The sequence below is a fragment of the Papaver somniferum genome, unplaced genomic scaffold, assembly GCF_003573695.1.
Source record: "Papaver somniferum cultivar HN1 unplaced genomic scaffold, ASM357369v1 unplaced-scaffold_115, whole genome shotgun sequence".
Lineage (NCBI taxonomy): Eukaryota > Viridiplantae > Streptophyta > Magnoliopsida > Ranunculales > Papaveraceae > Papaver > Papaver somniferum.
In genome coordinates this window covers 300,477-361,424 of record NW_020620492.1, presented here as the reverse complement: position 1 = coordinate 361,424, position 60,948 = coordinate 300,477, and the positions used below count along the sequence as shown (strand labels likewise).

The following is a 60,948-nucleotide window of genomic DNA, read 5'->3' as shown; positions in this document are numbered from 1 at the left end:
TAGATTTAAATACTGAAAATTTGAACAAACAGTACATGAATTGGTCATGGTAGATTGGTAGTAGTGGAGTTATGTTTGGAAGAAGAAGAAGAGAAAAATAGAAAGGGAACAATCGCGGGCAAGGAAAGACCCTTGCCTCCATTATATTTTTGTAATACTTGGTGAACATGCCTTTAAATAGAAGTGTAAACTAGGCTGTGCCAGCACGAGCACAGCCCAGCACAGCCCAATACGGTACATCACGTTAGTTAAATGGGATGTGCTAGGTTTGACTAATGGGCACAGTAGCCCAGCACAGCACGCGACACGGATTAGCACGTGGCCCAGCCCAGCACAACATGTTAAGAAAACACGTCATAGCATGCACAAATACAAAACATAACAAGGTATAATACATCAGATTTTGTGTATATTTTACAAAAGAGTTACTATTCTATCTAGTTTTTGACCTTTTATACCGATTTATTTTTATAACAACACATATAATACCTAAATATTTGGAAATATCGTTGTTATAATGTCATTACCCATATATACTTGACTAGAACATTAATTCACATATTGTCTATTTAGATATTGTGATAATGTCCGACTAAATGTATACCATTAAGTGACCTCAAATTATTTATAGCACGTGTGCCAGCACGACACAGCACGGCACGTGCTGTGCCTGTGGGATGTGTTGTGCCTAGCTTTTTACTAATAAAGCACAACACGATACAACACGTTTAAATTGTTGGCACAACCCAGCACGGCGCGTGGCACGTGAAGCACGCGACTTAGTGTGCCGAGATAATGCCGGGGAGGCACGTTTTACACCTCTACCTTTAAATGCTGACCCACGTAGAACATGATGAGAATGTTATCATCGGACATATAATTAGGCCAAGTCATGGACAAAAATCATTTTCTTTGAGAATATTGGTGATTGATTTTTCTTGTTTTTGCTCGGTCTTGATAGGAAGTTAAGAGGACCTGATCGCCTGAGAAATGCTCATTCCCGCACCACATTATTAGGGACAAACCGATTCAACAGTCAAGCCCCATGCGAGAAAAATATCGAATAGGGTGCCAAACCAATTAGGGACAAACCAATTCAACGGTCTTCGTTGACTTTGGCTTTCCTTCTTCTTTGTCTACTGCTTCCTCCTTTCACGAAGTATCTCTTCGTTGGCTTTAGCTTTGGCTCTGGCCTTCCTTCTTCGTTGGCTTTGGCTTTGGCCTTCCACGAAGTAGCTTCAAGTCCCACAAAAGTCCCACAAAATAGCTTTTAAGTCACGAAATAGCTTTAAGTTCCACGGAATAGCTTTAGGTGCACCAAGTAGCTTTCATCCCACTAGGTATGTTATCAGCATCCACGAAGTAGCTTCTCAGCATTCCATGAGGTAGCTTTGTCATGAACTCAATCACACGAATCTGATTCTTGGGCGTATTTTTCCGACCAGCTAACTAAACTCTTCCTTCGTGTTAAAGACGAGAACGGGTTCCTGTTATGCTTCGTTTTAGTGCGTATGAAACTTCCAGATCTGAATAGTTGAACGGAAGATTAAATAGATTAAGGAAGAGATTTTTTCTTTTGAGACTAAATTGTTGATGATATCTCTGTTGAATTTTTCTCCGGTGGAAGATTTCTCCGGATCTGCGCCTACTCCTTTGCATCATTTCCTTATCTCCTTGAACTGTTGATCCGTTTTTTGTAATGAAGATTCAAGTTGTTGACTGAGACCTCCATTTTTGCTCTCAAACTCGTTACCCTCCCCTCCATGTTTCTATCACTAAAATGTAACTACGGGAAATCCATAATTACACCCAAATGTTGTATTCATTGTTCTTGACTCATTTCAATTTCTAACACATATAACAATTCCTTGATCTAGTTTCTTTAGACACTAAATGATCATTGGAAGTGCTAAAAATATAAAAAGAGACACACAATTTTTACATGGTTCGATCCATAAAAGGGATCTAAATCCATGATCTTCACTATAATATTTTGGGGTTTACATGAGACTCCATTAATGAGTTTTTGAACTCTAGATCTAGTTTTCGGAAGAAGAAAATAAGAAGAAAATAAGGAAAAAAATCTCATCCCTTTGTCTTTCTTAAATATTTTCTTAATTACTAAAGAGTAGAAATGAATTTACCAAAATGTACTTTACTTACAAATTAAGGAAACTTAACTAAAATACTATGTAAACTATCCTAGTAACCTTATACTACTTCGGCCTTCATTTTGCGCCATTAGCAGAGTGTGATTTTTGGAATCTACATATCTAATTCGTATCACTTTGTTTATTTCTATTTCGAACCTATATTCGATTTTGGTTCATTTCTCCTTAATCTAATAATTTCACTGAATAATTTTAGATTTGACCTCGAAAGCAAAGTCAATGGATAAACTCTCCACGACGCAGTCAAACAATTGAGTTGTCAACATCTAATTGGCTAGGTTCACACTTCCTATTTTTTAAAATATATTTATTTTTATGTCAAAGGTTAAATTCTTCGCTTATCATCACAAAATTACGGAGAATGTTGAAAATAGGGAAGAAGTGGTCTTGATTGTTTGAAAAGTGATGGATAAGTAGGTTCACCCGTAGACTCTCCAAATCATATCTTAGCAATTACAAGTTGATGATATATTAACGCGCTTCATTTTCGTACACGCATAAGAATTCATCGCTTTCAACCCAACTTGGTACGAACTAGCTTTTCTTTTTTGTATTAGAATGAGTGTGCATGCATGCTTATCGACTAAAGAAGGCTTTGGTTGACCAAAGCAACTATTTTAGAAGTTTAGTTTAAACTTCCGACCCTAGTTAGTAAGTTCGCGAATGATTCGCGAATCATTCGCGAATTTTTCCGTATCACGAATTTTACCGTCTTATTCGCGTACGTTTGCAACTCCGAACCCAAGTCGCGTATTATGTGGCATTCCCGGATTATTCGCGAACCGTTCACGAATTTTACGTATTCCGAATGATACGTCCGCTTAATTCGCCATAAATTCTTTAGCTTTTACTTTTCAAAGACTCCATTTTTTGGGCTTTACTGCCTTCCGAACATACACGACCGAATATTAGACGTGTTGTAATTTTTATGAAACAAAAACGACTGAAGAGATTTGAAGGTGAAGGTGAGAGAGATCTCAAACTCACTAACCAAGCATCTAAACCACCATACGACGTCCTCTTGGATACCTAATGTTGTATATATTATTAATATCATCATATTAAGTTTATTTTTTCTTTAAATAACTCACACATATACATAAAAATTGGTCTATGACCTTATAAATATAAATTATTTGTTATATATAGATACCGAATTTTCAGAGCCGAACTCACATTTATAAATCGAATTATACACGTACGTATGCCGTTCCGAATTACTGACGAATCACGTCCCGTTGACCGAATTTTGGACCGAATCTGAATTTTACAAAACCGTATAATACTCGTACGTTTGCCGTTCCGTACGTTTACCAAATCCCGAATTGCTAACTAGGCTTCCGACCTCCATAGTTTCTTTCATGGGACCTCATTGGCCGCAATTTTTTGTATAGTAGTAAGAAAACTGGTTCTAATCAAAGAGTACTAGTCAAACATAACTTTAAGTTGTCAAAGAAACAAATACTATTAAAACCTCTTTACACTCCCATCTCTTAACATACAAACACTACTGATCTTCTTTCCTCGGCTCAAATTCATCCCAATACCTCTTAATATTAGTTTGATCGGTATATCAGAGTCAACAATGGAGAACTACAAAGAAACAAAACCTTCTGCACCATCGGCCAACCCTCGGACAGACATGGAGTCTGGTGGTCAAGCAATTCCGGCTGCGAGGCCAGGAAAGAGTGAGAAAGTAAGTTTGATTCTGAGGGTTGCAGCTTTAGTGTTCTCGGTAGTTTCATTCATTATTATGGCTTGTACCAAAAATTTCGATGGATTACATCAGTTAAGGTACGTAGCAGTCTAATCTGACTCATCTTAGCTTCTTAAATAAGCGTGTTGTGCCGTGTTGTATTGTGCTTTGCCGGGCACATTTATTTTATATTTTTCAATATAAATACTTTCCAAATATTTAGATATTATATGTGTTATTATGAAAATAAGTCAATATAACATAATTGGCTAGAATAATGTCTCTTTTGTGAAATATACACAAAATGTGATGTATTGTACCATGTAGTGTAACGTTTTATACCAACTATGACGTGATTTTTTAACGTGTTGTGCTGTATCGTGTCATGTGCTTATCCATGTTACGTGCTGTGCTGGGTCACTGTACTGATTAGTCAAATTCATCCCGTCCCAATAAATTAACATGTTGTGCCGTGCGGTGCTCAGTCACGTGCAGGGTTGGGCTGTGCTCAAATTTTAACGTTCCGTGCTGGACTGTGCTCGTGCAGGCACAATCCAATTTACACTTCTACTCTAGGATATAATTAGGAACAAAAACTTCGTTTTTATGAAAATAAAAAAAACCCGACACGGAACTTTAGCTAAGCATGTAACATTTCTCTGATCTCTTCACAACAAATTTGTATATCCAAAAAATAACATTTGAAACAACCAAATATTTTTGAATACAAGAAAATTGCGACACTTAAATATTATTTATGCAGCATTAATATTTTAGGGACACATACCACCTGTTCCTCCAAACGCCGTCGTTATCTTCCAATCCCCTCTTATATTACCAGCAAACAAAATGTTATAGAAATCTAACATCGTATCAAGCTTGATTGGTACTTCATAGGGAATATTAAGGACACATACCACCAGGTCCTCCAAACGCCGTCGTTATCTCCCAATCCCCTCCTATATTACCAGCAAACAAAATGTTGTAGCAATCTAACGTCGCATCATGCTTGATTGGTACTCCATAGGGGTTTAGGTTAACAGATTGGCCTTTTTCATCAATGTACTTCATTTTCCTCATAAATGCCGTTTCCAAATAATCTTCAAGTTGAGGTAAATACCCATTTCCCATCGGCGGAGATGGTGTTTGAGGTTTAGCCCCTGCAACCCCTCCATATCGTAAAACTGAAGCATTGTTTGTTAAATGTGTAAAATTTCTTTTTGGCCAATATCCTATAGTTCTGGTAGTAATCAACCACCAGTTACCAGTCTGTGGGTCCTGTCAATATATTTATAATAAGACAATCTAAGAAAATCTCTTCATGCATTTTATAAGGAAGAACCTATAAAAATCATCCCATTAAGTTGTTACAAAACTTCTACTTACTAAAATTCTTAAATGTAAAGGTCATACTTACACGGTATACTTTGACATGCAGCGCCCATGCATCTTTTCCATAGACTGATAATGGTTCTAAAACTGCACCAAGAGATACATCATTGTCAACTTGAACAAACCCAGAACAAAGCACGTTGAAGCAACCTGTTTGTTTCTGATTGTCTGCCTGTCATTTAGGATTTAAAAATTAATTACTGTGTGAGAATTCAGGATTCAATTAGTATGTAAGAATTCAGGATTTGATCTCAACCCATTAGCGTCAGCATTTTTAATATTAGCATCAGGATGCATAAAATCTGTGTATTAATTTCTAAAAGAAAACCATGTATATTGAATTAGTAGAAAAATATACACCATGTATATTAAATTCATAGAATAAAATTAGAAAAAAACCATGTTAAGGTCCAAATATACCGTCCAATAACCAAATAGTCGAGTGTGGTTATCGCCGAAGACTACAGGATATACCTCAAAGTAAGCGAAAAATATTATTAATAGAAGATAACACAAATCAGTATAGTAAATAGATGACTTATCATCCAACCAAATTCAATGCTATTTATTTTCTTCATCTGGACCATTTTTGATCCAAATTTGTGCAGTGCTGAACTAGTTGTTATCTAGTTCAAGCCCATGTACACTTATATGAGCTGAAGCTCCAAAAAATGCCTTCGTTTCGCTAAATTCTACAATAGAGACAACCTATAACCACCAAAAAATACAACGTATCTTATAAGTGCCAAACCAAATTTTCTTAGTAAAAGTATATTACATCAATAAATAACCAAACAATATTTTAATCCCACATTAATGGTGATTTTTCTGGTTTATGGTTAGTTCCATCAAAACTATTTTTTTAAGCCATATCAAAACTTGTGAAGTACCAAGTAACGGAATATATGCAAGTGTAATTTTACTAAAAGTACTTAATTATGGTCGCGAGCTTAACTCTTTTCTATTCTTTTACATTTAATATTCACTAACTAGACCATTAATAAATAACTTTAAATTAAAATATAGTATTTGATTTAAGAGAAACATTAAGAAACTTTATTAAGAAATTTAAATGTTTTATCCGGGTTTATTATCGGTTCTGAATCCATTAATTTTAAACCACGTAGGATGCAGCTCAAATAACCAATTATGATCCCTATGATATGATATTGGAATCATACGAGTTTACATCCACGATTAAAAGGATATGATTTTGTGTTTTTCCAGGAGGAACTTTTCAGGTCAACTATAGGTCCAAAAAATTGAGATGGAAAAGCAAAATATGAGTGTATAAAATAATTTTGAAAAGTTTGAAACGAGAATTTGCATGGGCATGTAAAATCCAACAGATAAAAAGTGCGATCATGCACAAAAGTGATCTAAGTACAATGCTTACACGGATGTCCATAAGCGAGAGAGTGTAAGCGCTTGGATCGATTGGAATCCTATTTTGCAAAAGCTTTCGAGCATTAATTAAATCTTCCTTTTTTATCCTGCGGATAGGTACCGTTTTTGGTGGACATCTTTCATTTTGAAACCCGTTATCAATATTTAAGCTCCTAAAAATAGATGATGAAACGTTTATGTTAGTCGTTTCTTCTGGAATTAAACTTGAAACCATTTGTATTTTATGATCTTTGAGCAACGGATGATCAAACGCAGGTTTCTTATAAATGTCGATGCAATCTACTGTATCTCCAAATTTGGTCTGAGAGCATACCAAGGAAATATATTAGCAAAAACCAAGTTTATGAATAACCAAAGTCTAAAGAAAATATTAAGATGAATACAAAAGAGGGAGATTAACATAACACCTATCATAATAGTTTTGATTGGCTTTTTGTTTAGAATTTTTAGTTGTTTTTCCAGTTCCAAATCTTCTGTTCTCTTTTCCATACACTTGCTTCTTCTCCGTATACAAATTGTCTTTCCGTGATGAGATTAGGACCAAGAACACAATAAGACTAACATTTGAATACTCCATAGCCTAAGTTATCTTGTAACAAGATTCTTGTTTTTGCAATCCATTGAACAAAAATGATCCCTTAAATAATTTATTTGTGATAAGATGCTAATTAAGACCCACTATTTTAGGAATATTGCCTTTAATTTGGTTCAGAAGGATTCATGCATTTGTCGATTAAAATACAGATTATTTGAAAATAAATCTAGGGGATCAACAACACATCTCTAATGAGGTACAGGTTTAGAATAAACATGTTCAAAGAACTCAGCATCCCTAGATTCCGTAATAATATTCACACCAATGTCAGAAAAAATCAGAACACACAACCAAAAATCTATTTGTAGAAGTATACTCAATATACCCTATACGAAAACACAATCAACATTTTTGGTTTCAATCTAGTTCTTTTAGGAAGAGGAATTACAATCTTAGTCAAACGCCCCCACACTTTGACACATTCATAAGAAGGTCATCTACCGTTCCATAAACCATATGGAGTTTCATCTGATTCTTAAAAGGGTACTTTATTCAGGATATACTAGTTAAGAGGACTGCCTCCCCCCACAAGGCCGCAGGTAATCCTGAACTAATCAACATGGAAATTATCATCTCCTTAATGATACAGTTGTTATGTTCAAGTCTTCTAATTGGTTTCCAACTTCAAGTTTATACATCTTAAGGCTTCTAAGGCGTCATCCTTATCCTAAGCAAGTATACAAGATAGTACCTCGTACAATCATCTACGGAAGTTATAACCATCTTTTACCACAGTGGTTTTGGGTTGAACTCATGTCAACTAGGCCTAACTGAATTAATTCTAAAGGCTTAGAATTACTCTGAACATTTGTGCTAAAAGATTTTATAGCATATTTTGATTCTTCACAGATTTCACTTTTGTGTTCAAAATCCAAACTAAATTTGGGTACGAAGCCTATGCTAGCCAGTTAAGCATTGACTTATAAGTTTACGGTTCCAAGTCTACCACGTAAAACAATCAATCACACAAAGATATCACAAGAATCAACTACGTTCACATCATCAGTTTTTCCGTTAAGCTTATATAGACCCAAAGTCCTATAACTCTTGCTTAAAAAATCACTGCCTAGTTACAACAAGTTTTCCAGATTCAATTAAGATCTTAAATATTTTTCCATCTACAACAGAACAAGATACAAGATTTTCGCATATGCTCGGAACATGAAAACTTCATTCAATGTGAGAATATTACAGATATGAGCTTCTGCTCGACCTTTTCCTTTTATGCAACCTCTATTGCATATGAGTTACTCAATAAGAGTTTCTCGACATCCCCTATCCTATGATAGGAGGTGAACAGGTCTCTGTTTCAACAAACATTCTTGGTGGCTCCAGAGTCCACCTACTGGTCTCTCACATTGGTTATTAAAATAACTTCCGACATCATGCCACCAAACTCGTTCTAGTTTGTTTCAACTAAATTAGCATTAACTTTCTACTTATTAAGGTTTTTATGTTGTCTACAATTTACTGCCGCGTGGCCAGGAATTTTACAAACATAACACTCACCCTTAACTAAAGTAATTCCGGATTCAGGTTTACGAAATATACCTTTATCATGAAGACCATGCTTAGAGTTGCGTTCGATGTTCTCACCTTTGCCATCTTTGGAAGATTTGTTTCCAACCACATGCGGATATTAGCCATGTCCCTCGGAGATGACACCTTTATTCACAAATCACAATTCCAAATCAGAAAGTAAAATATGAGTTTTGAAGATAACATCTATATATACAAACTTCGTTTGAATCAGCGTTTCAAAAAACTCATGGTTACCCCACAAAAATTAATTTAGTTAACAACAATTTTCTGCTCGTCAGAATTTTTCAGAAACGTTTTTCTGTTTGTAAAATATCAAAAAAATACTTTTACAACTCCAAAAATTCTGAAATTTTACGCGGGTAACTATCAGGATGTCGACTACGTTGTGTCAAAATGGTTCATCGAAATTACTTCTAGATTAAAAGATAAAATTGAAACTCTACAGCTGACTAGAAATTCGTTTTTGTTTTTCACTCCACAATTAACATCCATGATTCACAAACCAATCAATCGTTTTCGATTATTACAAATACTAATGTCTTAAGATTGTTGGGTGAAATAATCAAAAACAAAGAAAAATCAAATAAGCAAAAGTTATTGATACTTAGCTCCTTTATAATGGAAGTGATTGCTTTGACGAAACGAACAAGCTCCCCGTATCTCCGCAACAGCAACAAGGCAAAACTTTGGAAAACAGAGTGAGTCACGTGTTCAACACGCTGTCCTTAAGACATTAGCGCCCGGCTACACTCAAGAGTGATGCTATAGCCCTCACAAGACGGATATCTCCAGGATAAAACACCCTAATACAGTATATGCTCAACTTGAGCTTGGCAACTCCGAAAAAACCGTTAAGGAAAATCGCAAATGCTTAAAAAAAAACGCTATAAAATATTTTTCCTTAGGGGTCCCTCTAAAATATAGAGCAACCCCTTTCCCATGATTTTACAAAAGTAGTGAATTTCTTTATATAATGGAATAAAACAATTTAAGAAGAGGAATTCCCCGATGTGGGACTAAAAAGCTTATATAATCTCTTAAAACAACTAAAAAGTGGAAACTCCACAATGTGGGACTAATAAGTTTTTCATTCACAAATAAAACAATAAATTAATTTTATTTAGTTAAACACATTAAAATAATAATTAATAAATATTGTTCCAACAGTATGCACATATTTTAAGTAAATTGAATGTTCACTTTTTCAGAGGATTCTCGTCTATATTCACAATGACATGATTACATGGTCCTAGTGCAGATGGACTGATATAGTTTGTGGTGTACTGCCAATGCTCAAAACTGAAGTTTGTTTTGTAATTAGGAAGGATAGTACAGAGATGTGATCGACAATTACATGAGCTAAATGGTGTCATATCCTTCCGTCGATCTTAAATAATGCGTCCCAATTTGATTGTTTAATCTATTACTCAATTGAAAGCTTAGATCTTCATTCCGCATTGCACAAGAAAGGAATGCGTTATCTAACCAAATAAGAAAAAAGTGAAGGAAGAGTCTATTTTTGAAGCAAGAAAACTAAGATAACATTAAGGGAAAATTGGGAAAATGCCTCAATATAGGGTATAATGTTGGAAATCTGCCCCAGCTTTAAAAATATCGGAAAAATGCCTCATTCGGTTAACTTTGACATACAACTCAGTTAAGTGACAGGCGTAACACCATCATCACCGCTAGAACCACCACCAAAACCGCCGCCACCACCATCTGAACCTTAAACTTTGAACTCTAAATCCTAAATCATGAATTTTGAGCTGAACCCTGAGTTTTGAAGGGTATATTTGTCTTTTTCTTTGTGTGTGTGAACTCACACATGTGACTTAACTGAGTTTTTTGACGGAATTGTTGGGGCAGATTTCCAACATTGCACCTCATAATAGGGCATCTTCCCAATTTTCCCCAACATTAATCTACACCCACTTTTGAGGATGTGACGCTAAGTTGGATGTGCCATGAGTCCAGTGAGGACAGTTTTTACAGCTAACGGTTGGATTAACTGTCAAGATAAATCTCGGGTTTAACTTGATAAAATCATCTTAGAAGAAGAAATCTATAAAACCAAAAACAAAAAATGATCTAATCTGCAAGTTGTGTTGTATTACATACCTAGCTAGAACCATTTACATCAACATACGTCATAATCAAAAGTGCAGATGACTATAAACATCCTCCTCATCCTCAGTTGGTACTTGTATATCGACAAATAATTTTTCTACAAACGCCTACTGTTGCATTACCAAAACGGAAAAGATCTCCAATCACACCAAGTTCTTTGAAAACACACCATTCATCAAGTCCATGCAAAATTGGTGAGCTACTATCATGTCGTCTCCCAACAATTATGAAGTCGTAAGAGTCTTCCAGGCATTTGATTCTACTTGCTGTATCTGCACAATCTGTTACATCTTCTTCCTTGTAAACAATGTTTTCGGTGTTCATAATTTTGTCCCATAAATAACCTATCAATTCATCATCTTTTTTTTTTGCATTTTGGTTTGGCTTTATATGCGTGAATCGAAAAACAGAGAGTTGTAAATTGGGCTTATCTGCCATTCTCATACTATATGCTAGTGCCTCTCGATCATCAGCACCTCCGATATAAATCATGGCAATATTATGCAAACTCATGGAAACATCAATAGCAGCTCCAGAACTATTTTTGTGGTCAAAGAGTATCCCAACTGAGCAAGGTGGTTTTTGTAAAATATTTCGGTTGACCGTCCGATAAAGATGTTCGTCTAACTCACTGAAAGGTATGGTCACCAGATTCGTCCTCTTTTTCATTGCTATCTGAGATACGTCGTTATCCATACTTGAGAACGGTGATATTGCAGTGAAACATTGCCCTATTGTGTATCCTTCATTCTGTTGTTCGAACTGGTGGAAGGCATTTATAATTTTATCTGAAGAATTACGGCTGTTGGCTCGTGTAAATTGTTTTTTCTTTTGTTCTCTGTGTTCAATGAGGAGGGAAGTTGCACGACCAACTAGCTCAACGAGGTGCAAAACATATATACATACAAAGCTTTCTTTGGTAATTGGATTAGTGGCTTCAAGGAAATTGAGGATGCTGGGGACGTTTTCTTGATTGTAAACACAAGCCAGTATGCGCAGCTCACTGTTGACAGCAGAATTTAGGATGGTTTGTCTCTTGTAGCCCGCGTACCTCCTCGAAGGATGATATAGATGTTTCACTATCGGCGTAGTTACCATTGTTATCAATAGATTTGTGAAGATCATTATTGTGTAAGTTTGTTGACTCATCAACTGCAATCAAACGTTAAAGTTAAAATATAAAGTTAAAATATTAGTGGTATATATATCAGATGCTAAGTGCTTATACTATGTAACTAACCTCTGCTTCAACCATGGCCATTAAATACAACATGTAGAATATCCCGTCGCAGTTTAAAAGGAGAGCGAGACACAAGGAATCCTCTATAGGCATCCGAAAGTAGGGGAAGCCGATATTACTACAATAATCTTTGCAGAGTAAGCAAGCAACATCATTATCTCCACAACTACAAAACTTTCCCAAATGACTTTGAATGGCTGTACGCGATAACCTGCTATTATGTAAGATGGCGGCAAGAGCACAAAGGTGTCGAAGCACTCGAGCTTTTTCTGAACAGCTTCTGCTATAGGTGACCCAACAGGTACCGTTAGCCCAATCATAAGTGGTCCAAGAGAAGGATCTATGCCAATGAACTGACTAAAAAATGAAATTCCATAACGCTAAGAAGGATGAAAGAAACATGACCTTCCTTCAAAGTTCTTCCTTCTGGAGTACTTCTATTCATCCACGACATCACTGGCCGTAAAATGAATAAAATGGCAGTTATAATGAAAATTTTACTTATCCACGACAATAACAACGTCCTTTGCTTCAAATGAGTGGCTTCTAAATATAAGGTGTGTGAAAAATCAAAAAACCAATTGCTCAATCCAGTGATTATCGAAATGGCCAGGCCTAGACGACCAATCTCCGAGTTGAGGAGGTTCAAGTCAGCAACAGCACAAGCAGTATCATAGAAGGACGAGCAAGATAGTGTCAGTTGAACGAATCCGAGAGAATCGCTCATATTCTGTCCCATCGTGACAGTTTTTCTTATAATGGCTAAAATAGCTGTATTAAAAAGTAAAGGGATGAGGAAAGTACAGCAGCCTATGACCATAGTTGATGTACTTGCTTTCGTAATCATATCCATGTCCGTCTTCACTCCAACAAGGAAATTGAAAAAAACTAACCCAATGAAGGAGATAAGTTCCATTAAGCCCATCCCTCCTGAATCGCGAAACAGGTCTTGTAATGTTTTTGTACTTCCCAGGACAACCGGGCCTATCACGATACCAGCCTGAAACATGCAAAAGACATTTCAAATACTATCTGAGTTACATAAATTGATACCATTTTGATGACAGAATAAGAAATCATTACAAAGACTGATGAAACATATTTAATCTGGTCCAATTGACGAAGGAAAAAGTTGAAGGTTCCGATGAAGAAAATACAAAGGCCAATCTGCAACATTTCAAAAGAAAAGGAACCATGCTCAAACATTTCTTTGGTAGGCTTCTGGCATCCGAAATCATTCATCCTGCTTTCCTAACCTTCAACCTGGTTCAATATTTTTTTTGTTTCTGCGTACCGAGCGCTAGAATAACGTTTTGTAACTAGGCCCTTACCTCGTGCTACCCAGACTCATTAAAAGTTATTTACTATGAATTTCACCATTTGCTCTCACTTGATTGCTTTTCAATATGGTTGAATTAGATAAAAATAAGAACAGTAAACAAAAAAAAAAAAAAAAAACAAAAAAAAAGGGGTTTCAAAGTCAAAGTAAAAATGTAGGAACGGATTTGATTACTGGGACAAGAATGATTTGCGGGGATGTATATTAATTTAACCATAAGTATCCCATTCATTTCACTAGTTTGTAGCTTTGACTATTGCAATTAAATCTTATACAATCTCTTAAGGTGACTAGGTCACTATTGTACGTGACACTCGATTCCGGTTTGTACTTAACTCATTAATTAATCCCTGGATCCGTCTTTATGTTTTCGCTGTGTGCACACATTTTTTACAGACGGTCTTATTCCGAAAAATATCAAGACAAATTTTGGACCTCGGAGTGACCTCGGAGTGTCTTGCCATTGTGTGCACAACGTAAACTCCTTCCTCTCTACTATATGCAAAGAGACACATGACTTGTCCATAGGGAACAGTTCATTTTTGTAGTATTATGTTGGGAGTGTTAGAGGATTCCGGTCGATAGTGACAATGACAATGATCGCATGATATATCGTAGTGTAGAGGGACTGATGCAGTTGTAGTGTACATTGGCAACGGTAAAATCTATAGTTTGGTTGGGTGTAATTAGGGGATAGAAATGAGCATTGGAATAGTTAAATGTCGGGTTTAACTTATTGTTTTCATCTTTGAAGAAAAAATCTATAAGATAAAAAATTGACCTAACTGCAACTTGCGTTGTACATACCTACCTAGAACCATTTACATCCGACGTCAAAATCAAAAGTGCAAACGACTGTACTACATTATGCTCGTCTTGTATCGACAAAGAATTTGTACTAATTTAACTAAAGACCTATTGTTGCATTACCAAAAGAGAAAATCCCCCTTGAAAACTAGATGTCGCAAAAAGATCTCCAACCACACCAAGTTCTTTGTAGACGCACCATTCATCGAGTCCATGCAAAATTGGCGAATCATCTTCATGTCTTCTTCCGACCAATATGAAGTCGTAAGTCTCTTCCAGGGATTTGATTCTACTTGCTGTATCTGCACAATCTGTTAGTGCTTCTTCAATGTACTCAATATTTACGGTGTTCTCGATTGTTTGCCACAACTCATTAATCAATTCGTCATCTTTTTTAGTATTTTTATCATCACGTAATTTTGTATGTGTGAATCTAAAAACCGAGAGCTTTAAGTTGGGATTATCATCGGCCATTCTCATACCATATGCTAATGCTTCTCGATCATCGGGTCCTCCTATGAAAATCATGGCAACACTGTGGCAACTGCTTATGGAAGCATCAACAACAGGTTTCACCCCATCTATGTGGTCAACGAGTATCCCCACTGAGCAAGGTGCCTCATGCAAAACACTTTGGTTGATTGCGCGAAAAGGATGTTCAGCTAACTCACCAAAGGGTATGACCAACAGATGTGTCCTGGTTTCCATTGCTACGTGACACACATCATTATGCATGCCCTCGATCGGTGATACTGCAGTGTAAGCTTGCCCAATTGAGAAGCCTGGGTTCTGTTCTGCAAAGTGATTGAAGGCATTGATAATTTTTTCTGATGTATTACGGCTTTGACTGCGTGTAATTTTCTTTTTCTTTTGTTTATGTCTAACGAGGACGGAAGCTGCGCGTCCAATCAGCTCAACGAGGTGCAAGATATAGATGCACACAGTGCTATCTTTTGTTGGATTAGTTGCTTCAAGGAAGTTGAGGATGCTTGGAACGTTTTCTTGGTTGTAAACACAAGCAAGTATTCGAAGCTCTTCCTTGACAGAAGAGTTCTGAATAGTTTGTCTCTTGTAGCTTGTGTACCTACTCGAAGGATCATAAAAAATTTCACTATAGGTGTGCATACCATCGTTATCAAAATACTTGTGAGAAGCATGTACGTGTAAGTTGGTTGGTCGATAAACTGCATGGAACCAAAGGTTAATACATTAGAGTGGTATAATTAATTACTATATGCCGGGAAATACCAACCATATCAAGAATTTCAAGTAAGGAAACGACTTATTACCTTCTCTCTATCCATTGAAATACAAAATATGAGGTAAAATATGCCAGCACAGTTTAATATGAGACCGAGCAAGAAGGAGTCTTGAATAGGAAACTGGCAGTAGAGTGAAGACAACATTACTGCAATAATCTTCGAAAAACAAGCAAAGAATATCATAAACTCCACAATTACCCAATTCCTTAACTTGGATTCGAACTTTTGTACTTTATAACCTGCTACAATGTAAATAGTTGGCATGAGCACATAGGTAACGAAGCAGTCGAGCTTTTTTTGAACAGCTATTCCCACAGGAGTCCCAACAGGTACCACCAGTCCAAGCATAAGTGGTCCGAACATCCCGTGTTGCCCAACGAACTCGCTGTAAAATGCAACTCCCAAGACAGTGCTAATGATCACGGAAACATAACCCTCCCTCAATGTTTTTCCTTCTGGAGTTTTTCTATTCATCCACGAAACTACTGGACGTACAATGAATAGGACGAATATCAACAAGGCAAATTTACTTATCACTGAAATTATCAGTAATTTTCGCTTCATTGCCATGAATTCAGCTATTAAGGTGAGTCCAAAAGCGAACCCCCAACTGAACAACCCGGTGATTATCGAAATGGCCAAGGCTAGACGACCTATCTCTGAGTTGAGGAGGTTCATGTCATTGACGGCACAAGCCGTATCATAGAAAGAAGTGGTAGATACCGCCAGTGAAATGAATTTGAGAGAATCGCTCAGTTCATTTTCCATCGTAATGGTTTTCATGATCACGACACTCAGAACTGCATTGACGAGTAGAGGGAAAATGAAAGTAGAAAAGCCTATGATGTAAGTTGTTTTTCTTGCATTCACCACCATATTCATGTCTGTTTTCACTCCAACAAGGAATGAGAAGCACGTCAACGTAATAAATGAAATAAGTTCGACTAAGCCAAGCCATTCTGAATTCTCCGCTATCGCTTGAAAATATTTCGTGCTACCCAAGAATGGACCTATGATCCCTACCGCAATACCAGCCTGAAACAGCCTCATTCGTGTAAGCAAAAGAGGTAAATTCATATACTAGAATTTGTTTGAATTTTAGCCGATAAAAAAGAAAAATCAAAACAAGGAATCCTTACAAAGGCTGATGAAACATATTTAATTTGGTCCAAATGACCAAGAAGGACGTTGAAGATTCCCGTGAGCAAAATAGCAATGCCTATCTGCAGTTGTAGAAAAGGAAAGGTAGCATCCTCGAATATTCCTTTACTGTCTTGACACTGAAAACTAACCATCCTGTTTTTCTAACCTTCAATTATCCAGTTGAATAATATATCCTATCGATTTTGTGTGCAGCACGATCACCTGTAGTACTAGCAACTAGGCCCTGACCCTCATGTGTGCATGCACCCAGCTAGACTCATCAAAGTTAAAGCTCTCCATTTTTTATTGGCTTAGCTGTATTTTCTTGGTTGATTGGATTACAGAGAAAAGGGAAAGAAAGAAGAAGAATTGAGTTGCAAAGAGAGAAAATACAAGATTAGTTTTTGAGAAAATGTTGGAATGGATTTGAATGCTGGGATAAGAAAAATTTGCGGGGTAATGAATTGTTCTAACCATAAATATGTCCCATGCATGCATTTCACTAGTTTGTAGCTTTGACCCAAAGTCTTTTGCATCGGTAATAACTAAAAATAGGCTGGTAATTATTTCAGCAATCAGCAGTCACCCTCCCTCTTCTGTATGAGAAAACGAAAACACTCCTAGTACTCTAGAGTGTAGTCCAATACGCGTCATTCAAGCCATTGATCCTATATAGCTTTCGTATGAAATCCACTGTTCTTTGAGTTAGAGTTAAGACTGTGTCTTGCATGGGTTCAAGAGCGTTCAATTCCATGAAAAAGTAATAAGCTTATACTCCAGTAGTTACTAATCAAATGTTGACCCGTTGACCAGTATAAACCTGATTCAGCGGCTTATTTCTTCGTTTTTATGATGCCCGGCAACAAATCCGAGTCACTTACGATTGCATGCAGTCCAGGGCATTCATACTTTTGGATTGCGTGGTCCAACATATGTATTATTTAGTTTAATGCGACATTGTTAGCACGTCCTCATAAGAAGAAGGCAACTGGTTCATTATTTTTCCATTTTGAACAAGACCAGAGGGAAATTTATTCATTAAAAAAAGAAAAAAACATAAAATAAGGGGCGGAAGCCGCAGAACCAAACCCCCAAGAGATGAAATAAGCTACAAGAAAAAAGCCAAATGGTTTGTTGGTAGATTTTGCATTCCTTCAAATGCAAATGCGATTACAAATACTCTTTTTTTATTTTGCCAAAGAACTTTAATTTCTCAAACTGATTTGTTTCCATACAGACATTAAGTAAACATCAACTCGCTCTCTTCCGTATTTTCCTCAGATAGAGTCCATCTCCTTTACCATGGAAAATTTTCAACAAAGACTTGCACAATTATCCGTCGAAGTATTAGAACATGTAACTGCAAACCCTCTGACTGACATCGAGAGTGGCGACGTGAGAGGATCAAAGAACAAAGATTTATCCAAGAAAGGAAGATTAATATTGGCTGTTGCAGCTTTTGTATTCTCAATATCATCTTTGTTCATCATCATAATAAAGCTCACTGGATACCTTCATCATCACGAAAAACTCAAGTAATCTTATCTAAATCAAATCCAGTTTTCATTTCATTATTATATCTCCCCATTCGTGTTGGGCTAAAACCATGCGGAAGCGATTTGCACAGCTACACAGTGATACTCTAAATATTACAAAGAACACTAGGAAAAAAAAGAGACGAGAATTTAACGAAGTTGAATCCTAGGAAAAAATAAGAGATTTATATATTATGGTCGAAGATAACATATAAACTAAACCCTAGAAGAATTTTTTTGGTGTGTTTTTTTTACTTTCTCTAATAGGCTATTTATACTAGTTATTAGGTCTCCTATACATTGAGTTTCCTAAAAACTAGGATCAAATTAGCCGTCTCCAATTGAGTATCCTATAAACCAGGACTCAATGACCGACTACACCCAATGACCGACTTCAAAACAAGCCTAAACTTTAGGACCAAGTATGTGAGTTTAAACAAACTCAAACTCTGTAAGTACTTTATATTTTTTCATTTCATTACATCGGTTGCTCTTAATATGTGTCATGCCAATCATGGACTCACGGGGTTTTGGAATTTCGAGGTGCAGGTACATGTTCGCCATTGACATCATTTCCACAGTATACACAGGTTTTCAAGTTGCACGCAAAATCATCAGTTAACCACCGGAAAATCTCTGTTTGATGAGCGCACCACTGGATTTATCAATTTTTTTTGGAGATCTGGTTAGAAATGGAGACATTGTTGAATGTGAATATCTGGTCTAGTTTTACAAGGGGACTGTTTTTCTTATTTTTGTTTGTTTATGGCTAACTTTGCAGATTATATCAACTTGTTAATATCTGCTGCATCGACGGCAGTTGTCAGTCATGATATCTGGTTATTACAAGCTCCCTCTGTTAAATACTAATACATAAGGAGACTGACGAATCGGGGTATTTTATCTTGAGCAAAGCCAAATTCAGTTTTGTAATTTTCACTTTCTGTGGCATCTCTTATGATGTTTTTGTGAATGTTTTCTTTTTTTGTTTTTTTTGATCGGCATGTTTTCGTGAAATCTTAGGATTTGTTTGTCACCGAACATATAAATGTTGCTCTTTATTTCCATAGATCAAACACTATCCCACACAGTATCTTGTAATCAATAATATCCTCATGGACCATACTTATAATCCCCGCTGGCATAAGATTCCATCAGTTAAGCAATTTCAAAATGATTTTTAGAATTAAAACTAAATAAATCTACTTTTGATGAGACGGATAGTTTATGCTCATGACTTTTAACCAGGGGCGAATCTACACTGTCCTACTGGCCCCCTACATTTTTGGAAAAAAAGAAAACCGAATGTTTTTCATTAAAAATTGAGTGATTACCTGTCACACAATCTTCAAATTAGTGTTTACACGCAAAGAAAATCAAATATGTGTTTACACAAATACCTAGGTAATTATGTATTTATAACCAAATACAGGATCGTTCTAGACTTTTAACTATGAAAAGATCGTTGTGTAAACACTATTTTGAAGATTCTTATTTGTCAAAACTAGTCATAAAAATTCAAGGTGACCAAATTTGTGGTACAAAAACCCCACTCAAATGTTGGGATTTATTAGAATTCCATCTTAAACTAAATTGATACAAAAATCTCAAATTTTAAAAAATTGCTACAAAAACCCTAAATTTCAAAATTGGTTTCCTCAAATTTTATAATGAAATCAAAAATTGGTTTCGTCAAATTCTATTGGGTTTCATCAAATTTTATGATGAAACCAAATTGGTTTTTTGTGGATGGATAGTGGCACCTTTGAAGTTATAACTCGCGGGTTGTATAAACACCTATTCCCTTTTTCATTAAAACCTGTGCCCCCACGATTCAAGTACCCGGATTCTTCGCAAACTACCACTACAAAATAGGTGGCTTCTAGGGACGACCATTTTTCCAAAACCGTCCCTAGAGATGGTTATTTGGGACGTTCATGGTCTGACCGTCCCTATAGGTCACGGGATAATTAATTTAAAGCTATTTTTAGGCCGTCTCTAAAAGAAAGTATGATAAAAAAGTATTAGTGACGGTAGAATAGGGGACGGACACAAAACCGTCACAAATGTTTTTTGGGACGGTTTTAGGGCTTCTTGGGACGCTTTTTGGCCGTCCCAAGAGGCCTTCTATTTTGCAGTGTACTAATCCTTATTATGCGGCCATACCCAATTGGCCCAATTCTACGGACTACAAGTTTTTTCTTCCAAAAGCTAGTTAACTACTGAACTGCCTACAATTAAGGATTAGTTGTATATAGAGTTCCTATTTTTTACTGGAAAAAAAAACATAAAGAAAAATGCTACAAACTAATTGTAGTGGTTTTTGTAAAACAAGTAGAAATTTCGTCTTTCAAATCGTTTAATGAGTGCATAGAAAAATCAAACATAACAAATATGTAGGAACTAGGTGAACATCTAGATCCTAAATCTCAAGTTTATTCAATCAAAAAAATGTTGATGGGCAGTTCTTTTGCGATTTTAATTCATATTTGATACGAAATTCAGAATTGCCATGTTTGCAGCATACCATATTCCTTAAGGCTTCAAAGAGAAAAACTAAGCAAATGAAAGTTGGGGGTTTAGGAATGTGTGGTTGGAGGAATGTGTGTAAGCCGATTAAAGTTGGAGGGTTAGGAACTAGGAATCTTAAAGTCATGAACAGAACTCTTCTGCAAAAATGGTGGTGGAGGCTAGGTAAACAACAAAAAGCTTTGTGGGCTAGGGTTGTAAGGATAAATATGGAATTGTTGGTTGGACATAAAGAAGTTTCGCTTGGGTTGGTTGGAGGAATGTGTGTAAGCCGATAAAGTTGGGGGTTTAGGAATTAGGAATCTTAAAGTCATGAATAGAACTCTTCTGGAAAAATGGTGGTGGAGGCTAGGTAAAGAACAAAAAGCTTTGTGGGCTAGGGTTGTTAAGGATAAATATGGAATTGTTGGTTTTGGGTGGATGACTAAACAACCTAAAGACAAGCATGGCGTGAGTCTATGGCGGAATATCTATTCACTTTGTGAAGATTTTTTCAAGCAATGTCAATTCAAGATCGGCAAAGGGAACAAAATCAGACTTTGGGAGGATAAATGGCATTTAGATGGATCTTTATGTCCTAGGCTCTATCAACTGTCCACTAACAAAAATGTTTCCATCTTGAATGCCCAGCAAACTGTGGAAGAAGGGTTGCATTGGGACTTGGGGTTATTACAAAGAAGACGGTTTTATGATGCTGATATTGAAGAACTGGCTACTCTTATGTCTATGTTGGAGTCTATTTCTCTCGATCCTATGGAAGAAGATCAATTGATATGGTTTGGGGATAAGAAGGGTTTTTCTCGGTCAAAGCCACCGCCATCAACAGTACAATGAACAACTTCCCCAAATGGGCCAAATCTAAAGTTTGGTCAAGAGCTTGGCCACAAAGTGTGGGTTTCTTTCTTTGGCAGGCTTCCCCGAGTAGACTTCCTACTATGAACAATTGAAACCTGTTTTGAGGCATACTCAAATATTTTGAGGCATACATCTGTCTAAGTTCGGCTGACACCCTCAAATAGTTGAGGCATACATTTTCTAAGTTCGGCTGAAAAGTTATCAGCCGAACCTTATTATCAGCGAACCTTGCAAAAACATAGGTTATCAGCCGAATCTTGAGTATGCCTCAAAATATGTTTCGAACAATTTGCATAAAAGAAATTTTGGGCTTGATCAATCAATTCTTTGCAAGCTTTGCAGCAGTTGTGAAGAATCCGTAGACCATATTTTACTACACTATTCCGAGGTGGTTAGAGTTTGGAAGTACTTCTTTGATGAAGCCAAGATACCCTTTTCTATGCCAAGTACTGTTTTGGATTTTCTTACAAGGTGGAAATGTTCTAATTTTCCTGAAACAGGTAAGCAACTTTGGCGAAGGCTTCCGACGGCTGTAATGTGGGGTGTGTGGAAGGGAAGAAATGCTCTCGTTTTCTCGAATAAGGCCTTCAAAATTCAGGATATCATCAAGGAAATTAAATTTAATGCTTTCCATTGGTCTAAAGGTACTGCTTGTTTCAAAGGCATTGACACTTCTCTAGTTATTGCTGGATGGAACCAATGTTTTGTTACTCCTCACTAATGTATTCTTTTCTTTTGAGTTGTTTTAGCCCTTGCCGTCTGTAGAGGTTGTTGTTGTTCTTTTCTTGCCTTTTGGTAGTGGTTGTTTGTATTGTTCTTTTCGTTCTTTAATAAATTTCTTGTTTACCGGTCAAAAAAAAAAACTAAGAATAATGTTTAGAGGTCATTCATTTTTGCATAAGAAGATAAGCGACTAAATTTTTTTACTTTACTTTAATATTTCATTTTTTCTTCGTTAATTACAGTAGAAACTTATAAATTAATGTTCTTGGGACCACCAAAATTTATTAATTAAGCGAGATATTAATTAACCAATAAATTAATATCTTATTAACTTATAGATTAATTTATTATCACATAATTATTTAAAATTATTTCAAAGAACCGTTAGGAATCCTTGTCACCAGCTGGACGCCAACAACCTTCTGTATGACAATACCTAATCTGTGAAAAAAGAAATTACACTTCTTGACGCTAACATCAAACCTAGACAAGTGATTGTGCAGTCTCTTCAAAAGGTCCACAAAATCCTCATTATAGAATATTAAATTCTTCAAATTATTCTTCAATCTCCCATTTTGCTTTATTCTAAACTTCGTTCAACATATAACACAAGTTTAAAAAGTTCGAATTAACAGTTAGACGATGATATTGCTCAAAACTTACAAAATTTGATCGAAAAATTCGGTTATCGAGTTCAGTGAATGTTATTAGTCCTCAATATTTGGAAGAAAATGAAGCTACACAACTATTGACTGATGAAGAAATAATAGAAAACGCTATAGGAACTGATAGAGATGGGAAAGAAGATGAAAGTTCTATAATAGATCCCCCTTCATGAAACGAGGATGTTAAAGCGGCAATCACTTTAAATAATTTCTCGCTGGGCTATGAAAAACAACACCAGAAATTCTTACGATGATAGGAAAAGTTAGAGAATATATTCAATGTAATATTAATTTTAACAGAAAACAGACGACAACTGAATCATTTTTCAAGAAATCTTCATAAAACATTAATTTATTGAATATATATATAGTGAATTATTAATTTATTTTGCATATGGGGTCTACATAAGTAATTAAAAATGTGTTATTTTATTATTTTTGCGAATTATTGATTTGGCACGTTGTCCCCGACTAGAGATCGGTTGAAAATATTATTTAAGAGAAATTATTTTTGTGTTGTTCTAATCGATTAATATTTATATGTGAATGGACCTTACACTTAGTTTGATCAGATTTTGCACTGGTGTTTGATTTAGTTCTTTATTGGCATATATGAAAGATTTTTCCAATAACAGTTCTAGTTATAGCTCTCAAAAATCAGTTGCGTCCCCACTAAATTTTTGTTCTGGATTTGCCACTGCTTTTAACATTGACTTTGCTTCTCGTATTGGAGCACCTTCGAATGCCGAGCATCCCTCAATTACAACTTCGAACTCGGACAAAATACCATTTTGGTTCATCTTACAGCGTTTTGGGTTTTGGATAACTTGGGTCTGACTTTCGTAGCAAAGTCAATAATGAACCCCTTAAATTGGACTAGCCAAATAGTTGTGTTGTCAACTCATCCCTATTCGTGATTCTAAGAAAAGTGAGGAAACTTCATTCTTGCACTCCAAATGGAAGGAAAATTCTACAATTCCTATCAAAACCTTATCAGTTCTTGCTGTCGTCGGTATCTTATTTACGGCAGACGTTTGGTTGACTGTCATGATGTCACCTTAAATGACAATTTCGACCCCAAATTTTCTATAAAATCAAAATGACACAGACAATTTTTCTTTTCCTTTTCTGGCAATATATTGTATGCCTTCCAAAGTTGAACCCATTATGAAATACCACTTTCAAAAGCAACTGTTAGTTTTAACCATTGATTTTCAAAGAGATAAATGGTAGGTTATACATATCGCATCTTTGGCAACAAATCTGAATCACTTATAATTCCGCACTACAGGTTTTATTTAGTTTAGAGCAGTGCTGTTCCGCACAGCTGCGCGGGACAGCTTGATAAGCAAACAACTACCTGATTGTCCGATCATTTCACAAACCCGTTAAATTGGCATCCATTTAGTTTTCAACTTAAATACAGCTGCCACACTTGGTATTATTAAAAGTAGTTCCTTATCTTATTTAACAAAGAGCAGTTTTGTCCCCCACAGGACAGCTTAATAAGCAAATACGTTCTCAATCGTTGGATGGATTCACAGACCGTTAGATTGAAATTTACTTTAGTCTTGCAATTAAAATACAGTAGGCAAACTTTGCTGATTAAAAATATATCCTTTTGATTTATAAACGTTTTTATTTGTATCCTCTTCTTTTGTTTTTAGCATTCGTGGCTAAACAAAATCTCTGGATTTTGAACCAACGTGTTTAGGATATCCCACCATTTTTCTTTTTTTACTTAATAAAAGGTTAAAATTTTATTGGAAAAGAAAAAAAAGAAAGATGAGAAAAGCCTAGGCGGTACAATCCGGGAGGCTAAAATGTCTGCCCAAAGCAAGGTGACAAGAACCCGAAAACCAAAAGAGAACTAAATCGACAATTTGCATACAAAGTACGCAAGAGTCGGAGCTACGAACAAAAAACAAAGGAATCGCCAGTGCGAAACACAGGGGCTAAAAAGGATATCCCACCTTCATGAGTTAAATCTGCACATAAACTAGCATGGTACCAAATCTTTATATACCAGGTGTTGTTTTGGTGGTAATCAATAAAAACATGCTTTGAGAAAGGATGGAAGTCTTATGTCTACTGAATGTTTCATTTAGATTTAAATACTGAAAATTTGAACAAACAGTACATGAATTGGTCATGGTAGATTGGTAGTAGTGGAGTTATGTTTGGAAGAAGAAGAAGAGAAAAATAGAAAGGGAACAATCGCGGGCAAGGAAAGACCCTTGCCTCCATTATATTTTTGTAATACTTGGTGAACATGCCTTTAAATAGAAGTGTAAACTAGGCTGTGCCAGCACGAGCACAGCCCAGCACAGCCCAATACGGTACATCACGTTAGTTAAATGGGATGTGCTAGGTTTGACTAATGGGCACAGTAGCCCAGCACAGCACGCGACACGGATTAGCACGTGGCCCAGCCCAGCACAACATGTTAAGAAAACACGTCATAGCATGCACAAATACAAAACATAACAAGGTATAATACATCAGATTTTGTGTATATTTTACAAAAGAGTTACTATTCTATCTAGTTTTTGACCTTTTATACCGATTTATTTTTATAACAACACATATAATACCTAAATATTTGGAAATATCGTTGTTATAATGTCATTACCCATATATACTTGACTAGAACATTAATTCACATATTGTCTATTTAGATATTGTGATAATGTCCGACTAAATGTATACCATTAAGTGACCTCAAATTATTTATAGCACGTGTGCCAGCACGACACAGCACGGCACGTGCTGTGCCTGTGGGATGTGTTGTGCCTAGCTTTTTACTAATAAAGCACAACACGATACAACACGTTTAAATTGTTGGCACAACCCAGCACGGCGCGTGGCACGTGAAGCACGCGACTTAGTGTGCCGAGATAATGCCGGGGAGGCACGTTTTACACCTCTACCTTTAAATGCTGACCCACGTAGAACATGATGAGAATGTTATCATCGGACATATAATTAGGCCAAGTCATGGACAAAAATCATTTTCTTTGAGAATATTGGTGATTGATTTTTCTTGTTTTTGCTCGGTCTTGATAGGAAGTTAAGAGGACCTGATCGCCTGAGAAATGCTCATTCCCGCACCACATTATTAGGGACAAACCGATTCAACAGTCAAGCCCCATGCGAGAAAAATATCGAATAGGGTGCCAAACCAATTAGGGACAAACCAATTCAACGGTCTTCGTTGACTTTGGCTTTCCTTCTTCTTTGTCTACTGCTTCCTCCTTTCACGAAGTATCTCTTCGTTGGCTTTAGCTTTGGCTCTGGCCTTCCTTCTTCGTTGGCTTTGGCTTTGGCCTTCCACGAAGTAGCTTCAAGTCCCACAAAAGTCCCACAAAATAGCTTTTAAGTCACGAAATAGCTTTAAGTTCCACGGAATAGCTTTAGGTGCACCAAGTAGCTTTCATCCCACTAGGTATGTTATCAGCATCCACGAAGTAGCTTCTCAGCATTCCATGAGGTAGCTTTGTCATGAACTCAATCACACGAATCTGATTCTTGGGCGTATTTTTCCGACCAGCTAACTAAACTCTTCCTTCGTGTTAAAGACGAGAACGGGTTCCTGTTATGCTTCGTTTTAGTGCGTATGAAACTTCCAGATCTGAATAGTTGAACGGAAGATTAAATAGATTAAGGAAGAGATTTTTTCTTTTGAGACTAAATTGTTGATGATATCTCTGTTGAATTTTTCTCCGGTGGAAGATTTCTCCGGATCTGCGCCTACTCCTTTGCATCATTTCCTTATCTCCTTGAACTGTTGATCCGTTTTTTGTAATGAAGATTCAAGTTGTTGACTGAGACCTCCATTTTTGCTCTCAAACTCGTTACCCTCCCCTCCATGTTTCTATCACTAAAATGTAACTACGGGAAATCCATAATTACACCCAAATGTTGTATTCATTGTTCTTGACTCATTTCAATTTCTAACACATATAACAATTCCTTGATCTAGTTTCTTTAGACACTAAATGATCATTGGAAGTGCTAAAAATATAAAAGAGACACACAATTTTTACATGGTTCGATCCATAAAAGGGATCTAAATCCATGATCTTCACTATAATATTTTGGGGTTTACATGAGACTCCATTAATGAGTTTTTGAACTCTAGATCTAGTTTTCGGAAGAAGAAAATAAGGAAAAAAATAAAATCTCATCCCTTTGTCTTTCTTAAATATTTTCTTAATTACTAAAGAGTAGAAATGAATTTACCAAAATGTACTTTACTTACAAATTAAGGAAACTTAACTAAAATACTATGTAAACTATCCTAGTAACCTTATACTACTTCGGCCTTCATTTTGCGCCATTAGCAGAGTGTGATTTTTGGAATCTACATATCTAATTCGTATCACTTTGTTTATTTCTATTTCGAACCTATATTCGATTTTGGTTCATTTCTCCTTAATCTAATAATTTCACTGAATAATTTTAGATTTGACCTCGAAAGCAAAGTCAATGGATAAACTCTCCACGACGCAGTCAAACAATTGAGTTGTCAACATCTAATTGGCTAGGTTCACACTTCCTATTTTTTAAAATATATTTATTTTTATGTCAAAGGTTAAATTCTTCGCTTATCATCACAAAATTACGGAGAATGTTGAAAATAGGGAAGAAGTGGTCTTGATTGTTTGAAAAGTGATGGATAAGTAGGTTCACCCGTAGACTCTCCAAATCATATCTTAGCAATTACAAGTTGATGATATATTAACGCGCTTCATTTTCGTACACGCATAAGAATTCATCGCTTTCAACCCAACTTGGTACGAACTAGCTTTTCTTTTTTGTATTAGAATGAGTGTGCATGCATGCTTATCGACTAAAGAAGGCTTTGGTTGACCAAAGCAACTATTTTAGAAGTTTAGTTTAAACTTCCGACCCTAGTTAGTAAGTTCGCGAATGATTCGCGAATCATTCGCGAATTTTTCCGTATCACGAATTTTACCGTCTTATTCGCGTACGTTTGCAACTCCGAACCCAAGTCGCGTATTATGTGGCATTCCCGGATTATTCGCGAACCGTTCACGAATTTTACGTATTCCGAATGATACGTCCGCTTAATTCGCCATAAATTCTTTAGCTTTTACTTTTCAAAGACTCCATTTTTTGGGCTTTACTGCCTTCCGAACATACACGACCGAATATTAGACGTGTTGTAATTTTTATGAAACAAAAACGACTGAAGAGATTTGAAGGTGAAGGTGAGAGAGATCTCAAACTCACTAACCAAGCATCTAAACCACCATACGACGTCCTCTTGGATACCTAATGTTGTATATATTATTAATATCATCATATTAAGTTTATTTTTTCTTTAAATAACTCACACATATACATAAAAATTGGTCTATGACCTTATAAATATAAATTATTTGTTATATATAGATACCGAATTTTCAGAGCCGAACTCACATTTATAAATCGAATTATACACGTACGTATGCCGTTCCGAATTACTGACGAATCACGTCCCGTTGACCGAATTTTGGACCGAATCTGAATTTTACAAAACCGTATAATACTCGTACGTTTGCCGTTCCGTACGTTTACCAAATCCCGAATTGCTAACTAGGCTTCCGACCTCCATAGTTTCTTTCATGGGACCTCATTGGCCGCAATTTTTTGTATAGTAGTAAGAAAACTGGTTCTAATCAAAGAGTACTAGTCAAACATAACTTTAAGTTGTCAAAGAAACAAATACTATTAAAACCTCTTTACACTCCCATCTCTTAACATACAAACACTACTGATCTTCTTTCCTCGGCTCAAATTCATCCCAATACCTCTTAATATTAGTTTGATCGGTATATCAGAGTCAACAATGGAGAACTACAAAGAAACAAAACCTTCTGCACCATCGGCCAACCCTCGGACAGACATGGAGTCTGGTGGTCAAGCAATTCCGGCTGCGAGGCCAGGAAAGAGTGAGAAAGTAAGTTTGATTCTGAGGGTTGCAGCTTTAGTGTTCTCGGTAGTTTCATTCATTATTATGGCTTGTACCAAAAATTTCGATGGATTACATCAGTTAAGGTACGTAGCAGTCTAATCTGACTCATCTTAGCTTCTTAAAAATAAGCGTGTTGTGCCGTGTTGTATTGTGCTTTGCCGGGCACATTTATTTTATTTTTCAATATAAATACTTTCCAAATATTTAGATATTATATGTGTTATTATGAAAATAAGTCAATATAACATAATTGGCTAGAATAATGTCTCTTTTGTGAAATATACACAAAATGTGATGTATTGTACCATGTAGTGTAACGTTTTATACCAACTATGACGTGATTTTTTAACGTGTTGTGCTGTATCGTGTCATGTGCTTATCCATGTTACGTGCTGTGCTGGGTCACTGTACTGATTAGTCAAATTCATCCCGTCCCAATAAATTAACATGTTGTGCCGTGCGGTGCTCAGTCACGTGCAGGGTTGGGCTGTGCTCAAATTTTAACGTTCCGTGCTGGACTGTGCTCGTGCAGGCACAATCCAATTTACACTTCTACTCTAGGATATATATTAGGAACAAAAACTTCGTTTTTATGAAAATAAAAAAAACCCGACACGGAACTTTAGCTAAGCATGTAACATTTCTCTGATCTCTTCACAACAAATTTGTATATCCAAAAAATAACATTTGAAACAACCAAATATTTTTGAATACAAGAAAATTGCGACACTTAAATATTATTTATGCAGCATTAATATTTTAGGGACACATACCACCTGTTCCTCCAAACGCCGTCGTTATCTTCCAATCCCCTCTTATACCAGCAAACAAAATGTTATAGAAATCTAACATCGTATCAAGCTTGATTGGTACTTCATAGGGAATATTAAGGACACATACCACCAGGTCCTCCAAACGCCGTCGTTATCTCCCAATCCCCTCCTATATTACCAGCAAACAAAATGTTGTAGCAATCTAACGTCGCATCATGCTTGATTGGTACTCCATAGGGGTTTAGGTTAACAGATTGGCCTTTTTCATCAATGTACTTCATTTTCCTCATAAATGCCGTTTCCAAATAATCTTCAAGTTGAGGTAAATACCCATTTCCCATCGGCGGAGATGGTGTTTGAGGTTTAGCCCCTGCAACCCCTCCATATCGTAAAACTGAAGCATTGTTTGTTAAATGTGTAAAATTTCTTTTTGGCCAATATCCTATAGTTCTGGTAGTAATCAACCACCAGTTACCAGTCTGTGGGTCCTGTCAATATATTTATAATAAGACAATCTAAGAAAATCTCTTCATGCATTTTATAAGGAAGAACCTATATAAAAATCATCCCATTAAGTTGTTACAAAACTTCTACTTACTAAAATTCTTAAATGTAAAGGTCATACTTACACGGTATACTTTGACATGCAGCGCCCATGCATCTTTTCCATAGACTGATAATGGTTCTAAAACTGCACCAAGAGATACATCATTGTCAACTTGAACAAACCCAGAACAAAGCACGTTGAAGCAACCTGTTTGTTTCTGATTGTCTGCCTGTCATTTAGGATTTAAAAATTAATTACTGTGTGAGAATTCAGGATTCAATTAGTATGTAAGAATTCAGGATTTGATCTCAACCCATTAGCGTCAGCATTTTTAATATTAGCATCAGGATGCATAAAATCTGTGTATTAATTTCTAAAGAAAACCATGTATATTGAATTAGTAGAAAAATATACACCATGTATATTAAATTCATAGAATAAAATTAGAAAAAAACCATGTTAAGGTCCAAATATACCGTCCAATAACCAAATAGTCGAGTGTGGTTATCGCCGAAGACTACAGGATATACCTCAAAGTAAGCGAAAAATATTATTAATAGAAGATAACACAAATCAGTATAGTAAATAGATGACTTATCATCCAACCAAATTCAATGCTATTTATTTTCTTCATCTGGACCATTTTTGATCCAAATTTGTGCAGTGCTGAACTAGTTGTTATCTAGTTCAAGCCCATGTACACTTATATGAGCTGAAGCTCCAAAAAATGCCTTCGTTTCGCTAAATTCTACAATAGAGACAACCTATAACCACCAAAAAATACAACGTATCTTATAAGTGCCAAACCAAATTTTCTTAGTAAAAGTATATTACATCAATAAATAACCAAACAATATTTTAATCCCACATTAATGGTGATTTTTCTGGTTTATGGTTAGTTCCATCAAAACTATTTTTTTAAGCCATATCAAAACTTGTGAAGTACCAAGTAACGGAATATATGCAAGTGTAATTTTACTAAAAGTACTTAATTATGGTCGCGAGCTTAACTCTTTTCTATTCTTTTACATTTAATATTCACTAACTAGACCATTAATAAATAACTTTAAATTAAATATAGTATTTGATTTAAGAGAAACATTAAGAAACTTTATTAAGAAATTTAAATGTTTTATCCGGGTTTATTATCGGTTCTGAATCCATTAATTTTAAACCACGTAGGATGCAGCTCAAATAACCAATTATGATCCCTATGATATGATATTGGAATCATACGAGTTTACATCCACGATTAAAAGGATATGATTTTGTGTTTTTCCAGGAGGAACTTTTCAGGTCAACTATAGGTCCAAAAAAATTGAGATGGAAAAGCAAAATATGAGTGTATAAAATAATTTTGAAAAGTTTGAAACGAGAATTTGCATGGGCATGTAAAATCCAACAGATAAAAAGTGCGATCATGCACAAAAGTGATCTAAGTACAATGCTTACACGGATGTCCATAAGCGAGAGAGTGTAAGCGCTTGGATCGATTGGAATCCTATTTTGCAAAAGCTTTCGAGCATTAATTAAATCTTCCTTTTTTATCCTGCGGATAGGTACCGTTTTTGGTGGACATCTTTCATTTTGAAACCCGTTATCAATATTTAAGCTCCTAAAAATAGATGATGAAACGTTTATGTTAGTCGTTTCTTCTGGAATTAAACTTGAAACCATTTGTATTTTATGATCTTTGAGCAACGGATGATCAAACGCAGGTTTCTTATAAATGTCGATGCAATCTACTGTATCTCCAAATTTGGTCTGAGAGCATACCAAGGAAATATATTAGCAAAAACCAAGTTTATGAATAACCAAAGTCTAAAGAAAATATTAAGATGAATACAAAAGAGGGAGATTAACATAACACCTATCATAATAGTTTTGATTGGCTTTTTGTTTAGAATTTTTAGTTGTTTTTCCAGTTCCAAATCTTCTGTTCTCTTTTCCATACACTTGCTTCTTCTCCGTATACAAATTGTCTTTCCGTGATGAGATTAGGACCAAGAACACAATAAGACTAACATTTGAATACTCCATAGCCTAAGTTATCTTGTAACAAGATTCTTGTTTTTGCAATCCATTGAACAAAAATGATCCCTTAAATAATTTATTTGTGATAAGATGCTAATTAAGACCCACTATTTTAGGAATATTGCCTTTAATTTGGTTCAGAAGGATTCATGCATTTGTCGATTAAAATACAGATTATTTGAAAATAAATCTAGGGGATCAACAACACATCTCTAATGAGGTACAGGTTTAGAATAAACATGTTCAAAGAACTCAGCATCCCTAGATTCCGTAATAATATTCACACCAATGTCAGAAAAAATCAGAACACACAACCAAAAATCTATTTGTAGAAGTATACTCAATATACCCTATACGAAAACACAATCAACATTTTTGGTTTCAATCTAGTTCTTTTAGGAAGAGGAATTACAATCTTAGTCAAACGCCCCCACACTTTGACACATTCATAAGAAGGTCATCTACCGTTCCATAAACCATATGGAGTTTCATCTGATTCTTAAAAGGGTACTTTATTCAGGATATACTAGTTAAGAGGACTGCCTCCCCCACAAGGCCGCAGGTAATCCTGAACTAATCAACATGGAAATTATCATCTCCTTAATGATACAGTTGTTATGTTCAAGTCTTCTAATTGGTTTCCAACTTCAAGTTTATACATCTTAAGGCTTCTAAGGCGTCATCCTTATCCTAAGCAAGTATACAAGATAGTACCTCGTACAATCATCTACGGAAGTTATAACCATCTTTTACCACAGTGGTTTTGGGTTGAACTCATGTCAACTAGGCCTAACTGAATTAATTCTAAAGGCTTAGAATTACTCTGAACATTTGTGCTAAAAGATTTTATAGCATATTTTGATTCTTCACAGATTTCACTTTTGTGTTCAAAATCCAAACTAAATTTGGGTACGAAGCCTATGCTAGCCAGTTAAGCATTGACTTATAAGTTTACGGTTCCAAGTCTACCACGTAAAACAATCAATCACACAAAGATATCACAAGAATCAACTACGTTCACATCATCAGTTTTTCCGTTAAGCTTATATAGACCCAAAGTCCTATAACTCTTGCTTAAAAAATCACTGCCTAGTTACAACAAGTTTTCCAGATTCAATTAAGATCTTAAATATTTTTCCATCTACAACAGAACAAGATACAAGATTTTCGCATATGCTCGGAACATGAAAACTTCATTCAATGTGAGAATATTACAGATATGAGCTTCTGCTCGACCTTTTCCTTTTATGCAACCTCTATTGCATATGAGTTACTCAATAAGAGTTTCTCGACATCCCCTATCCTATGATAGGAGGTGAACAGGTCTCTGTTTCAACAAACATTCTTGGTGGCTCCAGAGTCCACCTACTGGTCTCTCACATTGGTTATTAAAATAACTTCCGACATCATGCCACCAAACTCGTTCTAGTTTGTTTCAACTAAATTAGCATTAACTTTCTACTTATTAAGGTTTTTATGTTGTCTACAATTTACTGCCGCGTGGCCAGGAATTTTACAAACATAACACTCACCCTTAACTAAAGTAATTCCGGATTCAGGTTTACGAAATATACCTTTATCATGAAGACCATGCTTAGAGTTGCGTTCGATGTTCTCACCTTTGCCATCTTTGGAAGATTTGTTTCCAACCACATGCGGATATTAGCCATGTCCCTCGGAGATGACACCTTTATTCACAAATCACAATTCCAAATCAGAAAGTAAAATATGAGTTTTGAAGATAACATCTATATATACAAACTTCGTTTGAATCAGCGTTTCAAAAAACTCATGGTTACCCCACAAAAATTAATTTAGTTAACAACAATTTTCTGCTCGTCAGAATTTTTCAGAAACGTTTTTCTGTTTTGTAAAATATCAAAAAAATACTTTTACAACTCCAAAAATTCTGAAATTTTACGCGGGTAACTATCAGGATGTCGACTACGTTGTGTCAAAATGGTTCATCGAAATTACTTCTAGATTAAAAGATAAAATTGAAACTCTACAGCTGACTAGAAATTCGTTTTTTTGTTTTCACTCCACAATTAACATCCATGATTCACAAACCAATCAATCGTTTTCGATTATTACAAATACTAATGTCTTAAGATTGTTGGGTGAAATAATCAAAAACAAAGAAAAATCAAATAAGCAAAAGTTATTGATACTTAGCTCCTTTATAATGGAAGTGATTGCTTTGACGAAACGAACAAGCTCCCCGTATCTCCGCAACAGCAACAAGGCAAAACTTTGGAAAACAAGTGAGTCACGTGTTCAACACGCTGTCCTTAAGACATTAGCGCCCGGCTACACTCAAGAGTGATGCTATAGCCCTCACAACGGATATCTCCAGGATAAAACACCCTAATACAGTAGTATATGCTCAACTTGAGCTTGGCAACTCCGAAAAAACCGTTAAGGAAAATCGCAAATGCTTAAAAAAAAACGCTATAAAATATTTTCCTTAGGGGTCCCTCTAAAATATAGAGCAACCCCTTTCCCATGATTTTACAAAAGTAGTGAATTTCTTTATATATGGAATAAAACAATTTAAGAAGAGGAATTCCCCGATGTGGGACTAAAAAGCTTATATAATCTCTTAAAACAACTAAAAAGTGGAAACTCCACAATGTGGGACTAATAAGTTTTTCATTCACAAATAAAACAATAAATTAATTTTATTTAGTTAAACACATTAAAATAATAATTAATAAATATTGTTCCAACAGTATGCACATATTTTAAGTAAATTGAATGTTCACTTTTCTCAGAGGATTCTCGTCTATATTCACAATGACATGATTACATGGTCCTAGTGCAGATGGACTGATATAGTTGTGGTGTACTGCCAATGCTCAAAACTGAAGTTTGTTTTGTAATTAGGAAGGATAGTACAGAGATGTGATCGACAATTACATGAGCTAAATGGTGTCATATCCTTCCGTCGATCTTAAATAATGCGTCCCAATTTGATTGTTTAATCTATTACTCAATTGAAAGCTTAGATCTTCATTCCGCATTGCACAAGAAAGGAATGCGTTATCTAACCAAATAAGAAAAAAGTGAAGGAAGAGTCTATTTTTGAAGCAAGAAAACTAAGATAACATTAAGGGAAAATTGGGAAAATGCCTCAATATAGGGTATAATGTTGGAAATCTGCCCCAGCTTTAAAAATATCGGAAAAATGCCTCATTCGGTTAACTTTGACATACAACTCAGTTAAGTGACAGGCGTAACACCATCATCACCGCTAGAACCACCACCAAAACCGCCGCCACCACCATCTGAACCTTAAACTTTGAACTCTAAATCCTAAATCATGAATTTTGAGCTGAACCCTGAGTTTTGAAGGGTATATTTGTCTTTTTCTTTGTGTGTGAACTCACACATGTGACTTAACTGAGTTTTTTGACGGAATTGTTGGGGCAGATTTCCAACATTGCACCTCATAATAGGGCATCTTCCCAATTTTCCCCAACATTAATCTACACCCACTTTTGAGGATGTGACGCTAAGTTGGATGTGCCATGAGTCCAGTGAGGACAGTTTTTACAGCTAACGGTTGGATTAACTGTCAAGATAAATCTCGGGTTTAACTTGATAAAATCATCTTAGAAGAAGAAATCTATAAAACCAAAAACAAAAAATGATCTAATCTGCAAGTTGTGTTGTATTACATACCTAGCTAGAACCATTTACATCAACATACGTCATAATCAAAAGTGCAGATGACTATACTAAACATCCTCCTCATCCTCAGTTGGTACTTGTATATCGACAAATAATTTTTCTACAAACGCCTACTGTTGCATTACCAAAACGGAAAAGATCTCCAATCACACCAAGTTCTTTGAAAACACACCATTCATCAAGTCCATGCAAAATTGGTGAGCTACTATCATGTCGTCTCCCAACAATTATGAAGTCGTAAGAGTCTTCCAGGCATTTGATTCTACTTGCTGTATCTGCACAATCTGTTACATCTTCTTCCTTGTAAACAATGTTTTCGGTGTTCATAATTTTGTCCCATAAATAACCTATCAATTCATCATCTTTTTTTTTTGCATTTTGGTTTGGCTTTATATGCGTGAATCGAAAAACAGAGAGTTGTAAATTGGGCTTATCTGCCATTCTCATACTATATGCTAGTGCCTCTCGATCATCAGCACCTCCGATATAAATCATGGCAATATTATGCAAACTCATGGAAACATCAATAGCAGCTCCAGAACTATTTTTGTGGTCAAAGAGTATCCCAACTGAGCAAGGTGGTTTTTGTAAAATATTTCGGTTGACCGTCCGATAAAGATGTTCGTCTAACTCACTGAAAGGTATGGTCACCAGATTCGTCCTCTTTTTCATTGCTATCTGAGATACGTCGTTATCCATACTTGAGAACGGTGATATTGCAGTGAAACATTGCCCTATTGTGTATCCTTCATTCTGTTGTTCGAACTGGTGGAAGGCATTTATAATTTTATCTGAAGAATTACGGCTGTTGGCTCGTGTAAATTGTTTTTTTTTTTTCTGTGTTCAATGAGGAGGGAAGTTGCACGACCAACTAGCTCAACGAGGTGCAAAACATATATACATACAAAGCTTTCTTTGGTAATTGGATTAGTGGCTTCAAGGAAATTGAGGATGCTGGGGACGTTTTCTTGATTGTAAACACAAGCCAGTATGCGCAGCTCACTGTTGACAGCAGAATTTAGGATGGTTTGTCTCTTGTAGCCCGCGTACCTCCTCGAAGGATGATATAGATGTTTCACTATCGGCGTAGTTACCATTGTTATCAATAGATTTGTGAAGATCATTATTGTGTAAGTTTGTTGACTCATCAACTGCAATCAAACGTTAAAGTTAAAATATAAAGTTAAAATATTAGTGGTATATATATCAGATGCTAAGTGCTTATACTATGTAACTAACCTCTGCTTCAACCATGGCCATTAAATACAACATGTAGAATATCCCGTCGCAGTTTAAAAGGAGAGCGAGACACAAGGAATCCTCTATAGGCATCCGAAAGTAGAGGGAAGCCGATATTACTACAATAATCTTTGCAGAGTAAGCAAGCAACATCATTATCTCCACAACTACAAAACTTTCCCAAATGACTTTGAATGGCTGTACGCGATAACCTGCTATTATGTAAGATGGCGGCAAGAGCACAAAGGTGTCGAAGCACTCGAGCTTTTTCTGAACAGCTTCTGCTATAGGTGACCCAACAGGTACCGTTAGCCCAATCATAAGTGGTCCAAGAGAAGGATCTATGCCAATGAACTGACTAAAAAATGAAATTCCATAACGCTAAGAAGGATGAAAGAAACATGACCTTCCTTCAAAGTTCTTCCTTCTGGAGTACTTCTATTCATCCACGACATCACTGGCCGTAAAATGAATAAAATGGCAGTTATAATGAAAATTTTACTTATCCACGACAATAACAACGTCCTTTGCTTCAAATGAGTGGCTTCTAAATATAAGGTGTGTGAAAAATCAAAAAACCAATTGCTCAATCCAGTGATTATCGAAATGGCCAGGCCTAGACGACCAATCTCCGAGTTGAGGAGGTTCAAGTCAGCAACAGCACAAGCAGTATCATAGAAGGACGAGCAAGATAGTGTCAGTTGAACGAATCCGAGAGAATCGCTCATATTCTGTCCCATCGTGACAGTTTTTCTTATAATGGCTAAAATAGCTGTATTAAAAAGTAAAGGGATGAGGAAAGTACAGCAGCCTATGACCATAGTTGATGTACTTGCTTTCGTAATCATATCCATGTCCGTCTTCACTCCAACAAGGAAATTGAAAAAAACTAACCCAATGAAGGAGATAAGTTCCATTAAGCCCATCCCTCCTGAATCGCGAAACAGGTCTTGTAATGTTTTTGTACTTCCCAGGACAACCGGGCCTATCACGATACCAGCCTGAAACATGCAAAAGACATTTCAAATACTATCTGAGTTACATAAATTGATACCATTTTGATGACAGAATAAGAAATCATTACAAAGACTGATGAAACATATTTAATCTGGTCCAATTGACGAAGGAAAAAGTTGAAGGTTCCGATGAAGAAAATACAAAGGCCAATCTGCAACATTTCAAAAGAAAAGGAACCATGCTCAAACATTTCTTTGGTAGGCTTCTGGCATCCGAAATCATTCATCCTGCTTTCCTAACCTTCAACCTGGTTCAATATTTTTTTTGTTTCTGCGTACCGAGCGCTAGAATAACGTTTTGTAACTAGGCCCTTACCTCGTGCTACCCAGACTCATTAAAAGTTATTTACTATGAATTTCACCATTTGCTCTCACTTGATTGCTTTTCAATATGGTTGAATTAGATAAAAATAAGAACAGTAAACAAAAAAAAAAAAAAAAAAAAAAAAAACAAAAAAAAAAGGGGTTTCAAAGTCAAAGTAAAAATGTAGGAACGGATTTGATTACTGGGACAAGAATGATTTGCGGGGATGTATATTAATTTAACCATAAGTATCCCATTCATTTCACTAGTTTGTAGCTTTGACTATTGCAATTAAATCTTATACAATCTCTTAAGGTGACTAGGTCACTATTGTACGTGACACTCGATTCCGGTTTGTACTTAACTCATTAATTAATCCCTGGATCCGTCTTTATGTTTTCGCTGTGTGCACACATTTTTTACAGACGGTCTTATTCCGAAAAATATCAAGACAAATTTTGGACCTCGGAGTGACCTCGGAGTGTCTTGCCATTGTGTGCACAACGTAAACTCCTTCCTCTCTACTATATGCAAAGAGACACATGACTTGTCCATAGGGAACAGTTCATTTTTGTAGTATTATGTTGGGAGTGTTAGAGGATTCCGGTCGATAGTGACAATGACAATGATCGCATGATATATCGTAGTGTAGAGGGACTGATGCAGTTGTAGTGTACATTGGCAACGGTAAAATCTATAGTTTGGTTGGTGTAATTAGGGGATAGAAATGAGCATTGGAATAGTTAAATGTCGGGTTTAACTTATTGTTTTCATCTTTGAAGAAAAAATCTATAAGATAAAAAATTGACCTAACTGCAACTTGCGTTGTACATACCTACCTAGAACCATTTACATCCGACGTCAAAATCAAAAGTGCAAACGACTGTACTACATTATGCTCGTCTTGTATCGACAAAGAATTTGTACTAATTTAACTAAAGACCTATTGTTGCATTACCAAAAGAGAAAATCCCCCTTGAAAACTAGATGTCGCAAAAAGATCTCCAACCACACCAAGTTCTTTGTAGACGCACCATTCATCGAGTCCATGCAAAATTGGCGAATCATCTTCATGTCTTCTTCCGACCAATATGAAGTCGTAAGTCTCTTCCAGGGATTTGATTCTACTTGCTGTATCTGCACAATCTGTTAGTGCTTCTTCAATGTACTCAATATTTACGGTGTTCTCGATTGTTTGCCACAACTCATTAATCAATTCGTCATCTTTTTTAGTATTTTTATCATCACGTAATTTTGTATGTGTGAATCTAAAAACCGAGAGCTTTAAGTTGGGATTATCATCGGCCATTCTCATACCATATGCTAATGCTTCTCGATCATCGGGTCCTCCTATGAAAATCATGGCAACACTGTGGCAACTGCTTATGGAAGCATCAACAACAGGTTTCACCCCATCTATGTGGTCAACGAGTATCCCCACTGAGCAAGGTGCCTCATGCAAAACACTTTGGTTGATTGCGCGAAAAGGATGTTCAGCTAACTCACCAAAGGGTATGACCAACAGATGTGTCCTGGTTTCCATTGCTACGTGACACACATCATTATGCATGCCCTCGATCGGTGATACTGCAGTGTAAGCTTGCCCAATTGAGAAGCCTGGGTTCTGTTCTGCAAAGTGATTGAAGGCATTGATAATTTTTTCTGATGTATTACGGCTTTGACTGCGTGTAATTTTCTTTTTCTTTTGTTTATGTCTAACGAGGACGGAAGCTGCGCGTCCAATCAGCTCAACGAGGTGCAAGATATAGATGCACACAGTGCTATCTTTTGTTGGATTAGTTGCTTCAAGGAAGTTGAGGATGCTTGGAACGTTTTCTTGGTTGTAAACACAAGCAAGTATTCGAAGCTCTTCCTTGACAGAAGAGTTCTGAATAGTTTGTCTCTTGTAGCTTGTGTACCTACTCGAAGGATCATAAAAAAATTTCACTATAGGTGTGCATACCATCGTTATCAAAATACTTGTGAGAAGCATGTACGTGTAAGTTGGTTGGTCGATAAACTGCATGGAACCAAAGGTTAATACATTAGAGTGGTATAATTAATTACTATATGCCGGGAAATACCAACCATATCAAGAATTTCAAGTAAGGAAACGACTTATTACCTTCTCTCTATCCATTGAAATACAAAATATGAGGTAAAATATGCCAGCACAGTTTAATATGAGACCGAGCAAGAAGGAGTCTTGAATAGGAAACTGGCAGTAGAGTGAAGACAACATTACTGCAATAATCTTCGAAAAACAAGCAAAGAATATCATAAACTCCACAATTACCCAATTCCTTAACTTGGATTCGAACTTTTGTACTTTATAACCTGCTACAATGTAAATAGTTGGCATGAGCACATAGGTAACGAAGCAGTCGAGCTTTTTTTGAACAGCTATTCCCACAGGAGTCCCAACAGGTACCACCAGTCCAAGCATAAGTGGTCCGAACATCCCGTGTTGCCCAACGAACTCGCTGTAAAATGCAACTCCCAAGACAGTGCTAATGATCACGGAAACATAACCCTCCCTCAATGTTTTTCCTTCTGGAGTTTTTCTATTCATCCACGAAACTACTGGACGTACAATGAATAGGACGAATATCAACAAGGCAAATTTACTTATCACTGAAATTATCAGTAATTTTCGCTTCATTGCCATGAATTCAGCTATTAAGGTGAGTCCAAAAGCGAACCCCCAACTGAACAACCCGGTGATTATCGAAATGGCCAAGGCTAGACGACCTATCTCTGAGTTGAGGAGGTTCATGTCATTGACGGCACAAGCCGTATCATAGAAAGAAGTGGTAGATACCGCCAGTGAAATGAATTTGAGAGAATCGCTCAGTTCATTTTCCATCGTAATGGTTTTCATGATCACGACACTCAGAACTGCATTGACGAGTAGAGGGAAAATGAAAGTAGAAAAGCCTATGATGTAAGTTGTTTTTCTTGCATTCACCACCATATTCATGTCTGTTTTCACTCCAACAAGGAATGAGAAGCACGTCAACGTAATAAATGAAATAAGTTCGACTAAGCCAAGCCATTCTGAATTCTCCGCTATCGCTTGAAAATATTTCGTGCTACCCAAGAATGGACCTATGATCCCTACCGCAATACCAGCCTGAAACAGGCCTCATTCGTGTAAGCAAAAGAGGTAAATTCATATACTAGAATTTGTTTGAATTTTAGCCGATAAAAAAAGAAAAATCAAAACAAGGAATCCTTACAAAGGCTGATGAAACATATTTAATTTGGTCCAAATGACCAAGAAGGACGTTAAAGATTCCCGTGAGCAAAATAGCAATGCCTATCTGCAGTTGTAGAAAAGGAAAGGTAGCATCCTCGAATATTCCTTTACTGTCTTGACACTGAAAACTAACCATCCTGTTTTTCTAACCTTCAATTATCCAGTTGAATAATATATCCTATCGATTTTGTGTGCAGCACGATCACCTGTAGTACTAGCAACTAGGCCCTGACCCTCATGTGTGCATGCACCCAGCTAGACTCATCAAAGTTAAAGCTCTCCATTTTTTTATTGGCTTAGCTGTATTTTCTTGGTTGATTGGATTACAGAGAAAAGGGAAAGAAAGAAGAAGAATTGAGTTGCAAAGAGAGAAAATACAAGATTAGTTTTTGAGAAAATGTTGGAATGGATTTGAATGCTGGGATAAGAAAAATTTGCGGGGTAATGAATTGTTCTAACCATAAATATGTCCCATGCATGCATTTCACTAGTTTGTAGCTTTGACCCAAAGTCTTTTGCATCGGTAATAACTAAAAATAGGCTGGTAATTATTTCAGCAATCAGCAGTCACCCTCCCCTTCTGTATGAGAAAACGAAAACACTCCTAGTACTCTAGAGTGTAGTCCAATACGCGTCATTCAAGCCATTGATCCTATATAGCTTTCGTATGAAATCCACTGTTCTTTGAGTTAGAGTTAAGACTGTGTCTTGCATGGGTTCAAGAGCGTTCAATTCCATGAAAAAGTAATAAGCTTATACTCCAGTAGTTACTAATCAAATGTTGACCCGTTGACCAGTATAAACCTGATTCAGCGGCTTATTTCTTCGTTTTTATGATGCCCGGCAACAAATCCGAGTCACTTACGATTGCATGCAGTCCAGGGCATTCATACTTTTGGATTGCGTGGTCCAACATATGTATTATTTAGTTTAATGCGACATTGTTAGCACGTCCTCATAAGAAGAAGGCAACTGGTTCATTATTTTTCCATTTTGAACAAGACCAGAGGGAAATTTATTCATTAAAAAAAAGAAAAACATAAAATAAGGGGCGGAAGCCGCAGAACCAAACCCCCAAGAGATGAAATAAGCTACAAGAAAAAAGCCAAATGGTTTGTTGGTAGATTTTGCATTCCTTCAAATGCAAATGCGATTACAAATACTCTTTTTTTTATTTTGCCAAAGAACTTTAATTTCTCAAACTGATTTGTTTCCATACAGACATTAAGTAAACATCAACTCGCTCTCTTCCGTATTTTCCTCAGATAGAGTCCATCTCCTTTACCATGGAAAATTTTCAACAAAGACTTGCACAATTATCCGTCGAAGTATTAGAACATGTAACTGCAAACCCTCTGACTGACATCGAGAGTGGCGACGTGAGAGGATCAAAGAACAAAGATTTATCCAAGAAAGGAAGATTAATATTGGCTGTTGCAGCTTTTGTATTCTCAATATCATCTTTGTTCATCATCATAATAAAGCTCACTGGATACCTTCATCATCACGAAAAACTCAAGTAATCTTATCTAAATCAAATCCAGTTTTCATTTCATTATTATATCTCCCCATTCGTGTTGGGCTAAAACCATGCGGAAGCGATTTGCACAGCTACACAGTGATACTCTAAATATTACAAAGAACACTAGGAAAAAAAAGAGACGAGAATTTAACGAAGTTGAATCCTAGGAAAAAATAAGAGATTTATATATTATGGTCGAAGATAACATATAAACTAAACCCTAGAAGAATTTTTTTGGTGTGTTTTTTTTACTTTCTCTAATAGGCTATTTATACTAGTTATTAGGTCTCCTATACATTGAGTTTCCTAAAAACTAGGATCAAATTAGCCGTCTCCAATTGAGTATCCTATAAACCAGGACTCAATGACCGACTACACCCAATGACCGACTTCAAAACAAGCCTAAACTTTAGGACCAAGTATGTGAGTTTAAACAAACTCAAACTCTGTAAGTACTTTATATTTTTTCATTTCATTACATCGGTTGCTCTTAATATGTGTCATGCCAATCATGGACTCACGGGGTTTTGGAATTTCGAGGTGCAGGTACATGTTCGCCATTGACATCATTTCCACAGTATACACAGGTTTTCAAGTTGCACGCAAAATCATCAGTTAACCACCGGAAAATCTCTGTTTGATGAGCGCACCACTGGATTTATCAATTTTTTTTGGAGATCTGGTTAGAAATGGAGACATTGTTGAATGTGAATATCTGGTCTAGTTTTACAAGGGGACTGTTTTTCTTATTTTTGTTTGTTTATGGCTAACTTTGCAGATTATATCATACTTGTTAATATCTGCTGCATCGACGGCAGTTGTCAGTCATGATATCTGGTTATTACAAGCTCCCTCTGTTAAATACTAATACATAAGGAGACTGACGAATCGGGGTATTTTATCTTGAGCAAAGCCAAATTCAGTTTTGTAATTTTCACTTTCTGTGGCATCTCTTATGATGTTTTTGTGAATGTTTTCTTTTTTTTTTTTTTTTGATCGGCATGTTTTCGTGAAATCTTAGGATTTGTTTGTCACCGAACATATAAATGTTGCTCTTTATTTCCATAGATCAAACACTATCCCACACAGTATCTTGTAATCAATAATATCCTCATGGACCATACTTATAATCCCCGCTGGCATAAGATTCCATCAGTTAAGCAATTTCAAAATGATTTTTAGAATTAAAACTAAATAAATCTACTTTTGATGAGACGGATAGTTTATGCTCATGACTTTTAACCAGGGGCGAATCTACACTGTCCTACTGGCCCCCTACATTTTTGGAAAAAAAGAAAACCGAATGTAATTTTCATTAAAAATTGAGTGATTACCTGTCACACAATCTTCAAATTAGTGTTTACACGCAAAGAAAATCAAAATATGTGTTTACACAAATACCTAGGTAATTATGTATTTATAACCAAATACAGGATCGTTCTAGACTTTTAACTATGAAAAGATCGTTGTGTAAACACTATTTTGAAGATTCTTATTTGTCAAAACTAGTCATAAAAATTCAAGGTGACCAAATTTGTGGTACAAAAACCCCACTCAAATGTTGGGATTTATTAGAATTCCATCTTAAACTAAATTGATACAAAAATCTCAAATTTTAAAAAATTGCTACAAAAACCCTAAATTTCAAAATTGGTTTCCTCAAATTTTATAATGAAATCAAAAATTGGTTTCGTCAAATTCTATTGGGTTTCATCAAATTTTATGATGAAACCAAATTGGTTTTTTGTGGATGGATAGTGGCACCTTTGAAGTTATAACTCGCGGGTTGTATAAACACCTATTCCCTTTTTCATTAAAACCTGTGCCCCCACGATTCAAGTACCCGGATTCTTCGCAAACTACCACTACAAAATAGGTGGCTTCTAGGGACGACCATTTTTCCAAAACCGTCCCTAGAGATGGTTATTTGGGACGTTCATGGTCTGACCGTCCCTATAGGTCACGGGATAATTAATTTAAAGCTATTTTTAGGCCGTCTCTAAAAGAAAGTATGATAAAAAAGTATTAGTGACGGTAGAATAGGGGACGGACACAAAACCGTCACAAATGTTTTTTGGGACGGTTTTAGGGCTTCTTGGGACGCTTTTTGGCCGTCCCAAGAGGCCTTCTATTTTGCAGTGTACTAATCCTTATTATGCGGCCATACCCAATTGGCCCAATTCTACGGACTACAAGTTTTTTCTTCCAAAAGCTAGTTAACTACTGAACTGCCTACAATTAAGGATTAGTTGTATATAGAGTTCCTATTTTTTACTGGAAAAAAAAACATAAAGAAAAATGCTACAAACTAATTGTAGTGGTTTTTGTAAAACAAGTAGAAATTTCGTCTTTCAAATCGTTTAATGAGTGCATAGAAAAATCAAACATAACAAATAATGTAGGAACTAGGTGAACATCTAGATCCTAAATCTCAAGTTTATTCAATCAAAAAAATGTTGATGGGCAGTTCTTTTGCGATTTTAATTCATATTTGATACGAAATTCAGAATTGCCATGTTTGCAGCATACCATATTCCTTAAGGCTTCAAAGAGAAAAACTAAGCAAATGAAAGTTGGGGGTTTAGGAATGTGTGGTTGGAGGAATGTGTGTAAGCCGATTAAAGTTGGAGGGTTAGGAACTAGGAATCTTAAAGTCATGAACAGAACTCTTCTGCAAAAATGGTGGTGGAGGCTAGGTAAACAACAAAAAGCTTTGTGGGCTAGGGTTGTAAGGATAAATATGGAATTGTTGGTTGGACATAAAGAAGTTTCGCTTGGGTTGGTTGGAGGAATGTGTGTAAGCCGATAAAGTTGGGGGTTTAGGAATTAGGAATCTTAAAGTCATGAATAGAACTCTTCTGGAAAAATGGTGGTGGAGGCTAGGTAAAGAACAAAAAGCTTTGTGGGCTAGGGTTGTTAAGGATAAATATGGAATTGTTGGTTTTGGGTGGATGACTAAACAACCTAAAGACAAGCATGGCGTGAGTCTATGGCGGAATATCTATTCACTTTGTGAAGATTTTTTCAAGCAATGTCAATTCAAGATCGGCAAAGGGAACAAAATCAGACTTTGGGAGGATAAATGGCATTTAGATGGATCTTTATGTCCTAGGCTCTATCAACTGTCCACTAACAAAAATGTTTCCATCTTGAATGCCCAGCAAACTGTGGAAGAAGGGTTGCATTGGGACTTGGGGTTATTACAAAGAAGACGGTTTTATGATGCTGATATTGAAGAACTGGCTACTCTTATGTCTATGTTGGAGTCTATTTCTCTCGATCCTATGGAAGAAGATCAATTGATATGGTTTGGGGATAAGAAGGGTATTTTCTCGGTCAAAGCCACCGCCATCAACAGTACAATGAACAACTTCCCCAAATGGGCCAAATCTAAAGTTTGGTCAAGAGCTTGGCCACAAAGTGTGGGTTTCTTTCTTTGGCAGGCTTCCCCGAGTAGACTTCCTACTATGAACAATTGAAACCTGTTTTGAGGCATACTCAAATATTTTGAGGCATACATCTGTCTAAGTTCGGCTGACACCCTCAAATAGTTGAGGCATACATTTATCTAAGTTCGGCTGAAAAGTTATCAGCCGAACCTTGAATTATCAGCCGAACCTATGCAAAAACATAGGTTATCAGCCGAATCTTGAGTATGCCTCAAAATATGTTTCGAACAATTTGCATAAAAGAAATTTTGGGCTTGATCAATCAATTCTTTGCAAGCTTTGCAGCAGTTGTGAAGAATCCGTAGACCATATTTTACTACACTATTCCGAGGTGGTTAGAGTTTGGAAGTACTTCTTTGATGAAGCCAAGATACCCTTTTCTATGCCAAGTACTGTTTTGGATTTTCTTACAAGGTGGAAATGTTCTAATTTTCCTGAAACAGGTAAGCAACTTTGGCGAAGGCTTCCGACGGCTGTAATGTGGGGTGTGTGGAAGGGAAGAAATGCTCTCGTTTTCTCGAATAAGGCCTTCAAAATTCAGGATATCATCAAGGAAATTAAATTTAATGCTTTCCATTGGTCTAAAGGTACTGCTTGTTTCAAAGGCATTGACACTTCTCTAGTTATTGCTGGATGGAACCAATGTTTTGTTACTCCTCACTAATGTATTCTTTTCTTTTGAGTTGTTTTAGCCCTTGCCGTCTGTAGAGGTTGTTGTTGTTCTTTTCTTGCCTTTTGGTAGTGGTTGTTTGTATTGTTCTTTTCGTTCTTTAATAAATTTCTTGTTTACCGGTCAAAAAAAAAAACTAAGAATAATGTTTAGAGGTCATTCATTTTTGCATAAGAAGATAAGCGACTAAATTTTTTTACTTTACTTTAATATTTCATTTTTTCTTCGTTAATTACAGTAGAAACTTATAAATTAATGTTCTTGGGACCACCAAAATTTATTAATTAAGCGAGATATTAATTAACCAATAATTAATATCTTATTAACTTATAGATTAATTTATTATCACATAATTATTTAAAATTATTTCAAAGAACCGTTAGGAATCCTTGTCACCAGCTGGACGCCAACAACCTTCTGTATGACAATACCTAATCTGTGAAAAAAGAAATTACACTTCTTGACGCTAACATCAAACCTAGACAAGTGATTGTGCAGTCTCTTCAAAAGGTCCACAAAATCCTCATTATAGAATATTAAATTCTTCAAATTATTCTTCAATCTCCCATTTTGCTTTATTCTAAACTTCGTTCAACATATAACACAAGTTTAAAAAGTTCGAATTAACAGTTAGACGATGATATTGCTCAAAACTTACAAAATTTGATCGAAAAATTCGGTTATCGAGTTCAGTGAATGTTATTAGTCCTCAATATTTGGAAGAAAATGAAGCTACACAACTATTGACTGATGAAGAAATAATAGAAAACGCTATAGGAACTGATAGAGATGGGAAAGAAGATGAAAGTTCTATAATAGATCCCCCTTCATGAAACGAGGATGTTAAAGCGGCAATCACTTTAAATAATTTCTCGCTGGGCTATGAAAAAACAACACCAGAAATTCTTACGATGATAGGAAAAGTTAGAGAATATATTCAATGTAATATTAATTTTAACAGAAAACAGACGACAACTGAATCATTTTTCAAGAAATCTTCATAAAACATTAATTTATTGAATATATATAGTGAATTATTAATTTATTTTGCATATGGGGTCTACATAAGTAATTAAAAATGTGTTATTTTTTATTTTTTGCGAATTATTGATTTGGCACGTTGTCCCCGACTAGAGATCGGTTGAAAATATTATTTAAGAGAAATTATTTTTGTGTTGTTCTAATCGATTAATATTTATATGTGAATGGACCTTACACTTAGTTTGATCAGATTTTGCACTGGTGTTTGATTTAGTTCTTTATTGGCATATATGAAAGATTTTTCCAATAACAGTTCTAGTTATAGCTCTCAAAAATCAGTTGCGTCCCCACTAAATTTTTGTTCTGGATTTGCCACTGCTTTTAACATTGACTTTGCTTCTCGTATTGGAGCACCTTCGAATGCCGAGCATCCCTCAATTACAACTTCGAACTCGGACAAAATACCATTTTGGTTCATCTTACAGCGTTTTGGGTTTTGGATAACTTGGGTCTGACTTTCGTAGCAAAGTCAATAATGAACCCCTTAAATTGGACTAGCCAAATAGTTGTGTTGTCAACTCATCCCTATTCGTGATTCTAAGAAAAGTGAGGAAACTTCATTCTTGCACTCCAAATGGAAGGAAAATTCTACAATTCCTATCAAAACCTTATCAGTTCTTGCTGTCGTCGGTATCTTATTTACGGCAGACGTTTGGTTGACTGTCATGATGTCACCTTAAATGACAATTTCGACCCCAAATTTTCTATAAAATCAAAATGACACAGACAATTTTTCTTTTCCTTTTCTGGCAATATATTGTATGCCTTCCAAAGTTGAACCCATTATGAAATACCACTTTCAAAAGCAACTGTTAGTTTTAACCATTGATTTTCAAAGAGATAAATGGTGGTGTTATACATATCGCATCTTTGGCAACAAATCTGAATCACTTATAATTCCGCACTACAGGTTTTATTTAGTTTAGAGCAGTGCTGTTCCGCACAGCTGCGCGGGACAGCTTGATAAGCAAACAACTACCTGATTGTCCGATCATTTCACAAACCCGTTAAATTGGCATCCATTTAGTTTTCAACTTAAATACAGCTGCCACACTTGGTATTATTAAAAGTAGTTCCTTATCTTATTTAACAAAGAGCAGTTTTGTCCCCCACAGGACAGCTTAATAAGCAAATACGTTCTCAATCGTTGGATGGATTCACAGACCGTTAGATTGAAATTTACTTTAGTCTTGCAATTAAAATACAGTAGGCAAACTTTGCTGATTAAAAATATATCCTTTTGATTTATAAACGTTTTTATTTGTATCCTCTTCTTTTGTTTTTAGCATTCGTGGCTAAACAAAATCTCTGGATTTTGAACCAACGTGTTTAGGATATCCCACCATTTTTCTTTTTTTACTTAATAAAAGGTTAAAATTTTATTGGAAAAGAAAAAAAAGAAAGATGAGAAAAGCCTAGGCGGTACAATCCGGGAGGCTAAAATGTCTGCCCAAAGCAAGGTGACAAGAACCCGAAAACCAAAAGAGAACTAAATCGACAATTTGCATACAAAGTACGCAAGAGTCGGAGCTACGAACAAAAAACAAAGGAATCGCCAGTGCGAAACACAGGGGCTAAAAAGGATATCCCACCTTCATGAGTTAAATCTGCACATAAACTAGCATGGTACCAAATCTTTATATACCAGGTGTTGTTTTGGTGGTAATCAATAAAAACATGCTTTGAGAAAGGATGGAAGTCTTATGTCTACTGAATGTTTCATTTAGATTTAAATACTGAAAATTTGAACAAACAGTACATGAATTGGTCATGGTAGATTGGTAGTAGTGGAGTTATGTTTGGAAGAAGAAGAAGAGAAAAATAGAAAGGGAACAATCGCGGGCAAGGAAAGACCCTTGCCTCCATTATATTTTTGTAATACTTGGTGAACATGCCTTTAAATAGAAGTGTAAACTAGGCTGTGCCAGCACGAGCACAGCCCAGCACAGCCCAATACGGTACATCACGTTAGTTAAATGGGATGTGCTAGGTTTGACTAATGGGCACAGTAGCCCAGCACAGCACGCGACACGGATTAGCACGTGGCCCAGCCCAGCACAACATGTTAAGAAAACACGTCATAGCATGCACAAATACAAAACATAACAAGGTATAATACATCAGATTTTGTGTATATTTTACAAAAGAGTTACTATTCTATCTAGTTTTTGACCTTTTATACCGATTTATTTTTATAACAACACATATAATAATATTTGGAAATATCGTTGTTATAATGTCATTACCCATATATACTTGACTAGAACATTAATTCACATATTGTCTATTTAGATATTGTGATAATGTCCGACTAAATGTATACCATTAAGTGACCTCAAATTATTTATAGCACGTGTGCCAGCACGACACAGCACGGCACGTGCTGTGCCTGTGGGATGTGTTGTGCCTAGCTTTTTACTAATAAAGCACAACACGATACAACACGTTTAAATTGTTGGCACAACCCAGCACGGCGCGTGGCACGTGAAGCACGCGACTTAGTGTGCCGAGATAATGCCGGGGAGGCACGTTTTACACCTCTACCTTTAAATGCTGACCCACGTAGAACATGATGAGAATGTTATCATCGGACATATAATTAGGCCAAGTCATGGACAAAAATCATTTTCTTTGAGAATATTGGTGATTGATTTTTCTTGTTTTTGCTCGGTCTTGATAGGAAGTTAAGAGGACCTGATCGCCTGAGAAATGCTCATTCCCGCACCACATTATTAGGGACAAACCGATTCAACAGTCAAGCCCCATGCGAGAAAAATATCGAATAGGGTGCCAAACCAATTAGGGACAAACCAATTCAACGGTCTTCGTTGACTTTGGCTTTCCTTCTTCTTTGTCTACTGCTTCCTCCTTTCACGAAGTATCTCTTCGTTGGCTTTAGCTTTGGCTCTGGCCTTCCTTCTTCGTTGGCTTTGGCTTTGGCCTTCCACGAAGTAGCTTCAAGTCCCACAAAAGTCCCACAAAATAGCTTTTAAGTCACGAAATAGCTTTAAGTTCCACGGAATAGCTTTAGGTGCACCAAGTAGCTTTCATCCCACTAGGTATGTTATCAGCATCCACGAAGTAGCTTCTCAGCATTCCATGAGGTAGCTTTGTCATGAACTCAATCACACGAATCTGATTCTTGGGCGTATTTTTCCGACCAGCTAACTAAACTCTTCCTTCGTGTTAAAGACGAGAACGGGTTCCTGTTATGCTTCGTTTTAGTGCGTATGAAACTTCCAGATCTGAATAGTTGAACGGAAGATTAAATAGATTAAGGAAGAGATTTTTTCTTTTGAGACTAAATTGTTGATGATATCTCTGTTGAATTTTTCTCCGGTGGAAGATTTCTCCGGATCTGCGCCTACTCCTTTGCATCATTTCCTTATCTCCTTGAACTGTTGATCCGTTTTTTGTAATGAAGATTCAAGTTGTTGACTGAGACCTCCATTTTTGCTCTCAAACTCGTTACCCTCCCCTCCATGTTTCTATCACTAAAATGTAACTACGGGAAATCCATAATTACACCCAAATGTTGTATTCATTGTTCTTGACTCATTTCAATTTCTAACACATATAACAATTCCTTGATCTAGTTTCTTTAGACACTAAATGATCATTGGAAGTGCTAAAAATATAAAAAGAGACACACAATTTTTACATGGTTCGATCCATAAAAGGGATCTAAATCCATGATCTTCACTATAATATTTTGGGGTTTACATGAGACTCCATTAATGAGTTTTTGAACTCTAGATCTAGTTTTCGGAAGAAGAAAATAAGGAAAAAAATAAAATCTCATCCCTTTGTCTTTCTTAAATATTTTCTTAATTACTAAAGAGTAGAAATGAATTTACCAAAATGTACTTTACTTACAAATTAAGGAAACTTAACTAAAATACTATGTAAACTATCCTAGTAACCTTATACTACTTCGGCCTTCATTTTGCGCCATTAGCAGAGTGTGATTTTTGGAATCTACATATCTAATTCGTATCACTTTGTTTATTTCTATTTCGAACCTATATTCGATTTTGGTTCATTTCTCCTTAATCTAATAATTTCACTGAATAATTTTAGATTTGACCTCGAAAGCAAAGTCAATGGATAAACTCTCCACGACGCAGTCAAACAATTGAGTTGTCAACATCTAATTGGCTAGGTTCACACTTCCTATTTTTTAAAATATATTTATTTTTATGTCAAAGGTTAAATTCTTCGCTTATCATCACAAAATTACGGAGAATGTTGAAAATAGGGAAGAAGTGGTCTTGATTGTTTGAAAAGTGATGGATAAGTAGGTTCACCCGTAGACTCTCCAAATCATATCTTAGCAATTACAAGTTGATGATATATTAACGCGCTTCATTTTCGTACACGCATAAGAATTCATCGCTTTCAACCCAACTTGGTACGAACTAGCTTTTCTTTTTTTTGTATTAGAATGAGTGTGCATGCATGCTTATCGACTAAAGAAGGCTTTGGTTGACCAAAGCAACTATTTAGAAGTTTAGTTTAAACTTCCGACCTCCATAGTTTCTTTCATGGGACCTCATTGGCCGCAATTTTTTGTATAGTAGTAAGAAAACTGGTTCTAATCAAAGAGTACTAGTCAAACATAACTTTAAGTTGTCAAAGAAACAAATACTATTAAAACCTCTTTACACTCCCATCTTAACATACAAACACTACTGATCTCTTTCCTCGGCTCAAATTCATCCCAATACCTCTTAATATTAGTTTGATCGGTATATCAGAGTCAACAATGGAGAACTACAAAGAAACAAAACCTTCTGCACCATCGGCCAACCCTCGGACAGACATGGAGTCTGGTGGTCAAGCAATTCCGGCTGCGAGGCCAGGAAAGAGTGAGAAAGTAAGTTTGATTCTGAGGGTTGCAGCTTTAGTGTTCTCGGTAGTTTCATTCATTATTATGGCTTGTACCAAAAATTTCGATGGATTACATCAGTTAAGGTACGTAGCAGTCTAATCTGACTCATCTTAGCTTCTTAAATAAGCGTGTTGTGCCGTGTTGTATTGTGCTTTGCCGGGCACATTTATTTTTATTTTTCAATATAAATACTTTCCAAATATTTAGATATTAATGTGTTATTATGAAAATAAGTCAATATAACATAATTGGCTAGAATAATGTCTTTTGTGAAATATACACAAAATGTGATGTATTGTACCATGTAGTGTAACGTTTTATACCAACTATGACGTGATTTTTTAACGTGTGTGTGTATCGTGTCATGTGCTTATCCATGTTACGTGCTGTGCTGGGTCACTGTACTGATTAGTCAAATTCATCCCGTCCCAATAAATTAACATGTTGTGCCGTGCGGTGCTCAGTCACGTGCAGGGTTGGGCTGTGCTCAAATTTTAACGTTCCGTGCTGGACTGTGCTCGTGCAGGCACAATCCAATTTACACTTCTACTCTAGGATATATTAGGAACAAAAACTTCGTTTTTATGAAAATAAAAAAAACCCGACACGGAACTTTAGCTAAGCATGTAACATTTCTCTGATCTCTTCACAACAAATTTGTATATCCAAAAATAACATTTGAAACAACCAAATATTTTTGAATACAAGAAATTGCGACACTTAAATATTATTTATGCAGCATTAATATTTTAGGGACACATACCACCTGTTCCTCCAAACGCCGTCGTTATCTTCCAATCCCCTCTTATATTACCAGCAAACAAAATGTTATAGAAATCTAACATCGTATCAAGCTTGATTGGTACTTCATAGGGAATATAAGGACATACCACCAGGTCCTCCAAACGCCGTCGTTATCTCCCAATCCCCTCCTATATTACCAGCAAACAAATGTTGTAGCAATCTAACGTCGCATCATGCTTGATTGGTACTCCATAGGGGTTTAGGTTAACAGATTGGCCTTTTTCATCAATGTACTTCATTTTCCTCATAAATGCCGTTTCCAAATAATCTTCAAGTTGAGGTAAATACCCATTTCCCATCGGCGGAGATGGTGTTTGAGGTTAGCCCCTGCAACCCCTCCATATCGTAAAACTGAAGCATTGTTTGTTAAATGTGTAAAATTTCTTTTTGGCCAATATCCTATAGTTCTGGTAGTAATCAACCACCAGTTACCAGTCTGTGGGTCCTGTCAATATATTTATAATAAGACAATCTAAGAAAATCTCTTCATGCATTTTATAAGGAAGAACCTATAAAAAATCATCCCATTAAGTTGTTACAAAACTTCTACTTACTAAAATTCTTAATGTAAAGGTCATACTTACACGGTATACTTTGACATGCAGCGCCCATGCATCTTTTCCATAGACTGATAATGGTTCTAAACTGCACCAAGAGATACATCATTGTCAACTTGAACAAACCCAGAACAAGCACGTTGAAGCAACCTGTTTGTTTTGATGTCTGCCTGTCATTTAGGATTTAAAAATTAATTACTGTGTGAGAATTCAGGATTCAATTAGTATGTAAGAATTCAGGATTTGATCTCAACCCATTAGCGTCAGCATTTTAATATTAGCATCAGGATGCATAAAATCTGTGTATTAATTTCTAAAAGAAAACCATGTATATTGAATTAGTAGAAAAATATACACCATGTATATTAAATTCATAGAATAAAATTAGAAAAAAACCATGTTAAGGTCCAAATATACCGTCCAATAACCAAATAGTCGAGTGTGGTTATCGCCGAAGACTACAGGATATACCTCAAAGTAAGCGAAAAATATTATTAATAGAAGATAACACAAATCAGTATAGTAAATAGATGACTTATCATCCAACCAAATTCAATGCTATTTATTTCTTCATCTGGACCATTTTTGATCCAAATTTGTGCAGTGCTGAACTAGTTGTTATCTAGTTCAAGCCCATGTACACTTATATGAGCTGAAGCTCCAAAAAATGCCTTCGTTTCGCTAAATTCTACAATAGAGACAACCTATAACCACCAAAAAATACAACGTATCTTATAAGTGCCAAACCAAATTTTCTTAGTAAAAGTATATTACATCAATAAATAACCAAACAATATTTTAATCCCACATTAATGGTGATTTTTCTGGTTTATGGTTAGTTCCATCAAAACTATTTTTTTAAGCCATATCAAAACTTGTGAAGTACCAAGTAACGGAATATATGCAAGTGTAATTTTACTAAAAGTACTTAATTATGGTCGCGAGCTTAACTCTTTTCTATTCTTTTACATTTAATATTCACTAACTAGACCATTAATAAATAACTTTAAATTAAAATATAGTATTTGATTTAAGAGAAACATTAAGAAACTTTATTAAGAAATTTAAATGTTTTATCCGGGTTTATTATCGGTTCTGAATCCATTAATTTTAAACCACGTAGGATGCAGCTCAAATAACCAATTATGATCCCTATGATATGATATTGGAATCATACGAGTTTACATCCACGATTAAAAGGATATGATTTTGTGTTTTTCCAGGAGGAACTTTTCAGGTCAACTATAGGTCCAAAAAAATGAGATGGAAAAGCAAAATATGAGTGTATAAAATAATTTTGAAAAGTTTGAAACGAGAATTTGCATGGGCATGTAAAATCCAACAGATAAAAAGTGCGATCATGCACAAAAGTGATCTAAGTACAATGCTTACACGGATGTCCATAAGCGAGAGAGTGTAAGCGCTTGGATCGATTGGAATCCTATTTTGCAAAAGCTTTCGAGCATTAATTAAATCTTCCTTTTTATCCTGCGGATAGGTACCGTTTTTGGTGGACATCTTTCATTTTGAAACCCGTTATCAATATTTAAGCTCCTAAAAATAGATGATGAAACGTTTATGTTAGTCGTTTCTTCTGGAATTAAACTTGAAACCATTTGTATTTTATGATCTTTGAGCAACGGATGATCAAACGCAGGTTTCTTATAAATGTCGATGCAATCTACTGTATCTCCAAATTTGGTCTGAGAGCATACCAAGGAAATATATTAGCAAAAACCAAGTTTATGAATAACCAAAGTCTAAAGAAAATATTAAGATGAATACAAAAGAGGGAGATTAACATAACACCTATCATAATAGTTTTGATTGGCTTTTTGTTTAGAATTTTTAGTTGTTTTTCCAGTTCCAAATCTTCTGTTCTCTTTTCCATACACTTGCTTCTTCTCCGTATACAAATTGTCTTTCCGTGATGAGATTAGGACCAAGAACACAATAAGACTAACATTTGAATACTCCATAGCCTAAGTTATCTTGTAACAAGATTCTTGTTTTTGCAATCCATTGAACAAAAATGATCCCTTAAATAATTTATTTGTGATAAGATGCTAATTAAGACCCACTATTTTAGGAATATTGCCTTTAATTTGGTTCAGAAGGATTCATGCATTTGTCGATTAAAATACAGATTATTTGAAAATAAATCTAGGGGATCAACAACACATCTCTAATGAGGTACAGGTTTAGAATAAACATGTTCAAAGAACTCAGCATCCCTAGATTCCGTAATAATATTCACACCAATGTCAGAAAAAATCAGAACACACAACCAAAAATCTATTTGTAGAAGTATACTCAATATACCCTATACGAAAACACAATCAACATTTTTGGTTTCAATCTAGTTCTTTTAGGAAGAGGAATTACAATCTTAGTCAAACGCCCCCACACTTTGACACATTCATAAGAAGGTCATCTACCGTTCCATAAACCATATGGAGTTTCATCTGATTCTTAAAAGGGTACTTTATTCAGGATATACTAGTTAAGAGGACTGCCTCCCCCCACAAGGCCGCAGGTAATCCTGAACTAATCAACATGGAAATTATCATCTCCTTAATGATACAGTTGTTATGTTCAAGTCTTCTAATTGGTTTCCAACTTCAAGTTTATACATCTTAAGGCTTCTAAGGCGTCATCCTTATCCTAAGCAAGTATACAAGATAGTACCTCGTACAATCATCTACGGAAGTTATAACCATCTTTTACCACAGTGGTTTTGGGTTGAACTCATGTCAACTAGGCCTAACTGAATTAATTCTAAAGGCTTAGAATTACTCTGAACATTTGTGCTAAAAGATTTTATAGCATATTTTGATTCTTCACAGATTTCACTTTTGTGTTCAAAATCCAAACTAAATTTGGGTACGAAGCCTATGCTAGCCAGTTAAGCATTGACTTATAAGTTTACGGTTCCAAGTCTACCACGTAAAACAATCAATCACACAAAGATATCACAAGAATCAACTACGTTCACATCATCAGTTTTTCCGTTAAGCTTATATAGACCCAAAGTCCTATAACTCTTGCTTAAAAAATCACTGCCTAGTTACAACAAGTTTTCCAGATTCAATTAAGATCTTAAATATTTTTCCATCTACAACAGAACAAGATACAAGATTTTCGCATATGCTCGGAACATGAAAACTTCATTCAATGTGAGAATATTACAGATATGAGCTTCTGCTCGACCTTTTCCTTTTATGCAACCTCTATTGCATATGAGTTACTCAATAAGAGTTTCTCGACATCCCCTATCCTATGATAGGAGGTGAACAGGTCTCTGTTTCAACAAACATTCTTGGTGGCTCCAGAGTCCACCTACTGGTCTCTCACATTGGTTATTAAAATAACTTCCGACATCATGCCACCAAACTCGTTCTAGTTTGTTTCAACTAAATTAGCATTAACTTTCTACTTATTAAGGTTTTTATGTTGTCTACAATTTACTGCCGCGTGGCCAGGAATTTTACAAACATAACACTCACCCTTAACTAAAGTAATTCCGGATTCAGGTTTACGAAATATACCTTTATCATGAAGACCATGCTTAGAGTTGCGTTCGATGTTCTCACCTTTGCCATCTTTGGAAGATTTGTTTCCAACCACATGCGGATATTAGCCATGTCCCTCGGAGATGACACCTTTATTCACAAATCACAATTCCAAATCAGAAAGTAAAATATGAGTTTTGAAGATAACATCTATATACAAACTTCGTTTGAATCAGCGTTTCAAAAAACTCATGGTTACCCCACAAAAATTAATTTAGTTAACAACAATTTTCTGCTCGTCAGAATTTTTCAGAAACGTTTTTCTGTTTTGTAAAATATCAAAAAAATACTTTTACAACTCCAAAAATTCTGAAATTTTACGCGGGTAACTATCAGGATGTCGACTACGTTGTGTCAAAATGGTTCATCGAAATTACTTCTAGATTAAAAGATAAAATTGAAACTCTACAGCTGACTAGAAATTCGTTTTTGTTTTTCACTCCACAATTAACATCCATGATTCACAAACCAATCAATCGTTTTCGATTATTACAAATACTAATGTCTTAAGATTGTTGGGTGAAATAATCAAAAACAAAGAAAAATCAAATAAGCAAAAGTTATTGATACTTAGCTCCTTTATAATGGAAGTGATTGCTTTGACGAAACGAACAAGCTCCCCGTATCTCCGCAACAGCAACAAGGCAAAACTTTGGAAAACAGAGTGAGTCACGTGTTCAACACGCTGTCCTTAAGACATTAGCGCCCGGCTACACTCAAGAGTGATGCTATAGCCCTCACAAGACGGATATCTCCAGGATAAAACACCCTAATACAGTAGTATATGCTCAACTTGAGCTTGGCAACTCCGAAAAAACCGTTAAGGAAAATCGCAAATGCTTAAAAAAAAACGCTATAAAATATTTTTCCTTAGGGGTCCCTCTAAAATATAGAGCAACCCCTTTCCCATGATTTTACAAAAGTAGTGAATTTCTTTATATAATGGAATAAAACAATTTAAGAAGAGGAATTCCCCGATGTGGGACTAAAAAGCTTATATAATCTCTTAAAACAACTAAAAAGTGGAAACTCCACAATGTGGGACTAATAAGTTTTTCATTCACAAATAAAACAATAAATTAATTTTATTTAGTTAAACACATTAAAATAATAATTAATAAATATTGTTCCAACAGTATGCACATATTTTAAGTAAATTGAATGTTCACTTTTTCTCAGAGGATTCTCGTCTATATTCACAATGACATGATTACATGGTCCTAGTGCAGATGGACTGATATAGTTGTGGTGTACTGCCAATGCTCAAAACTGAAGTTTGTTTTGTAATTAGGAAGGATAGTACAGAGATGTGATCGACAATTACATGAGCTAAATGGTGTCATATCCTTCCGTCGATCTTAAATAATGCGTCCCAATTTGATTGTTTAATCTATTACTCAATTGAAAGCTTAGATCTTCATTCCGCATTGCACAAGAAAGGAATGCGTTATCTAACCAAATAAGAAAAAAGTGAAGGAAGAGTCTATTTTTGAAGCAAGAAAACTAAGATAACATTAAGGGAAAATTGGGAAAATGCCTCAATATAGGGTATAATGTTGGAAATCTGCCCCAGCTTTAAAAATATCGGAAAAATGCCTCATTCGGTTAACTTTGACATACAACTCAGTTAAGTGACAGGCGTAACACCATCATCACCGCTAGAACCACCACCAAAACCGCCGCCACCACCATCTGAACCTTAAACTTTGAACTCTAAATCCTAAATCATGAATTTTGAGCTGAACCCTGAGTTTTGAAGGGTATATTTGTCTTTTTCTTTGTGTGTGTGAACTCACACATGTGACTTAACTGAGTTTTTTGACGGAATTGTTGGGGCAGATTTCCAACATTGCACCTCATAATAGGGCATCTTCCCAATTTTCCCCAACATTAATCTACACCCACTTTTGAGGATGTGACGCTAAGTTGGATGTGCCATGAGTCCAGTGAGGACAGTTTTTACAGCTAACGGTTGGATTAACTGTCAAGATAAATCTCGGGTTTAACTTGATAAAATCATCTTAGAAGAAGAAATCTATAAAACCAAAAACAAAAAATGATCTAATCTGCAAGTTGTGTTGTATTACATACCTAGCTAGAACCATTTACATCAACATACGTCATAATCAAAAGTGCAGATGACTATACTAAACATCCTCCTCATCCTCAGTTGGTACTTGTATATCGACAAATAATTTTTCTACAAACGCCTACTGTTGCATTACCAAAACGGAAAAGATCTCCAATCACACCAAGTTCTTTGAAAACACACCATTCATCAAGTCCATGCAAAATTGGTGAGCTACTATCATGTCGTCTCCCAACAATTATGAAGTCGTAAGAGTCTTCCAGGCATTTGATTCTACTTGCTGTATCTGCACAATCTGTTACATCTTCTTCCTTGTAAACAATGTTTTCGGTGTTCATAATTTTGTCCCATAAATAACCTATCAATTCATCATCTTTTTTTTTTGCATTTTGGTTTGGCTTTATATGCGTGAATCGAAAAACAGAGAGTTGTAAATTGGGCTTATCTGCCATTCTCATACTATATGCTAGTGCCTCT

At 35.9% G+C, this 60,948-nt stretch overlaps 7 protein-coding genes across 7 annotated transcripts in view; all 7 read right to left on the bottom strand.

Moving 5' to 3' along the window:
* Nucleotides 1-4,530: 4,530 nt before the first annotated feature.
* Nucleotides 4,531-7,251, bottom strand: LOC113329028. The gene is made up of 4 exons (XM_026575995.1): nt 7,074-7,251; nt 6,656-6,818; nt 5,285-5,431; nt 4,531-5,145 (listed from the first exon to the last, which is right to left on the bottom strand). Exons 1-4 carry the CDS (start codon nt 7,241-7,243, stop codon nt 4,771-4,773), a joined length of 855 nt encoding a protein of 284 aa, XP_026431780.1. The 5' UTR covers nt 7,244-7,251; the 3' UTR covers nt 4,531-4,770.
* Nucleotides 7,252-10,996: 3,745 nt separating this feature from the next.
* Nucleotides 10,997-13,026, bottom strand: LOC113329060 (cation/H(+) antiporter 15-like). Its single transcript, XM_026576030.1, has 4 exons — nt 12,752-13,026; nt 12,385-12,530; nt 12,174-12,301; nt 10,997-12,085 (listed from the first exon to the last, which is right to left on the bottom strand). The coding sequence occupies exons 1-4, from the start codon at nt 13,024-13,026 to the stop codon at nt 10,997-10,999; spliced, it is 1,638 nt and encodes a 545-aa protein (XP_026431815.1).
* A 1,270-nt stretch (nt 13,027-14,296) lies between these two features.
* LOC113329059 (cation/H(+) antiporter 15-like) lies at nt 14,297-16,995 on the bottom strand. Its single transcript, XM_026576029.1, has 4 exons — nt 16,721-16,995; nt 15,609-16,616; nt 15,443-15,503; nt 14,297-15,410 (listed from the first exon to the last, which is right to left on the bottom strand). The coding sequence occupies exons 1-4, from the start codon at nt 16,874-16,876 to the stop codon at nt 14,428-14,430; spliced, it is 2,208 nt and encodes a 735-aa protein (XP_026431814.1). The 5' UTR covers nt 16,877-16,995; the 3' UTR covers nt 14,297-14,427.
* A 12,902-nt stretch (nt 16,996-29,897) lies between these two features.
* LOC113329120 lies at nt 29,898-32,379 on the bottom strand. Its single transcript, XM_026576086.1, has 4 exons — nt 32,202-32,379; nt 31,784-31,946; nt 30,414-30,560; nt 29,898-30,272 (listed from the first exon to the last, which is right to left on the bottom strand). The coding sequence occupies exons 1-4, from the start codon at nt 32,369-32,371 to the stop codon at nt 29,898-29,900; spliced, it is 855 nt and encodes a 284-aa protein (XP_026431871.1). The 5' UTR covers nt 32,372-32,379.
* A 4,458-nt stretch (nt 32,380-36,837) lies between these two features.
* On the bottom strand, nt 36,838-38,058 carry LOC113329058 (cation/H(+) antiporter 15-like). Its single transcript, XM_026576028.1, has 2 exons — nt 37,298-38,058; nt 36,838-37,209 (listed from the first exon to the last, which is right to left on the bottom strand). The coding sequence occupies exons 1-2, from the start codon at nt 37,616-37,618 to the stop codon at nt 36,838-36,840; spliced, it is 693 nt and encodes a 230-aa protein (XP_026431813.1). The 5' UTR covers nt 37,619-38,058.
* A 1,371-nt stretch (nt 38,059-39,429) lies between these two features.
* On the bottom strand, nt 39,430-42,190 carry LOC113328989 (cation/H(+) antiporter 15-like). Its single transcript, XM_026575968.1, has 3 exons — nt 41,857-42,190; nt 40,743-41,750; nt 39,430-40,637 (listed from the first exon to the last, which is right to left on the bottom strand). The coding sequence occupies exons 1-3, from the start codon at nt 42,010-42,012 to the stop codon at nt 39,561-39,563; spliced, it is 2,241 nt and encodes a 746-aa protein (XP_026431753.1). The 5' UTR covers nt 42,013-42,190; the 3' UTR covers nt 39,430-39,560.
* Nucleotides 42,191-60,478: 18,288 nt separating this feature from the next.
* The window catches only part of LOC113329021 (cation/H(+) antiporter 14-like), a 2,008-nt gene continuing 1,538 nt past the window's right edge, over nt 60,479-60,948 (bottom strand). Inside the window, exon 2 of the mRNA XM_026575991.1 lies at nt 60,479-60,948. This exon is cut by the window's right edge and continues 689 nt beyond it. Coding sequence (XP_026431776.1) covers nt 60,549-60,948 — 400 coding nt within the window. The 3' untranslated portion in view covers nt 60,479-60,548.

Coding starts and splice junctions, on each gene's coding strand:
- LOC113329059 (XM_026576029.1), bottom strand. CDS start 16,876: ATGGTTAGTTTTCAGTGTCAAGACAGTAAAGGAATATTCGAGGATGCT. Junction 15,504..15,608: donor TTTCAATGGATAGAGAGAAG/GTAATAAGTCGT, acceptor GGTTCCATGCAG/TTTATCGACCAACCAACTTA. Junction 15,411..15,442: donor TATTTTGATAACGATGGTAT/GCACACCTATAG, acceptor TTTATGATCCTT/CGAGTAGGTACACAAGCTAC.
- LOC113329028 (XM_026575995.1), bottom strand. CDS start 7,243: ATGGAGTATTCAAATGTTAGTCTTATTGTGTTCTTGGTCCTAATCTCA. Junction 5,432..6,655: donor TCTCGCTTATGGACATCCGT/GTAAGCATTGTA, acceptor CCTAAATGACAG/GCAGACAATCAGAAACAAAC. Junction 5,146..5,284: donor TGCATGTCAAAGTATACCGT/GTAAGTATGACC, acceptor ATATATTGACAG/GACCCACAGACTGGTAACTG.
- LOC113329058 (XM_026576028.1), bottom strand. CDS start 37,618: ATGATTGGGCTAACGGTACCTGTTGGGTCACCTATAGCAGAAGCTGTT. Junction 37,210..37,297: donor TGGCCATGGTTGAAGCAGAG/GTTAGTTACATA, acceptor GTTTGATTGCAG/TTGATGAGTCAACAAACTTA.
- LOC113329060 (XM_026576030.1), bottom strand. CDS start 13,026: ATGGATATGATTACGAAAGCAAGTACATCAACTATGGTCATAGGCTGC. Junction 12,302..12,384: donor GCCATCTTACATAATAGCAG/GTTATCGCGTAC, acceptor TACTCTGCAAAG/ATTATTGTAGTAATATCGGC. Junction 12,086..12,173: donor TGGCCATGGTTGAAGCAGAG/GTTAGTTACATA, acceptor GTTTGATTGCAG/TTGATGAGTCAACAAACTTA.
- LOC113329120 (XM_026576086.1), bottom strand. CDS start 32,371: ATGGAGTATTCAAATGTTAGTCTTATTGTGTTCTTGGTCCTAATCTCA. Junction 31,947..32,201: donor AATCAAAACTATTATGATAG/GTGTTATGTTAA, acceptor ATCTATTTTTAG/GAGCTTAAATATTGATAACG. Junction 30,561..31,783: donor TCTCGCTTATGGACATCCGT/GTAAGCATTGTA, acceptor CCTAAATGACAG/GCAGACAATCAGAAACAAAC.
- LOC113328989 (XM_026575968.1), bottom strand. CDS start 42,012: ATGGTTAGTTTTCAGTGTCAAGACAGTAAAGGAATATTCGAGGATGCT. Junction 41,751..41,856: donor AATATGTTTCATCAGCCTTT/GTAAGGATTCCT, acceptor GGCCTGTTTCAG/GCTGGTATTGCGGTAGGGAT. Junction 40,638..40,742: donor TTTCAATGGATAGAGAGAAG/GTAATAAGTCGT, acceptor GGTTCCATGCAG/TTTATCGACCAACCAACTTA.